Below are 72,089 nucleotides of genomic sequence, written 5' to 3'. Positions count from 1 at the left end.
CTCTGTGTATTCTATGTATCTCTCTGTGTATTATATGTATCTCTCTGTGTATTATATGTATCTCTCTATGTATTATATGTAACTCCCTGTGTATTCTATGTAACTCCCTGTCTATTCTATGTAACTCCCTGTGTATTCTATGTATCTCTCTGTGTATTCTGTGTATCTCTGTGTATTCTATGTGTCTCTCTGTATCTCTCTATGTATTCTATGTATCTCTCTGTGTATTCTATGTATCCCTATGTATTCTATGTATCTCTCTGTGTACAATACATTTTACTCTACTCTACTCCCATTGGCCAACTATCTCAGTCGGAATTCCCCTCCCCTTCAGCTTGCTGTGTTTTAAAAGTCTCTGACTCTAGAATCAACATTCATTCATTCATTCATTAAATCTTTATTTAATCTCGAAAGATCATTGAGAGCAAGCTCTCATTTACAATGACATCAAGAGGTACAATACATAATACAAAAACAATATAGAAACAGAAAAGTAAATCAATTAAACAATTTAGATGAATTAAAACAACTACAGACTGAGGTAAAATGGTTGGCTATTATAGCTTTAATTATACTGACCAATGGATACTAAAGTATTGAGTTTGAAAGTGCTTTGCAAAACATTCCACGTGTCTGGGACACAGAAGCTAAAAGCAGATGTTCCTAATTCAGTGCAAACTCTGGGGACCTTAAGCATGATTGGCAAGTATGATAAGGTCCAGAGTTCCAGTCCAGTAATGAAGTGATATAAGTTTGGAAGATGACCAATAATGGCTTCATACAGAAACGTATGCCAGTGCAAGTCACGTCTCTTTGCCAGGGAGGGCAGAGACAACCAGCTGCAGAGCCAGCAAGCTTCCCTCTCATGGTGGAAAATCCTTCATGATGAAACACTTCTCACCACAAAACGATTTTGCAAGGTGGATTTTGGACTTAGCACCGTTGCTGATTGCTTTGAGAAATACAAACAAAACACAGTTTTCCACCCTAGAGTACAATGATACAACAATGCTGTATATACCATATATATTTACTATATATATATATATCCATATGTGTCTGACGAAAGTCTTTCTCTGGTCTGCATCCCCTTAACAATTGTATGTATTGAGATGTACTGTACTGTACCCATTCTGCAATCTGTTAATAAACTTTTCAATCAATCAATCAATCTGAATATTCCTGCATATAATCCTTTTTATATACCTATTTATATACCTGCATATAACCAATACAACTCTGTATGATAGCATGTACAATGATGCTGTATATACCTTTATATATTTATCCACATCTGTCTGTATATATCTGCATAATATAATCCTTTTTTGTAAAGAAATATTTTGCTTCTTTTCCTGTACTTCAACCGGATAGGTGGCTTGATAAGTGGCTGGAGGGAGACCCAAAACAAAAGAGGATAGTGAGTTCACTATACAGTGATATCCAAGAGATGGCATCCCCATCACTGGACCGTATCAGGGAGTCATGGGGGAAGGATATGGGACTTGAAATCCCTGACGATTCTTGGCAATTGCAGCAATTAAAAGAATACATTCATCATCTGTCTGCATCAGAGATGGATTACTCCAATTCAAGGTATTTCATAGACTACACCTCTCTAAGAGCAGACTTGCCGAGATCTACCCGGATGTCGATCTGACCTGCTCCAGGTGCCATCAGGCTCCAGCCACTCTCTGCCATATGTTCTGGTCATGCCCATCACTATTCCGATTCTGGCCTTCTGTTTTTGAAACCTTCTCCTTCATCTGTGACAGGGAGATCAGCCCTAACCATTTGGTTGCAGTCTTTGGAGTGCTCCCTGGCGAAATTAGGGTATCTGTCGCTCAATCAGATGCTGTGGCCTTCTCCTCTTTGTTGGAAGTCAGCCATTCTTCCATCACATCGACGCTGGGTCGAAGATGTGATGGCACACCTAAAACTTGAGAGACTTAAATACTCCACCATGTTTGTATGTATGTATGTATGTATGTATGTATGTATGTATGTATGTATGTATGTATGTATGTATGTATGTATGTATGTATGTATGTATGTATGTATGTATGTATGTATGTATGTATGTATATAATGTTGTTGAACCTTAAAAAAAACAATAAAAACTATTTAAATAATATAATCCTTTTTTACATAATATGTGTAGATACTATATCTATATCTGTATATCTATATTCCTTAACTACTCTGACTAGTTATACCACTGGCCAGTATGACTTACTTACTACCATAGTGTCTTTATACCTGTATCACTGTACATATAATACTAACACTGTACATACATCTGATTATCACTATTCAGTAGTACTCATTTATATATTTTATATCCAGTTTAATCACCTGTACATTGTATATTACTATTGCACTTTACTGTTACATTTGCACTCTGGTTGGATGCCAAACTTATTTCCGTTGTACTGTAACTTGTGCTGTGTGATGAGATGACTAATCTAATCTAATAATGGGTTCCTGAAACAAAGTGCAAGTGAGAGATCTGGCGATGTGATGCCACCTAATTCAACTATCCTGGGGCACAGGATGTGATTCATAATATGGGTGGCCTTCCCAAGGGGTCGAATTCTATAAGTGCCTCTGCCCAATTTTTAGACTTTGTCCACAAGCTCCCTCCCTCAGCCCCATATATGCATCACCCGTATGATGTTTCCTTATCTCTGAACCAAGTCAATAAAGAAATGCAATGTTCCCCGCTGTTTGTTCACGTGCTGACACAGCACAACAGATGCCGGCGTCAGTGATGAAACCCTTCAATTGATTGACACGGTCAGTACCAAACAAACAATCCCTGGAATCAACAGAAGTTAGAACCTTGTCAAAAAATCGATATACTGTACTATCTGGTCTGGCTGCTGTGCCTTAACCCCTGTCCGGTACACAAGAGAGGGACTTGTTGGGCCACAACAGCATCAAAGTCTGTCTAAAGAGAAGTCTGCTCACTTTGCCGTCATTCTGATAATGGGAATCCCATACTGTACCTGCCAACATTATGCTGTGAAAAGGGGGCTTCAAACTTGCAGGAATATTTCTTTCATTTTGGTAGTTTTGTCCTCATTCCTTTTCATCTGAGGCTGACTGCGCACAGGTACTCTGGGTTGCCAGGATGTGCAGGAATAATTAAACGTAGTGTATGAAAGGGATAAGACAGTTTCTCAATCTAATCTGGCCACACATATCCTCCCCCATACAAATATTTTGTCACTATACAACTTAAAAACGTTTTTGGTAAATGGTAGATTATATAACCTGATGAACCAGATGGTCTGGTCTGGTTTGCTTTCACACCTCAAACTAACCGCACCAGGGTTCACTTGCAAGAGAACCGAGACCCACATTTTCAGGCGGACTAGAGTTAGCTTGTTTCAACCCTACCAGTTCAAATGAGCATTCACACCCAAAACAACCAACCTATCCGGCTAAACTAACCAGGTTTCAATTCAAAAAGAGCTCAGGGGTGAAAGCGACCTTAGCCTCAGGACCTAGTCTAGCCTCAGGATCCACCATTTTTCTTAGACATTAAGTCATGACCCAAGTTTCAGAGATTTTTTAACAACTCAAATTTATTTCACAAGAAATAGTGAAACAACAAAAGTGCAACTAGGGCCCAACAAAATAAAAACGTTTTTGTTCCATTTTGCAATGTTCACAAATGCTAGAATGAGCGTGTTACCATTATGACAATGCAGTGAACACTACTGCACGCACAATGTATGTCCTTCAAAATAAAAGTGCATCATCAGACATTCTGTAGATTTTTTCCCTCCATCCGGTCAGCGTCAAGTCAGCAGTTGTTGTGGAGTAAATTGCATAATGTCAGGATGGTACTTTGTGGCTAAAGAGATTATTCTGAAAGTAGAATTACTGTAATCGTTTTTTTTTATTATTGGATATGATCATTGCTCGTGTACAGTATGCCCTGTGTGAGGCTGTCATCACGGCCCTATTAGCATGCAACTTGCTTTTAATTCAAAGAATATTGCAACCCTTTGTGTGAATATTGTGCAGACCTGTCAAGTATGTCATTGTAGGTCTTGTATTTTATTGATCACATTTTCAGTACAAATTACCTTAGCCCAAAGCGCCTGGAAGAGAACTATATAATGAGGAGACAGAGCACTGTGGCAGTTTAACTAGAGACTATATAATGATGAGACAGAGTACTGTGGCAGTTTAACCAGAGACTATATAATGAGGAGACAGAGCACTGTGGCAGTTTAACCAGACTATATAATGATGAGACAGAGCACTGTGGCAGTTTAACCAGATACTATATAATGATGAGGAAACAGAGCACTGTGGCAGTTTAACCAGAGACTATATAATGAGGAGACAGAGCACTGTGGCTGTTTAACCAGAGACTATATAATGAGGAGACAGAGCACTGTGGCTGTTTAACCAGAGACTATATAATGAGGAAACAGAGCACTGTGGCAGTTTAACCAGAGACTATATGTGACTTTTAAAGATGTTTAAAATGAATCACGATATCTGCTAAAAGGCTGGGAATTGTGCAATGAATGGTTGCCATGGTAACTAAGGTATCTTTCTATCACAAAATTGTCCCGTTTGAACAAATGAACATTCTGTGTTGTCAGCAATTTACCAGTGACTTCAAATATGAAAGAAAAACAATGAAATGTATGAGAGATTCTTAGATACGGATGACTCATGTTAAACCCAGATTCGGCTCAAACAAGGGACTAAACACGTTTCGCAATTATGCCACATCAATGTGGAACGCCCTACCCAAAGCTGTAAAGGAATGTGAATCACTACCCACTTTAAAAACCACTCTCAAAGAACACCTACGGGAGACTGCAATTCGAAACTGACCCCCGTAAATGTCCTAACCCAACCCCCTCCAATGTACAGTAAATGACCAAGTATGGTTCTGTCAATATTCCAATGTACAGTTTTGCTTGTACAGTTGTACAGTGTGTCCCCCCCCACCCCTCCTACCCTTTGACACTGTGTTTCTTCTTCTTCAAGATGCAAAAAATAGATAATTTTTCCATGCATACATTCCCGTGTTATACCGTGGTGAATATAAGTATGGTTTTACAGCGGTATGGGGTAATTCCTGAAAGGCTGCATAATACCCATATAGGCCAATTCTACTATTTGCATTGGCGTTTCTTGCCTATACATGCTAGTATTCCCGAATCAAATCTATACAGTAGGTATTATGTTTCATCAAGAATGCATGAAAGGGGGGGGGGGGGGGTCGTTTCTGATTATTGATTACCAGTAACGGCATTAGTATTGACCGCTAAAAACGCTGATCAGCTGGATCGGTATGAAAACTTTGCACAATCAAGCCAGAATTTAGGTCAGATGATCCTTACCTTTGATCGGGAGTATTCCAAAAATAATATTCCAATTGTTTGATCGATATCTGCTCCATCCGATTTCCATTTGGCCCACGACATAACCAACCACAGAATATGCATCGGATGTCCCGTAGACGTTTGGATGCGACCGATTGAACCTCTAGCCTTGCCATTTACTGAAAATCTGTAAAAAATAAAACTTTCAGTGTAACACAGGGTCTGGATCAGGGTTTACTGCAGCTCGATACCGCCACCTTGGAGAATCTGGCCGGTACTGCACCCTCAGCGTCGCAGTAGGCCTTCTAACGGCAACATACGGGTCCCTGGCATTGAATAGGATATTAAAATCGAAAGAAAAGAAAAAAACGTAATATTACGTGGTTGGCACCCAATGGTTGTCGGGCAAACACGTAATATTACGTGAATGGCCCCGGTTGAGTTAATCACTAGGTACCAAGCAGACAAGGTTTGAATGACAGAATGTGCGACAGGAGAGAGCAGGGTCATTCTGTGTGATTCCCAGGGAACGGCTTGGCTGATGGTGTCTCTGGATGGAGCGAAGACTGGATGGTGTGTGATCCCAGGCAGGTGAAGCAACACTCAGACGAGGAGTGGCAGGAACGCAGGTCTCATATCCAGGTCTGTTGATGATCTGATGAACCTCAGGTGTGTAGGTTGCTCCATGGAGACAGCGTGTGGAAGAAGGGACAGGAAGCTGCCCATATAAAGGTGTGGAGGCCTGCAGCCAGGCAGGTGAGAAAGAGGCTCTGGCTGAGGTTGTAACAGGTTGCACCATGCCAGCAATACTTAGTAATGGGCAAGTTGTGGAAACTTTCAGTTCTGCTGACATTGAGTTGAATGGGGTCATTTAAACAGGTTATTACCTTGGATGTCAGAATCATCAGCAATTTGTTGCATTGTTAACTAGCTAACGTTTGATGTATTGGTTGATGTATATTTCCTCAAATAGCTTGTATATTTTGCCATGCATCTCCGATCGGCTTCATAGAACTGGCACCAAAGTCTGGCACCAAGCAGAGCATAGAACGCTGGTGTTCTTCTGACGTAATGACTCTTCCTTCTTTTATAGTGTTTTATATATTCCTACTTCTATATGTGTGGTATTCTCTGCGTGCTATGTCCACATTACCTTAGACAGACTTTGGTAGTACTGACTTCTCTTTAGACAGATTTTGGAAGTACTGACTTCTCTTTAGACAGACTTTGGTAGTACTGACTTCTCTTTAGACAGATTTTGGTAGTACTGACTTCTCTTTAGACAGATTTTGGTAGTACTGACTTCTCTTTAGACAGATTTTGGTAGTACTGACTTCTCTTTAGACAGATTTTGGTAGTACTGACTTCTCTTTAGACAGACTTTGGTAGTACTGACTTCTCTTTAGACAGATGTTGGTAGTACTGACTTCTCTTTAGACATACTTTGGTAGTACTGACTTCTCTTTAGACAGACTTGGTGGTACTTCCGGCTTGGCTGTTTTAGTTTAGCCTTCAAAATAAAAGTGGCTGATGATTTTCCTGGGAATGTCCTACCACTGCTACCAGACACCAATGTTTCGAACAGCCAAGAGCAGAACATATGAAAGCATTCATGTTTGAGATTATTACTTGGATTAAACATGGACTGAATAACATACTATGACCTAACCAAAAGCTGTGTCCTGGAAATGTTTGCTGAACCTCAAACCAAACTGAGAACAAGATATCTCAATGTAATGGCCGGAATGCCACGAACTCTGCTGTGAATATTCATGACCAAGACCATGAGAGGAAGAAATCGATTGATTTTGTGAATCCCATGACCTTTCCTCTAGTGCCACCATGTGGATTTAGAGCCTGGCGATATCTGTAACTCATGTTTCTGTCATCTAACCAGTAACGTGTTGCCTGTGAAAGTAATGCTATCCTGCTTTTTTTAAATGCTTTTTTGTTTTTAGCTCTATTATTATTTTAATTTGTAAATGTTCTTATATACTTTAGATACTATTGCTACTATGTATGTATGTATGCATATGTGTTTTATTACATGTATACATACCAATCAATTATTCGCTTGTTCTATTCTCCATCCATAGCAATACTATAATATCATCCTGATGGGGGATCCCCTTTGAACAACTCATCTGAGGTTTCTCTCCACCAAGGCGCCTGTGGTGTTTTTTTCTTTCCTATTGCTAGGTTTTAAGGAGTCGTTCCTTATCTTCATTGGGGAAAGTCTGGGGGTGTTGCATATGTGGATTTTATGGTGGTCTTTGTTCTGGATCTATTGTCATGTTTCTTCTTGACCTGTAAAGCCCAATTCCTTGTGATTTCGGGCTATACAAATACATTTGATTTGATTTGATTTGATTACACTCAAAGTGCCATTTTCAGACAATGTACATGTCCAATTGTGTTGTGGCTGCATGTCAAAATACTTGTGAAAACCTCCACTGTAACAATCCACTATCATCTAACCAAAATATGTGCCCTACAACTTTTTTCTGGTCCCCAAAGTCATATTACATATCCAATATATGAAGACTACATCATCCAAATTGGTATCTGTCCATTTACTGACAGGGTCTTCAACCAAAGTATAAGAACCATTATTATCATACAGGGGCGACAGTGGCTCAGGAGGTTATTTTATTAACTGTAAAATAACGTTTTTCAATGGATTGATTGATTGATTGAATTGATTGATTGATTGATTGATTGATTGAAAAGTTTATTAACAGATTGCAGAATGGGTACAGTACAGTACAGCTCAATACATACAATTGTTAAGGGGATGCAGACCAGAGAAAGACTTTCGTCTTGTTTACATCAGGGTCCCCCATTTTCAATTCATCATAACATATATGACATACATGACATACAGATAGACAGTACTGCTACATCTATACATTTATGACATATCAGATTTGCAAATACAGTACTGTTTGTGATACAAAAGTGTCCAGAAAAGGAGTGTATATACATTTGGCATAGAAACTGTACATTGGAGGAGGTTGGTTGGGTGGGGTGGGGTTGGGTGGGTTGGGTGAGGGCTGTACATTGGAGGTGGGGGGGGGGGGGGTTGGGAAGGGGACACACACACATTTTACACTGTACATTGGAATATTGACAAAGCCTTACTTGGTCATTTACTGTACAACTAGGTTAGGACATTTGTAGGGGCCAGTTTCGAATTGCAGTCTCACGTAGGTGTTTTTTGAGAGTGTTTTTGAAGGTGGGTAGTGATTCACATTCCTTTACAGCTTTAGGCAGGGCGTTCCACATTGATGTGGCATAATTGCGAAACGTGTTTAGTCCCTTGTTTGAGCCGAATCTGGGTTTTACATGATTTGTGGAGCTCCCTCTGGTGTTGTGATCGTGGTATTCACTGACCTTTGGGAAGTATTTTGACATGTACATGGGTACCTTGGTCGCGTAGTGTATCTTGTAGACCAGGCCCATTGCAAGTTGCTGTACTCTGTCGTCTACTCTAAGCCATCCTAGGTTGTCAAAGTGGGCAGGGGTGAGGTGGGTTCTAGGAGTCAGGTCAAGTAGTAGTCTGACTAGCTTGTTTTGAGATGTTTGTAATTTGTTTTTTAGTGCCTTTGAGGTGCTTTGGTACCATGAGGTGCAATCATAGTCGTAGTACCCTTGAATGAGTGCTCCTGCTAGAGTCTTCAGGGTATTCTTGTTTACCAGAGAGGAGATCCGGTACAAGAATCGCGTTCGTTGGTTGACTTTTTTTATTACATTGGATGCCATTTTGTCACAGGAAATTTGTGTACAATAGAATTAAAGATATAGTTTCGTACTTGCATTAGGAAAGAAATATGAATGTTTAGGATAACATGGGTTATCAAGTGAGGGCATATACCAAGGCTATTGCAATTTGTAGACAATGCTGTGCAACTAAAGAAGAGGCCAAAAAACAACAACATATTCTCTCTTGAGCGTTAGTGTCTAGCCATCCAGGTTGTTTCTGAGTGATTCGTCCAGTTTTGGAAACATCTGCTGTGGAGAATGAATACGGAGTTGAATGGCACTCGGTTCGTGGTGCTCCACACACCAAAAATAAATACATTTGAAAAACTCAAAAGTGATGTCTCTTTCCAGAAATCACGACTCAAGATAATCCACAGATTGTGTTGTGAGCAGTTTTGGGTAGAAACTATTGTCTACTGAAGTACACCCCAATTCATGAATGAATGAATGAAAACTTTATTTAACAGATTGCAGAATGGGTACAATACAGTACGGCTCAATACACACAATTGTTAAGGGGATGCAGACCAGAGAAAGACGTTTGTCTTGTTTACATCAGGGTCCCCCATTTTCAATTCATATTGACATTTATGACATACTCAACATACATGAGATTTATGGCATAGGGACATACAGGTATTTAGTACTGATACATTTGTGACATATACGGTATTCAAATATACAGTACTGTTACCCATAGATCCTGACAGAGTATGATGGGGAGGGGACTGTACATTAGGAGGGGGTGGGGTGGGAGAGAAATATACATACGGTGGTGAGGAGACTGTACATTTGGAGGGGGTGGGTGGGTGGGAGAGAAATATACATAAGGCGGGGAGAGATTATATACATGCGGTGGGGAGGAGACTGTCTATTAGGAGGGGGTGGGGGGTTTGGACATTTACGGTGGCCAGTTTCGAATTGCAGCCTCCCGTAGGTGCTCTTTAAGAGCGGTTTTGAATGTGGGTAGGGATTCACATTCCTTTACAGCTTTGGGCGTTCCACATTGATGTGGCATAATTGGTGAAACGTGTTTAGTCCCTTGTTTGAGCCGAATCTGGGTTTAACATGATTTGTTGAGCTTCCTCTGGTGTTGTGGTCGTGGTATTCACTGACCTTTGGGAAGTATTTTGACATGTATCACGGCAGGTATCTCTACAGCAGATATCTCTACAGCAGATATCTCTACGACGCAAAACATTGGAGGTGGTTGGGTGGGTGGGGTGGGGGGGGGGGGGGGGGGGATGGGTATGAGGGGTGGGTGGGGAACACTGTACACCTGTACAAGCAAAACTGTACATTGGAATATTGACAAAACCGTACTTGGTCATTTACTGTACATTGGAGGGGGTTGGGTTAGGACATTTACAGGGGCCAGTTTCGAATTGCAGTCTCCCGTAGGTGTTCTTTGAGAGTGATTTTGAAAGTGGGTAGTGATTCACATTCCTTTACAGCTTTGGTTCCTTGAAGAAAAAGAACAACTCAGGTCCTCCCAGACTGCGGAGAGTAGACAGGCTTACATGTAAGTGGTATTTTTCTGTTAAAATAATTGGTCTACGTGTTAAAATAATAGCTCTACATTCCAACAGCCATCACTGATATATAAGGTGTTTGGTCAGTAACATGGGTCTCCCAGTCCCTCCGCTCTGCAGTAAACAGAAAATACATGTTCTGGTATCCCATTCCCATGCTTATGCAATCAGGGGAGATAGACTTTTTTTTTTTTTTTTTTTTTACAAATGTCAACCTAGAGTGAAGTAAGTAAGTAAGTAAGTAAGTAAGTAAGTAAGTATTTATAAAGTACCTTTCATACATGTCATGTAGCTCAAAGTGCTGTACACAAACATAGGCATATATAACGATAAAAGCAATAAAGTCACAGTGATCAGTTAAGATCAATGTTTAAAAGAAAAAAAAAAAAAAAAAAAATAATAATAATAATAATAATAATAATAATAATAATAATAATAATAATAATAATAATAATAATAATAATAATAATAATAATAATAATAATAATAATAATAATAATAATAATAATAATAATAATAATAATAATAACGTAAAAATGAAAATAACGTAAAAATGAAAACATGAAAACAGTCATTTGTTTACCAGTTTGGGAGAACAGGTCCGCACAAACATGTCCGCTCAGTAGCAACCGGAAGTAGGAAATGCACTAAACCAATGCACTTGTACGGTAGGTAGCAATGTTAGCTCTTATAACGCTAGTGTAGTTACGTTTTTATTAGTGGTCAGAGTTGGGTCCACAGGACTTAACCAAGTCCCATGGATCCATCAGTGGCCGTGTATTGTGTGCGTATGTACCCGTTCCCTCATGTGGTCAGTGGCCAGAGTTGGGTCCACAGGACTTATCCAAGCCCCATGGATCCATCAGTGGCCGCGTATTGTGTGCGTATGTACCCGTTCCCTCATCTAAAGAGTTGGGTCCATAAGACTTATCCAAGCCTTACGGATCCATCAGTGGTCGTGTATTGTGTGCGTATGTACCCGTTCCTTCATCTAAAAAGTTGGGTCCACAAGGCTTATCCTAGCCTCATGGATCCATCTGGTTTTTCCAAGCCATAACTATTTGTAAGCTAGACTGTATAGGTACGTTTTTAATTTTCCTTTAAAAATGTGTATAGAGCTGGCGTTTCTGATGTGTGTTGGTAGTGTGTTCCATAGTTTTGGGGCATAGTTGGCAAATGCCATACTTCCTATCCTCTTTTGGTTTCTGGGCATGTCTAGTAAACCTGTAGTGGATGACCGTAGCGTTCTTGAGGGCAGATAACTAACTAGGGAATTTGCTATGTATTTTGGGCCTTGCTCATTAAGAGCTTTATATGTTAGGAAAAGGACCTTAAAATCAATTCTATGAGTTATTGGAAGCCAGTGCAGAGTGGCTAGGAAAAGTCATAAAAGTCATAAAAGTCACATGACGGTTCAGACTGAGGTCGCATTGCAAAACATTGATTGATTGATTGATTGGAAACTTTATTAACAGATTGCAGAATGGGTACAATACAGTACAGCTCAATACACACAATTGTTAAAGGGGAACTCCAACATTTTGGGAAATTAGCTTATTTAACATCTTCCCTGGAGTTAGACAAGAAGATACATACCTTTTTTGTCTCTGTGCGTGCATTTTAGCTTTGGGAATAGACGCTCCGTTAGCATAGCTTAGCTTCATCACTGGAAGTGGGGGAGATCCGGAGCCTTACAGTGCCTTACAGTGTATTGCAAGGTCTGACATTGACCAAACTTGATATGCATGACCTTGGTGGGCTCTAGGTCAACTCCTGAAAAGGGGGTCAATGTCAGACTTTGCAATCAAAAGTTAGGGGGCTAATAACCCTTGCCATAATTTCAGTGCGCCCCCTAACTTTTGATTGCAAGGTCTGACATTGACCCCCTTTTCAGGAGTTGACCTAGAGCCCACCAAGGTCATGCATATCAAATTTGGTCAATGTCAGACCTTGCAATACACTGTAAGGCACTGTAAGGCTCCGGATCTCCCCCCCACGCGCCTCTCAGCGAGGAGTGCTCAGGACAACTCACTTACCGTCCGGCCGTCTGGACGGGGCTTCCACAGCATCTTCATCTTCTGTTGAGCTGTTACCCAAATTACCCCCCCATCTCCAGCTTCTTCGGTGCCGGCACCGTCACCGATCGTTGTAATATTAATAATAGTCCCCACGGCCACCGGAGCAGCACCAGCCGCAGGTGTAATTGCGCCTGTAGATGATCCGATTCCCGCCTCCTGCTGCTCTGTCAGCTTCACTGTCTTCGTGAAACCAAAATTGGTTAGGCTTACTTGTTTTCGTTTAGACATTTTACTGGCTGTCAAAACCATATAGTCAAAACGATCACTGTCTGTGTCAACAAGTAACAGCCACAGCACAGGTTACATACGGGTCAAGTTTGATGTGTGCCGACAGTGCCGTGCAGGCTGTAGCGCCGCCGCGCACCGAATGGTAATTGCAAGAATAGCATGCATGTTGCCATATTACGTGTGAATTAGTGCGCAAATCATTAATCATACATCCAAAATAGCATACGTTTATTATTATACACGATGATGATACAGAAAATTACAGAAAAATGAGAAATGCATGGCAAAAGTAGCATTTATTTTCAGTAATTTAGAGACCCCCCAAAAAATCGCAAATCAAGTTTGCAGGGGAGCTGATGTCTGATCTAGGGGAGCTATAGCTCCCGGGCTCCCCTCCTGGATCGCACCCTGGTCTTCACAACAAGGTTAGGTGTGAATGTGTCTGAGAACGTATTTAACACACCTGACGACCGGAGCTATTGATATGCAAATAGCGAGTGAGGTCCCACACCGTGCTACCCCGTCCCATGAACAACGCATGCCTGCTCATCTGGCTCTGCAAATAGATCTAGAGTCTGAATATCATATAATAGCCTGCTGATGATCTCTCTCTCGAGTCAAATCCATTCTGAGAACGGAATGCAGTGCCCGCGACGAGGGTCTTGATTGATTGATTGATTGATTGATTGATTGATTGATTGATTGAAAATTGTATTAACAGATCATGCTGGACCTACAAAAGGCCTTTGACACTGTCAATCACTCCATTCTTGATTGAACATTTTATTAACAGATTGCAGAATGGGTACAGTACAGTACAGCTCAATACACACAATTGTTAAGGGGATGCAGACCAGAGAAAGACTTTCGTCTTGTTTACATCAGGGTCCCCCATTTTCAATTCATCAGGACATATATGACATACCAGATTTGCAAATACAGTATTGTTTGTGATACAAAAAGAGTCCAGAAAAGAGAGTATATACATTTGACGTAGAAACTGTACATTGGAGGAGGTTGGGTAGGTGGGGGGGAGGGACTGTACATTGGAGGTGGTTGGGGGGGGGGGTCGGGTAGGAGGGGTGGGTGGGGGTTTGGGGGGGACACTGTACAAGCAAAACTGTACATTGGAATATTGACAACCATACTTGGTCATTTACTGTACATTGGAGGGGGTTGGGTTACAACACAGGAGCAGAGTATAAACAACAGTACAGTACTGTTTCTCATTCCTGTACTGTTGTTTATACTCTGCTCCTGTGTTGTAACCCAACCCCCTCCAATGTACAGTAAATGACCAAGTATGGTTTTGTCAATATTCCAATGTACAGTTTTGCTTGTACAGTTGTACAGTGTCCCCCACCCCTCCTACCCGACCCCCCCCCCCCCCCCCCCCCCCCCCCCAAGGCGAAAGTCATTCTCTGGTCTGCATCCCCTTAACAATTGTGTGTATTGAGCTGTACTGTACTGTACCCATTCTGCAATCTGTTAATAAAATGTTCAATCAAGAATGGAGTGATTGACAGTGTCAAAGGTCTTTTGTAGGTCCAGCATGATCTGTTAATACAATTTTCAATCAATCAATCAATCAATCAATCAATCAAGACCCTCGTCGCGGGCACTGCATTCCGTTCTCAGAATGGATTTGACTCGAGAGAGAGATCATCAGCAGGCTATTATATGATATTCAGACTCTAGATCTATTTGCAGAGCCAGATGAGATGAGGCAACCTGTGCGATTTGCACGTACTGTATAGCTACAGACAGTATGTGTGTATGCGCGCACTGCGGGAGGTGGCCAGAAGCGCGCAACTAGCCAACTACTATTATTACTACTATATTAATACAGTTTGATCCATCGCAAAGCGCTCCAGCGCTTGAATACGGCCGGGGGATCCGCTCTATACAATGCAGACCCACGGCTCTCGTATTATAATGAGCCCGCGAGGCGTGTTATTATTAGAGTTAATAATATTGTATATTGTTTACACTGCCTTTTTATTCCATTTTTACTTCTCCACTGTACTATAATTATGTGACCTGTACCTCTATGCCTTCTACTACCTGTACCTCCCCTCCCCCCGGCCCTCCCCATGCTGCTGATTTTATATTATTTTATGAATACAACGTTTAATGTTCGCTTAGCTAACGTAGAGAAACGTCAGACGTAATTCGAGATACGTCAGACGTACTTCGAGATACTTCCGCATAGTCCTGCCACAGGACTATTACGTCAGACGTACTTCGAGATACTTCCGCATTAGTCCTGTGGCCGCCGGAAGTACCAATCTGGACCTCGAGGCTCCGAGTCTGCAGCTCGACCCTACTCACAATTGTGTATGCAAACAACGAAGAAGAAGAAGGAGGAGGAGCCCTGTCCTGTTGTTTCTATCCTGCCACGCCCACATTCCAGGATTTTTGAATGCGGTGCAGCTCGAGATAAAGCTGGGAACGAGGTTAGCAGTAAGCCCACCACCCACACTAACCACCACCGCCCAGATCCATCACCGCCAAATTCAAACACCGACAGACAAAGGACTCTGAGCAACAGACACGAAAAGTAAGTTTATAGATTGATCAAAAAAGACCAGTCGACAACAAATATTTGTTACCATTATAATGTAAAGTTAACCAAACGCTTTGCTTAACGCTAGTATGATTTTTATTAGGCATCTTTAGCTAACGTTACATTTAGTTAAACGTGGAATGAACGTTATGGAAGCTGAATCATTACCAAGTTACTCGTTTAGTAATAGTCTAGTTAACGTTAAGTTAGTTAATGTTGGCTTACTAACCCAGCTCAGTGCCTCGTTGGACAGTTGTTTTTCTTTTAACCATTAACAGGTGCAAGTTGTTAACTTTAGCTAACCAGCAAAAAGCAAAAGCCAAACACACGTGTCAACTATTATGTTCATGATCTCTCACAGACAGTCCATAGACAGACTGGAGCCCTGTTTTATAATTGATGTTTAGGGAAAGTAACTAGGCTAATTAAATTCATTTATTGTGAAAATGTTTATAATGACTAGGACAGGTCAACATTTATGATTGAATTTATGATGAATTGAACATGGGGGACCCTGATGTAAACAAGACGAAAGTCTTTCTCTGGTCTGCATCCCCTTAACAATTGTGTGTATTGAGCTGTACTGTACTGTACCCATTCTGCAATCTGTTAATAAAGTTTTCAATCAATCAATCAACACATGTCTTATCCTGTTCAGTTATATTTTATGTTGTGAGCCGTGAGTTTGGGATTCTCCCCTCTGTTGCAGAGTTTAAAACCTTGATCTTCAACCTTTGTCAATCAAGATTTTATACACTTTTTTGGCTTATTTCTATATATACACTCGACGTGACTGTAAATGAGGGAAACCTTCAGTTGCCTTTCGAATTTAAATAAAAGTTTGAAATTAAATACATTTATTTTCCATATCTAGTTATGAATGTTGTATCTGTTGAACGTGGCTCATCAGTCAAAGTGAGACGTTCCACATGATTTAACTTGTGCTTCTGTGTCTCAGCATGACGTCCTCGATGCTGAGCGGAGTTGGAGTCGCCATGGTGGGGGTTTGGCGTCAACACACCGTCCTGGACGAGTCGGATGACGCGCAGAGTTCCCCCGACGCCCCCGACCGCTTCCGCAAGCTCCGCTCCTCGTCCTCCCTCAACTCCCTGCGGATGTCGCTGCGCAAGAGGCTGCCGCTGCGCTCCGTCCAGACCAACTCCCTGCCCGAGAACCCCACCTGGGAGACGCTGCAGGCGCAGCCCAAGACCAGCGCCGTCCGCAAACTCACCCGCAGCGCGCGCCACTACATCGGCGGAGTGTACGAGGTAGATTGATTTGTCTGTTTGTGGTTAAATCGCTGAGCACAAGGTGACAGTACAGTCTGGCATAGTCTTCCTGGACACTTTACAGTTTTTACACGTCTCTCAATATTCCTGGACAATATAGATAAAACCGTGCAAGGTGCCAACCTGCTCATCAGGAGCAGTTAGGGGTTAAGTGTCTTGCTCAAGGACACTTGGACACACTGCCGGCAGGAGCCGGGATCGAAGCTGGAACCTTCCATTTACCAAACGACCGCTCTACCTCCTGAGCCACTGTTGCCCCTAGTTATGCCGCACCAGTAGTTATGCAGTTAAAACGTAGTTACTAGCATTACGTCTGTAAATGTAAATGCCTATAACTACAACTAACACACATTCATTTGGAGTCCGATTCTGGAGACCGATTTAGTTGGATTTCCATATGCATTTTTCAGATCTGTGCCGAATGCATTGACGCCTTTCCACCCTCCTAACCATCTCCTTTCCATTTGAGTCCATCTCTCAGTCTCAGCCATGTTTTCTGCTCTCCACCCCTTGCTTTACAACCCTCTCTGACAGAGACTGCAGAGAAGCAGAATGTCTGGGCAGGATGAGGGTTTGATAGCCACGCCAGAAGGAAACGGCACCCCGAAACGTACCCCTGGCCGCCGGACGACGACTCCCAAGCGCACCCCCAGGTCTGCAACCACACCCAGGCACACCCCCGGCTCCAGACGCACGGCGGGGGTGAAAGGGACACCCGAGGCCGACGCAGGTGTGCGGGGTGTGAAGACGGGGAGGGGCAGGAGGCAGCTCGTCCGTATGGCCGCGTTACGGAGTCCCTACGCGTCTCCCAACACGCAGAACCAGAGGCGGTGAGTCCTTTATACTCCGCCCTCAACTCTTCAGTATTATCAGTTGAACCACATTTTATATCACCATGCATTTCAATGCCGTGCACTGCACAGCAATTGGATTATTTAATGTGTGCTTTTGGTGTATGTAAGCACATATTGTAATATACACTGTACTGTGTGTATAGCAATCAAAAAATGTATCATGAATATTGTGTCTCGTCACCCAGCCCTCAGAACTTCATGCAGTTGCCGGATTTCCGGCTCTGGTGGTTAATACACCTAATCACCTATCCTTCCTACAGGCTACTTTTATTTATTTATAGTTTATTTATACAGGAAAGGGTAAAAAGACATTTCACAATGTACATTTAAACTGGCCTGACTCCGTTACAAACTGTTTTTCAGCAGGTTCCTGTTCTGCAGCACATTAAACAAAAAACTAAACAAAATAGGCAGTTGGACTACATACAATAAACGTTGTGGTTGTGGACAGCAAGGACAAACATGCATTCATAGCAGTCAATACAAAACAACAGTATCAACAAGATTCTGTTGGCTCTGGTGGTTAATACACCTATCCTTTCTTACAGGCTACTTTCTGTTGGCTCTGGTGGTTAATAGGGATGGGTACCTTTCACATTTGAACCGGTACCGGTACCTGTGAATCGATACCGGTACCCAACGGTACCTTTTTTCGGTACTTTAGTCTCAAGAAATGTAATTTACTTACCTCAGTCGTAAAAAAAAAATCCAAACTTCAAATAACTACAATTTCGACAGTTTTCGGCTTGTCATTGCTCCGACTGCTTTGTTGTTGAATCAAGTCAAATCCTAGGTAAGCATATATTGTGCGTGTGAACGTTGACATGAAAAGTAAAAAAAAAAAAAAAAATGTTTTTGGTTTCTCACTTGATTCGATACTCGGTAGTACCGACGTGTTTCGGTTCGGTACCTCAAAAGTACCGAATTCGGTACCCATCCCTAGTGGTTAATACACCTATCCTTTCTTACAGGCTACTTTCTGTTGGTAATCTTTCTGTACTTGTTGGTCCTCTCTCTCCCAGGAGGTTTGATCAGGATCTAGACTCTGTGTCCAGTGGGTTCCGGGAGCTCCAGTACCAGCCTCAGTCTTCTGATGACGTCACGGGAAGAGACGACAGGTAAGGCCTCTGCACTGGCCCGTTTTTACACTTCACTGAAAAACAATGCACATTTTTTTCATACTTTTTTTCTCACACATATCCCAAGGCTCTAAACTGTTTTGCACACATTAATTTAGATGATTGACAGTTATTGAGAGTTAATGAGTTTGAATATCTCCCGTGGTGTCATCAGAGGACACTGAATCCTTGTGTTGTGTTACTTACAGCTCAATGAAATTATGTAGATGAAAGATATAGGGATTGCTATTTCAAGTTTCAAGTTTTGTTTTATTTGTCACATATAAGGAAGGTACATGTACATTATAGTGAGATGTTTGGTTCTGTATGACCCTCCTGAGATGCAGTAAAATGTTTCTAATCTACATCATTGTATCCTCTGATGACATCACTGGTAGGCATATTCAAACTCATTAACTCTCGATAACTAAATAAATCAGCATTGTTTTTCAGTGAAGTGTCTCTTCAGTACCTGATTCTGAACACTGTTCTGTTTTGTTGTTTTAGGAAAGACCTCTGAACCTCTAAAATATCAAACTATGTTGAACGTGAAAGACCTCTGAACCTCTAAAACATCAAACTATGTTGAGACTGAAATCACAGCGGAGTATGTTCACAGGAGCTACAGCCAAAGACCATGCAGCAGTGAAAGCTAGCTTTATTGTGGCTGAAGAAACATTGTCTGAACTGTCGGATGCAAACTGGCTGTGTGACTTTGCTATGTTGTGTGACATAACCAAGCATCTCGCCCAATTGAATCGGAAGCTGCAGGGAGTGGGACGCAAACAAGTCCCACCCAAAACTTGACCAATATAGTTGTGAACTGAGACGACCCTTTAGTTATTTGAGTACAGTTACAGTTGTGTGTTCATGCAGACACATGTTTGCTGTAATCAAACTATCCCATTAGTTGGATGTATGGCAGCCATTTGTTTTTGTAACATGCTACATCTGTCCCACATGTTCTTAGCAGCTCACACTTGTTGGTTGCACCATAGTTCGGTCCCTCTTGACTGTCAAAAAGGTTTTGAACAAACCTTGTATTTGATTATATTCTTCTTTGTTATTTACTTGAATGGTTTGATCATTGATTGATGGAGTAATATGGGGTTCTTAACCGGATAAACTAAAATGATTTATGTTAAAATAACATAAGCTAACATATATTTTTTTACATCTAATGCAAATCATCATCATCAGGTGGCTTCTTCGTTCCGAAGGTTGCCTATCACTCTCCAACCCATTCTGTCCCCACTTCTGCTCTCCAACTCTGTGACTCCGCTTCTCACTCCGCTCCAATCACAGACGTCGTCTACCCAGCCTCTTCTTGGTCTTCCACTTCCTCTCTTTCCATCCACATTCCCCATCACCACCTTCTTGAACATCTCCCCGCTGGATCCTCTCAGCACGTGCCTGCACAACTCTATCTTTCTCTTTTTAAACCTCTCCAGCAGCTGTCCTCCTTGCATACCCGCTCTTCTCAGTACCCCCTCATTCTTGATCTTATCCTTCCATGTTATCTTCAGCATCTTCCTCAGCGTCCACATTTCAAAAGAGTCTATCATCCTCTTTGCCTCTTCATTCAGCGTCCATGCCTCTTCTCCGTATGAAAAGACTGACATAACATACGTTTCCAAAATTCTGGTCTTCGTTTTCCAACTTGTGTTTCGTCTCAATAATTCTTTATGGTTATCAACTATCCATCGTTCAATATGTGAAAAAGAATAATTTTTTTCATGTATACGTTCGCGTGTTATACCGTGGTGAATAGTATAGTTTCAGAGTGATCCTGGCTAATTCCAGAAAACGGCGCTATGGAGCAATACGTGAATTTGACTAAAAGCGTTGGCGTTGCTCGCCTGGACACGCTACTATTTCCAAATCAAATGTATATAATAGGTATTATGTTTCTTGTTTCATCATGAAGGGGGGTGTCTGTAGTTTTTTGATGCTTTGATCGTCACCAACGGCATACGTTCTGGAGTACGTTACACATGGTCGTTGTGATCGATGTGAAATCATGGTTGGATCAAAGCAGGATTGATGTCATATAGTCCTTACCTTAACTAGGAGGTACCCCAAAAAGAATATTCCAATTGTCTGATCGCGATTGGTGTCCATCGTGTCGCCAACATAATCCACCACAACACATTGGACGCGTTTCAATGTCATCAAGTGAACCGCTAGACTCGCCTGACCAAAAAAACTGCGCCCGGAGTGAATTAAACGGAACACCGGGTGTGACTAAAAAAGGTTTCGAAGGGTGGGCGATACTGCCACCTACCATGATGCAGCCGGTATTGCACTCTAGTGATCGCAGAGTGATTCCCTATGGTAACCCCGAGGTCCATGTGAGACAAATTAATAAAAATATCGAATAAAAGAAATAACGATGAAAACCCGACTATACTCTGGTCTGGCGCTGATTGAGTTAAAGACAGTAGAGGTTGAGTACTTTATTATCTAAAGATGGTGAGTTAGTGTTTATTCATTCATAGTTAAAGACAGTAGAGGTTGAGTACTTTATTACATACAGATGGTGAGTTAGAGTGTTGTGTTCATTAGTAGTACAGTAGACTAGAGTACTTTCTGGTGATATATCACATTCACACTCTCAAGTGATTTAGATTAACTTCACAACTGCAAATACATGAGCTGTCCACAACATTTCAAAACGGACTTTGTTTTGAAACATACTGTTTTTTCATCGCAAGGGTTCAATTGGTCCTTGAGTTACTGCCTGGCTGCAATTCAGTCCTATGGGGACACTGTCTCTAAGTTGTAAATAACTACATCCATCAACCGGTGGGATGTGGTGGTCCTGCCCTCACTGTGACAAACAATGTAATATATAGAACCTTCTAAGTCTGTTGTTGGTTCGATCACTAAAGGCGAAGGACAAAGCCCGCCAGCGATCTGTGAAGGTTTACTGTACATTACAAGAGGCCCGCCAGCGATCTGTGAAGGCTCTACTGTACATTACAAGAGGCCTGCCAGCGATCTGTGAAGGCTCTACTGTACGTTAAAAGAGAACACAACTGTTGTGACATCACAGATGGGTTTAGTGGTTTTATGTTTTCCACACTATCGTTTGTGTATCAGATGGGGGTGTTTGTGTGCGTATTAGTGGTGTTTCTCACGAGTGCTGAGGTTATTTGTGGTTGTAGGAACCATCCATGCAAGTGCTTCTTATATTCGCTACAACTGTGTATGTATGCAATATTAAGAAGCACTGTTTTTATAATTTTTTAACAGTTGGTGAAATCTATAAGTGGTCGGCCTTACTAATATTGTAGTGGGTGGCCACGAGTATGAATGGGAAACTGTGTGTGTGTGTGTGTCTACATGGAGACATCCTCCCTTTCCTGTTTTCCAAAAGTCTCCCGCTCAGCAATGACAGCATTCCTTGTCTGGGGACCCCCACCCATAACTGCTTCAGTTGACCCGTCTCCAGACTTCTCTCCTCCCACAAACATTCTTCCCGCCAGAGTTTCAAACTGGGGTCTGTATTCCTGGTATTTGGGTGAGGAGGGAGGATGGGGGAGGTGGTGGTGTGGGAATCTGAGCCAGATGAACGGTTAATGGGAGAGAAGGAGGAATGTTCATGTAACGTTCACCATGTGTAGTTGACGTTTGAAAATTGTAAACGTGTCTGTTTTCACGTCCAATGCTTATGTGTCTTAAATGAAACTGAATTCCTTTTAAAAAAGCTGTTGAATACAGTTAAAAGTAGCCTCTGCTTTTTTATACAGTTTCAGATGTTGTGTTGAGCAAATGGCACATTTTTAGTAACCGATCATCTAATTAGTTTGAATTCTATTCTGTACGTTTCTTTTAAATGTTTTGTTTGCCAGCACCTCTTTCACCCCTTGTATTGAGCATGCTGTCGTTGGTGGGTACTTTAGGTAGGCGCTGTTCCTGGCTTCAAAAAGCACAGCTAATTTAATCAAAGCCAATCCATTGCTTGTGTCCCGTTTGTGGCATTATCACCACAATCAATAGTTCTGAACAGATTGATTAGGCGTGTTAATCTGAAGGCTTCTAAACCCTGTCCAATCAGAAGGGAGTACCTGCCTGTGTCATCCCCCCCCCCACCAGAGCCTAAACTACATTTCAGACAAATCCATACCAAGACTACAAAAAACATTTCTCAGATTGTCCGCTTTAAATTGCATTCTAACTGACATTCTAAACGTCTTAACTTGGGCTTGTGACTCAGATCTGTTTTCTTTTTCTCATAACGATGTGAACAGCACAAATCACATGGAATCTCATATTTTCAATTGTCATTTGGGCCACTTTCATATGTGATCCTCAATCAGATCCAGGTCTGATTTGCTTTAAATTAGCTGTGTGTTATTAGTGAACAGCCAAACTAAAAAAAAATCTGATCTGAGCAAGAAATCAGAATTGAGCACTAATGCTTGCAGTGTGAACGCAGCCTTGGTGAAGCCGGCAGACACCCTGGCTCTAACACTCGGCCTGTCCTCCCCTGGACAAATGGACATGTTGTGATAAGAGACAGGCGTGTGTGTTCAGTGACCTTGTCTGTTAATCCATCTGACCAATGTGTTACACTCCCAGCAACGCAACCAGAGAAGTATCCATTGCTTTAGGAATGTAAACGTAATGATTTGCTTTCCCCCTACAGCACACGGTTCTGCTATGACCTGCTACTTCTAGAGTAGGGATGAAGGTAAATTCATGTTTCAAGCGTTATGCTTTCTTTTCTCCTTGATGGTCCTCGGGATGAGTGTTCCCAGAGGATGATGCTGCACTGGCCTGTTGGATGCATGGCATTGCATGGACTGCTGGCTGCTTCTCCTGACCAATACACACAGTTTTGATGAAAGCCACTTCCTGTTGGTGTTCTGACATTGGGTAGTTTACACATGCATAATGTTAATATTTGATTGTTCTGATCTGTGTTGGTGCAAGGCAACACCTTATCACATTTAGAATAGAAGTACTTTATTGATCCTGAGGGAAATTCAGCACTACAGATAGCTCACAATAAACATTTAGGTAGTCAAAAATCACAAATCAGAATAAAAATGCCGTCGGGGATATACATTCTAAAATATACAGTAAAATGTACAGTAAAAAATATAAAATGTACAGTAAGTCCAGGATGAAGATATGCCAGAGTTGGTATTGTCACTCTGCTCAGTGAGGCATTAGTGTGATGGCTGTTGGGGGATGAAGGACTTCCTGTGCCTTTACTGGTCTGTGTGTGCTCCGTTTTCAATGGTAATGCTCACAATATTCTATTTACACATATATTCATGTATATTAGTGGTTGGGATATGAAAACGCATATTAACACTATCTCGTCTTTGATACCTTAATCAAGGAAACTATAAAAGAAGGAAGGGTCATCTCATCACATCACTGTGTAGGCACATTGGTGCCAAGTGTGGAAACTTTCAGTTCGCCTGACATTGAGTTGAATGGGATCATCTCCTCATTTATGACTATTTTAACACGTTATTATCTCCGATATCAGAATCATCTGCGATTTGTTGCATTGTTAACTAGCTAACATTTGATATATTGGTTGATGTATTTTTCCTCAGATATTATATATTTAGATTTTTAATACAGGCTTCAATAGAACTGGCATCAAAATCTGCCACCAAGCGGAGCATAGAGTGCTGGTATTCTGACGTGATGACCCTTCCTTCTTTTATAGTTTCCTTGCCTTAACCAGGATATTGGCACGCATTGTGAATATTAATATGCATGTAAACACACTCATTGAATCACTTATATCGTTCAACCAAGTCAAAGGCTGTTCCAGCTCCCCGGACACTGAATGGTTTCTACTCACAAGTATTCTAGCATTCTGGCACTGTCTTTACTATCTGTCCCTCAACCCACTTTGTCCTTCCTCCTAATACTTGGCAAACAGCTACTGTCGCTGCTGTTAATCCTGTTTTGCCTGCTCCAGTGATTTCTCCTCTCCCCCCGCCAGGTCCAATGCAGTGGAGCATTACAGAGGAGTTATGATGAGGCGGTTGGACCCTAGCGGTAAATTCAGCCGCTCCAACCTCACATGCCGAGCCGCGCGCCTCTCACACAGGCTGGGAGGCTGGGCCCACATCGCCATCAACCAGCCCAGATGAAGTGCACGTGTCTGTGTATGTTTGTAAAAACCCAAGGACCTTCAGACCCAATTTCTGATCCTTGACGGTTGACTGTTCCGCTAACTTGTATGTTACTGCGTACCGTCATCGTACTGATTTACATGTCAACCTCCTCCTTCTCTTCTGGATGATATGTCGAGTAACTGCACCAGTGTCCCCAGGGTAGCTAGTTTCATGTAGTGACCTGGTAGCTGCTAAGGAGATGTCAGTATTGTCTGTGTGTTCAGCCTCCATGTTATGTCAGAGTGGGAATCTGATGATGAGCTTTAGTTTCTCTCTACATGTTAAGTCGCGCAGGCGTCTGTGTCAAGGCTCTTATTTTTGGCGTAGCAACCAAATGTATTGGAAAGTGTACTCGCTTGTGTTAGTCTGACTCTTAATCACTGCATGTCACCAGAATAATATTTGCGTGTCTTGGTTTAATAAATAACTAACACTAATCTGTGCTGATAAAAGAGCATTTGTCTTTATCATTCACAAGAAACAAGTCTGTTACTATTTTATTTTTATTTAGTTAAAAACTTACTCTGCATGGATAGAAATGTCCATTCTCTTGGAAATCATTGTATGAGACCAACATACTATGATTAACGTTAGGTTATGACTATAACCAAGTTCTGTTAATTAGGGGTGACGCTTGGCATCACTACTGCACTATCTCGCGTACGTGCACGCGTACTGAATAAACCACAAATGTACCTCTAATACCAGTATTAGTCTGACCACACCCCTCATCAGCTTACCTTCATAAGCAGGTGTGTGGTCACCTGCTCTCCTCCTTCCCAAGCTTTCACCACAAGGTGAGGTCAAGGGCTGCAGCGGCCGTCTGATGCCAAGCGTCACCCCTAATTAACAGAACTTGGTTATAGTCATAACCTAACGTTCTGTTTCATTAGGGGCTCTGCTTGGCATCACTACTGCACAAAGGGAGGCCAAGCGGAGCCGCTGGCTGACAAATACACCCCGCTGACAGCCCCCCAAAACCATCAGAACAGGGAGGGCCGAGCCCCCCCGACCCCCCCTAATGGAGGGTATCCCCCCTATTAGAGGCTTCACGGGAAGGCGACGGACCCGACCGTGCGAAGAGGCACTCAAGCAACTTAACGCACAGGGTGAGCAGACCGTGGCTTGACCCCACGACTACACACACGCACAACCCGCATGCCACCCGGGAACGAACGGAGGAACAACCTCGTTACTGCCCCCAGAATCACGGGGTCAAGGGCAAACCCAACCCCGTGGCAAGGCCGTAGCAGCGGAGCGCGAAGGAAGACCCAGACCCACCAAAAGGACTGGACTCCCTGGAATGGGGGCCCGGAGAAGTCCATGATGCCAGCATCAAGACCCCACCAGGTGGGCACGTAGTGCCCCGCCCCCCACATCGCCAGCGTATTCGGACAAAGGCCCCCCAGTTACTGCACCTGGTAATCCCAGGCGGTATCCCAACCAAGTACTAACCAGGCCAGAACCTGCTTAGCTTCCGAGATCGGACGAGATCGGGCGTGTTCAGGTCGGTATGGCCGTAAGCCGAGCGGGCCCCGTCCCCCCAACAGTACACCGCCTGGCACACTAACCCTGCAGAACAGACAGTCAACATGGCCGTAAGCACACAAAAAAGGTTAACCAACGGAAGCAGGCAGCGCACCGGGGAAAAACCAGGCAACAGGCTGTTAACCCTAGCCTGGAGACTGCGGACGAGACAGGCGCCAGAGGGGACAGCTGAACACAGCTGCCCCGGCGGAAGGGGCGTATGCTGGCGTTGTTGCATGACCAAGCCTCCATTTAAAAACCCCCACCCAGAGGGGTCGAGGCAGAGAAGGCTGACACGATTGGCAGACGTCATGAACGTGCAGGGGCACCCTCAAACGGTGAACCCGGGAGTTGACACTGCACCAACACACCAGGGAACCAACCACCTCGGTGTTACCCAATGCGGTGGTTGTTCCTATAACCCCTCAAGAAAAAACTCCAAAACACACCTGCGGGTATACACCGGCTATACCGCAGTACAAGTGTTTCAGTTTTCAAAAAAGGGTTAACCCAGGCCTACGGGTCGCAAACATCACTTCGGACCGGGCCTGGCGGTACGGGAAGCACAGGGTCACCAGAGGAGGTCAAAAAACCACCCCCACAGGCCCCTCTTCGCCATGCGTGAGAGAGGAGCGAAAAATAATAGAGAACCAGCCCCTAAGCACACCGTACTTGGTATTCCCAGGCGGTCTCCCAACCAAGTACTAACCAGGACCAACCTGTGTAGCGGCCGAGATCCGACGAGATCGAGCGCGTACAGAATGGCATGGCTGTAAGCCATGACGACAGTGCTGAGTAAAAACATACCCAACCAGGGTCTCCATAGCGCTTAACCCTGTGACACCCAGACCGACCTGGCATTTTTCCCCCTGAAAAAAGCCCAAGTCCCTCAGGGTACCAGAACAGCAGATCTGCATCCCCGGCGGACAACGGGTTCAACTGATCTGGACCAGCGTGACCAGAACCAGTCCCGTGCCCTAACCACGCCGACATGCCTACTCCAGGAGAAGGGCAGATATGCGTGTTGATCTTAACATGAAAAGAAGGCGCCACCCAGACGTTCGGACGAACCGCGCCTGGTGGCCCACCCCAAGGGCGTGAGACCCCACCACATATGTTCAGATCCATCCCGTCATCATCCCCCAGACATGAACGAGAATCCGTCGACAACCCACCCAGGTCATGGGATGTGGTCGTCGGAAGAGGAAAAACCCCCATCTCAGTTGCTTTATAAAAACGCTGTTTCAACCACAAGCAACCAAGGCGTGCCAGTCAATCGCCTGTTTACAGCGAGCTAGCACTATACGTGCGTCGGGACACACCCCCATCAATGAACAGGTTATTTAGACCTGTCATTGAATCCCCAAGGCGCCCAGGGGAACGACAAGAGGGGTGTGACACTCCCTAACTCCAACACTTCTGGAATAGAAAGAAGGAAGCATCAACAGTATGTATCCCAGTCTACACAGCCGGGGTAAAAAATGTTCACATTTTTACATCCCACCACCCTCCCATAGGAAAGAGACGGGGATCCCCAGAGAGACTTCCCACGCGAGCTGTACAGATTGAAAAGAATATATTGCACCTTGAGCCATGTAAAAAACTGGTTTTAGGGCCTCCGGGGAAGAGGCACTGAACCCATACACACTCAATAAACGAATTGAATCGAATATACATACAATAGAAAAGGACCCTTCTAGAGGGTCCACTCACTTTGACAATCTGAGGAGGAAGGCTCTGTACTCTGATGGAGGCTTCCTCACATGGAAGAAGGAGTCCGAACTCACAGAAGGCCTGAATAGGCGCTTGGTGAGGAGGAGCCCTGACCACCCCCCCTGAAAACAGATCCATCACATGGACCTGAACAGCACACGGAAGTCCTACCAACAGAGACGCGCACGGTGACGTACTCTATGGCGGGGGAATTCCTGCGGTGCACACGCCCAATATACCAGGCCGTGGGACCAGGAACTCCCTCCCCCCCCCCCCCGTAACGTGCCGAACCGCCACGTGACGGGAACCTTGAAGGACAGGGGGTGTACCCCTGACCGACAGAACAATGGGGAGAGGAAAGGTTACCAGTTCACCCCTTTACGACCCCACACCCATGATACGATGTAACGACAAAAAGAGAATATGACACAGTCATAGTCAGCTCTATGAAGCGTTTCACAGCTCCACACAGCGCATGGGCTAACCTGCTATCTGATTTTTACTAAGGAAAAACACAGAATAGAGAGGGCTCTAAGAACCCCGGTCCAACATACACATGTGCTTCTGTGGCCAGTACAACCCAGTTGTAGGTCACATGACACACACAACCCATCATCACCTACAAAAAATGGCAAAAACACTCAACAGAGGAACGCCGTTTTTTTCACAATGAGAGAATACATCATTCTTGATTAGTATCGACCACAGGCCTTGCTAAGCACACATGACAGCAACCAAACCAATTTCCCTTTAGGAAATAAGTTTCTCCAGCAGATTTAGCACAACCTCAGCAATCAAGCTAAGAGTTACATCGTATCCCTACCACACAAAAGACACAATTAATGCACACATGTCTGATAGGAGGATGAAAAAGTCCCCAGGGAACCGGGGGGGAAAACACAATCCTCCTATTTTACCCTCAATACGGCCAGTTAAAACAGGAAAACCTGTTAATGTGTGAACACACTGTTCATTGTCATTACAGTCTGAGAAAGAACATTCTTTTACTCACTTGTCACCAAGCATAGCTTCATAGGTTAGTTGCCTTAGTAGTGAGTACACGGTACATATAAACACCATGATGTTTCTCACACAACAACCAGATCATTACATCACGATTTGCACGGAGAAGCTAACTGCCAGTGACAAAAAACAGCTCACACATAACCCGCAACGTATCCTAAATGCATTGCAACAACACACGTTTTGGGAAAAAACACCGTTACTCACAATACATTTAGCAAAGTAAAACCAGAAGACGTGTTATGAGGTCTGGTCAACCCCGTTCCTACCCGGAACGCAGATCAGCGAAGTGCAGTCACAGACACCGTAGGAACACAGCCGTCCTGTGTTGTCCGAACTGGGTAGCGTCACCGCCCCAACCCGTACTACAGTCCCCCGTTGATGCAACCTTGCCGTCCAGGCTCAGGGCAGGTTCGACGAAACATCCCCTGTCAAGGATGACGTCGCGGTCAAGAGTGTAAAACATGTTAAAATCAAAGCACGTTCAACAGAATAGCATCAAGCTAACGGCGATCAGAAGCAAGCTCACGGCGGCGCGCGAGAAGCTAAGCTACCCCGCGCCAGCCATGGCCATAGCAGCAAGCTAACGTTACCTAGCGACCACGACATGCTAGCCCCGCAGCTAACAGCTGACTGGCTAATAGTAGGCCCTAAGCAGGCCATGCAGCGATCCAGCAGGCTAACGCAGCAGTTAACAGCTGACTGGCTAACCGTAAGCTATGAACATGTAAACAATGACATAACACTCACCCAGACAGGCCGCCGTTCTGAACCTCTCCTCACTTTTTAAGAGAAAAGAGAAAACAAGATGTCAACACCGCTTCACAACGGTGACGGAATCAGCACAGTACCAACTGGCCTGTGTAGCTGACTTTGAACATGAATCTGCCGCTATCGCACATTACATGCACATATCCCCTCGTGAAGGAATACTCTCATTTGGATATGAAAGATGGGGCCTTAACACGGTGACAGAGAGAATCCACTCGTCCAGAACACACAGGGATCACCAGTGTCAATGGTCGCGGCCCACTAGTTAAAACTATAATGGTCTCCAGACCAAGGCCTTCTGTCGCCTAGGTGGCTGAACAAAGGACCCTAGCCTGGGGCCGGTTTCCATAAACTTTGTCAAGTAGCCCCCATAGCACTAACAGACAAGTGGAGCCCGCCAGCAAACACTACTCACCCAACCTGGAACGCACCGCTTCTCACAACAGCGGCATGTCCGACAGTTCAGCTGTGGCCTGACAGGTTTCACCCCAACAAACACAGCAAGGAACTGCAGTTGAGAAGCATGCAGCGGCGTGCTCCCAATACGAAAACCGGTGGAGGGTTTTTAGAATGATCATCATCTTCCAGACACTCCAGTACGAAGACAATATCGCCGTATTTTCTCGAAAATAGTGAGAGAGAAAATAAAGATATGATGTCAACGTATCCTTGTTTCCCAAGCTGCTCCTAAACCTTTCTTCCATCATGGTGTCAAGTGTGGGGATCTACCGAGGCACTTCTTCCTTGTGGTGAAAGCGAGAAGGAGGAGAGCAGGTGACCACACACCTGCTTATGAAGGTAAGCTGATGAGGGGTGTGGTCAGACTAATACTGGTATTAGAGGTACATTTGTGGTTTATTCAGTACGCGTGCACGTACGCGAGATAGTGCAGTAGTGATGCCAAGCAGAGCCCCTAATGAAACAGAACTAACATTAAAAGTGTTTATATATTTTTGTATGAAATAAGCAGCAAATTAACAAAGTATTTATTTTTTTACAACGGAAATACTTTGAGACAAATTGCTTGTGATAAACTAAAACTATAATTGATTATTAGAGGGACATTTGTATTAATCTTGATATTTTAGGCATGCAGTAGTGTCTGCATTTAGAATTTATACCGTGATTTTGTTCCATTTTCACAACAACCATGTTTGCGTCATGTGATCTACAGGTGCTTGCATTGTTTCACTGTTTACACTTTTATTTATTTTTTTACACGTTTTCAAGCCACATGTAGAACCATGTAAGTAAACAAACACATGAAATTATGACATGTGTAGCCAAGTGATGGTCCAACATTGTATATGTTAAGGTCTGTAGCTGAGTGATGGTCCAACATTGTATATGTTAAGGTCTGTAGCTGAGTGATGGTCCAACATTGTATATGTTAAGGTCTAGCTGAGTGATGGTACCATATGTTATGGTAAAGGTGGGATGCACAATCATTTTTGGCCAATCTGTTAATAAGGCTTTAATACAGTGAACACTTGATGGGTTATATTCTAACCTGATTCAATTCCTTAACCCAAACCTATGTCACTGGAGAGATGACACTTAAAATAGACACCACTTGCTGAAATACAGAAAACACTTTGGTTGATATCCTTTCCCACATTTACCAAAACATTAATGAATGGGACAATGTTACATTGTTACCTGAAGTCTGATGTAATGAAGCCATATTCAACAGTATGTTACTACATGGAACGTAGGGGAAGCACCTCTTGTGTCTGTAATGTATACTTTTCCATTTATTTGTATATCAATTATAGACTGACGTGAATTATAAACATGTCAAACTTTTGTAACTGTACAGCAATAAATGTTGTTAGCAAACCTGTGTTGTTGCTTTTTAAAGCTTAGAAAGAGCTGCTGATCTGGGGAAAATGTACATTCATGTCTTATTAGTGTGGTGTGTTTGGCCCCCCCCCCCCCTTCCAGAAATGTAAAATACCCATTTAAAAAGTCCACATGCCTATGGCAGTGGTGAATCAGCAATACATAACTACCAAACTGAGAAGATATCTTGAAGTAATGGCTGGAACATTTGTTGTGCACATTTATGACCCTGAGGCGTCCCTTTCAGATCAAACCTTCCATATTCAAATGAGCTCATCTCCTGACCCGTTAGTCATACTGTCTGGGCATCTTTCCTCTAGTGCCTCCCTATTGGTTTATAGCCTGGGTCTGTTGAGACTGACACTGTTGGCAACTCTCGTTTCCGTCATTTACCCCATAAAATATTGGATGTGAAAATTACATCAAAGTGGGGTGCACCTAGTGCATTCTCCTAGTTTGCTACTTTGTGGCTTAACCATTTTCAAGATATATTGAAATTCTTTTATTGGGAAAACCACTTGAGATACAGTATCTCGTTTTCGAGAGGGTCCCACAAAAGATAAATTTTTGAAAACATTGGATGTTATTCCAAAAGGAATGACGGACACCAGACTGCATGGTTTGGTGCACAAGGGGAAAACTAGGGCAGTTCCAGATGAGTGGTAACGAGCCATACCTATGGTTTTGAAACATGTCGTCCAATCTTTCCAACATTCAGTTTACCATGTAACTAAACAAAAACACATGAAATTATGACAAATGTGTTTTTTACACAAGGGCCTATATCATGTAATTTCTATGAAAGGCACCTTTTACTTCTGCATGTATTTAGTGTTTGAATTGGGATTCCTTAGGCAGCGTTGGAAATGGAGTTCTGTTTAGGTTTCTTTGAAAGACAGGCTTGTAGTGGTCTGTAGCCAAGTGATGGTCCAACATTGTATATGTTACAGTCTGTAGCCGAGTGATGGTCCAACATTGTATATGTTAAGGTCTGTAGCCAAGTGATGGTCCAACATTATGTTAGTCTGTAGCCAAGTGATGGTCCAACATTATGTTAGTCTGTAGCCAAGTGATGGTCCAACATTATGTTAGTCTGTAGCCAAGTGATGGTCCAACATTATGTTAGTCTGTAGCCAAGTGATGGTCCAACATTGTATATGTTACAGTCTGTAGCCGAGTGATGGTCCAACATTGTATATGTTAAGGTCTGTAGCTGAGTGATGGTCCAACATTGTATATGTTAAGGTCTGTAGCTGAGTGATGGTCCAACATTGTATATGTTACAGTCTGTAGCTGAGTGATGGTCCAACATTGTATATGTTAAGGTCTGTAGCCAAGTGATGGTCCAACATCGTATGTTAGTCTGTAGCCAAGTGATGGTCCAACATTGTATATGTTAGTCTGTAGCTGAGTGATGGTCCAACATTGTATGTTAGTCTGTAGCCAAGTGATGGTCCAACATTGTATGTTAGTCTGTAGCCAAGTGATGGTCCAACATTGTATATGTTAAGGTCTGTAGCCAAGTGATGGTCCAACATTGTATGTTAGTCTGTAGCCAAGTGATGGTCCAACATTGTATATGTTAAGGTCTGTAGCTGAGTGATTGTCCAACATTGTATATGTTAGTCTGTAGCTGAGTGATTGTCCAACATTGTATATGTTAGTCTGTAGCTGAGTGATTGTCCAACATTGTATATGTTAGTCTGTAGCTGAGTGATGGTCCAACATTGTATATGTTAAGGTCTGTAGCTGAGTGATTGTTCAACATTGTATATGTTAAGGTCTGTAGCCAAGTGATGGTCCAACATTGTATGTTACAGTCTGTAGCTGAGTGATTGTCCAACATTATATATGTTAGTCTGTAGCTGAGTGATGGTCCAACATTGTATGTTACAGTCTGTAGCTGAGTGATTGTCCAACATTGTATATTTTAGTCTAACTGAGTGATGGTCCAACATTGTATGTTAAGTCTGTAGCCAAGTGATGGTCCAACATTGTATATGTTAGTCTGTAGCCGAGTGATGGTCCAACATTGTACGTTACAGTCTGTAGCTGAGTGATTGTCCAACATTGTATATGTTAGTCTGTAGCTGAGTGATTGTCCAACATTGTATATGTTAAGGTCTATGTTAAGGTCTGTAGCTGAGTGATTGTTCAACATTGTATGTGTTAAGGTCTGTAGCTGAGTGATTGTCCAACATTGTATGTTACAGTCTGTAGCTGAGTGATGGTCCAACATTGTATATGTTATGGTAAAGGTGGGATATATGCACAATTATTTTTAGGCCAATCTGTTAAGGCTTTAATACAGTAAACACTTGATGGGTTATATTCTAACCCGATTCAATTCCTTAACCTAAACCTTAATGTCACTGGAGATGACACTTAAAATAGACACCACTTGCTGAAATACAGAAAACACTTTGGTTGATATCCTTTCCCACATTTACCAAAACACTTTATTAATGAATGGGACAATGTTACATTGTTACCTGAAGTCTGATGTAATGAAGCCATATTCAACAGTATGTTACTACATGGAACGTAGGGGAAGCACCTCTTGTGTCTGTAATGTATACTTTTCCATTTATTTGTATATCAATTATAGACTGACGTGAATTATAAACATGTCAAACTTTTGTAACTGTACAGCAATAAATGTTGTTAGCAAACCTGTGTTGTTGCTTTTTAAAGCTTAGAAAGAGCTGCTGATCTGGGGAAAATTTACATTCATGTCTTATTAGTGTGGTGTGTTTGGCCCCCCCCCCCCTTCCAGAAATGTAAAATACCCATTTAAAAAGTCCACATGCCTATGGCAGTGGTGAATCAGCAATACATAACTACCAAACTGAGAAGATATCTTGAAGTAATGGCTGGAACATTTGTTGTGCACATTTATGACCCTGAGGCGTCCCTTTCAGATCAAACCTTCCATATTCAAATGAGCTCATCTCCTGACCCGTTAGTCATACTGTCTGGGCATCTTTCCTCTAGTGCCTCCCTATTGGTTTATAGCCTGGGTCTGTTGAGACTGACACTGTTGGCAACTCTCGTTTCCGTCATTTACCCCATAAAATATTGGATGTGAAAATTACATCAAAGTGGGGTGCACCTAGTGCATTCTCCTAGTTTGCTACTTTGTGGCTTAACCATTTTCAAGATATATTGAAATTCTTTTATTGGGAAAACCACTTGAGATACAGTATCTCGTTTTCGAGAGGGTCCCACAAAAGATACATTTTTGAAAACATTGGATGTTATTCCAAAAGGAATGACGGACACCAGACTGCATGGTTTGGTGCACGAGGGGAAAACTAGGGCAGTTCCAGATGAGTGGTAACAAGCCATACCTATGGTTTTGAAACATGTCGTCCAATCTTTCCAACATTCAGTTTACCATGTAACTAAACAAAAACACATGAAATTATGACAAATGTGTTTTTTACACAAGGGCCTATATCATGTAATTTCTATGAAAGGCACCTTTTACTTCTGCATGTATTTAGTGTTTGAATTGGGATTCCTTAGGCAGCGTTGGAAATGGAGTTCTGTTTAGGTTTCTTTGAAAGACAGGCTTGTAGTGGTCTGTAGCCAAGTGATGGTCCAACATTGTATATGTTACAGTCTGTAGCCGAGTGATGGTCCAACATTGTATATGTTAAGGTCTGTAGCCAAGTGATGGTCCAACATTATGTTAGTCTGTAGCCAAGTGATGGTCCAACATTATGTTAGTCTGTAGCCAAGTGATGGTCCAACATTATGTTAGTCTGTAGGCAAGTGATGGTCCAACATTATATATGATACAGTCTGTAGCCGAGTGATGGTCCAACATTGTATATGTTAAGGTCTGTAGCTGAGTGATGGTCCAACATTGTATATGTTAAGGTCTGTAGCTGAGTGATGGTCCAACATTGTATATGTTACAGTCTGTAGCTGAGTGATGGTCCAACATTGTATATGTTAAGGTCTGTAGCCAAGTGATGGTCCAACATCGTATGTTAGTCTGTAGCCAAGTGATGGTCCAACATTGTATATGTTAGTCTGTAGCTGAGTGATGGTCCAACATTGTATGTTAGTCTGTAGCCAAGTGATGGTCCAACATTGTATGTTAGTCTGTAGCCAAGTGATGGTCCAACATTGTATATGTTAAGGTCTGTAGCCAAGTGATGGTCCAACATTGTATGTTAGTCTGTAGCCAAGTGATGGTCCAACATTGTATATGTTAAGGTCTGTAGCCAAGTGATGGTCCAACATTGTATGTTAGTCTGTAGCCAAGTGATGGTCCAACATTGTACGTTACAGTCTGTAGCTGAGTGATTGTCCAACATTGTATATGTTAGTCTGTAGCTGAGTGATTGTCCAACATTGTATATGTTAAGGTCTATGTTAAGGTCTGTAGCTGAGTGATTGTTCAACATTGTATGTGTTAAGGTCTGTAGCTGAGTGATTGTCCAACATTGTATGTTACAGTCTGTAGCTGAGTGATGGTCCAACATTGTATATGTTATGGTAAAGGTGGGATATATGCACAATTATTTTTAGGCCAATCTGTTAAGGCTTTAATACAGTAAACACTTGATGGGTTATATTCTAACCCGATTCAATTCCTTAACCTAAACCTTAATGTCACTGGAGATGACACTTAAAATAGACACCACTTGCTGAAATACAGAAAACACTTTGGTTGATATCCTTTCCCACATTTACCAAAACACTTTATTAATGAATGGGACAATGTTACATTGTTACCTGAAGTCTGATGTAATGAAGCCATATTCAACAGTATGTTACTACATGGAACGTAGGGGAAGCACCTCTTGTGTCTGTAATGTATACTTTTCCATTTATTTGTATATCAATTATAGACTGACGTGAATTATAAACATGTCAAACTTTTGTAACTGTACAGCAATAAATGTTGTTAGCAAACCTGTGTTGTTGCTTTTTAAAGCTTAGAAAGAGCTGCTGATCTGGGGAAAATGTACATTCATGTCTTATTAGTGTGGTGTGTTTGGCCCCCCCCCCTTCCAGAAATGTAAAATACCCATTTAAAAAGTCCACATGCCTATGGCAGTGGTGAATCAGCAATACATAACTACCAAACTGAGAAGATATCTTGAAGTAATGGCTGGAACATTTGTTGTGCACATTTATGACCCTGAGGCGTCCCTTTCAGATCAAACCTTCCATATTCATCATACTGTCTGGGCATCTTTCCTCTAGTGCCTCCCTATTGGTTTATAGCCTGGGTCTGTTGAGACTGACACTGTTGGCAACTCTCGTTTCCGTCATTTACCCCATAAAATATTGGATGTGAAAATTACATCAAAGTGGGGTGCACCTAGTGCATTCTCCTAGTTTGCTACTTTGTGGCTTAACCATTTTCAAGATATATTGAAATTCTTTTATTGGGAAAACCACTTGAGATACAGTATCTCGTTTTCGAGAGGGTCCCACAAAAGATACATTTTTGAAAACATTGGATGTTATTCCAAAAGGAATGACGGACACCAGACTGCATGGTTTGGTGCACGAGGGGAAAACTAGGGCAGTTCCAGATGAGTGGTAACAAGCCATACCTATGGTTTTGAAACATGTCGTCCAATCTTTCCAACATTCAGTTTACCATGTAACTAAACAAAAACACATGAAATTATGACAAATGTGTTTTTTACACAAGGGCCTATATCATGTAATTTCTATGAAAGGCACCTTTTACTTCTGCATGTATTTAGTGTTTGAATTGGGATTCCTTAGGCAGCGTTGGAAATGGAGTTCTGTTTAGGTTTCTTTGAAAGACAGGCTTGTAGTGGTCTCTAGCCAAGTGATGGTCCAACATTGTATATGTTAGTCTGTAGCCGAGTGATGGTCCAACATTGTATATGTTAAGGTCTGTAGCCAAGTGATGGTCCAACATTATGTTAGTCTGAAGCCAAGTGATGGTCCAACATTATGTTAGTCTGTAGCCAAGTGATGGTCCAACATTATGTTAGTCTGTAGCCAAGTGATGGTCCAACATTATGTTAGTCTGTAGCCAAGTGATGGTCCAACATTGTATATGTTACAGTCTGTAGCCGAGTGATGGTCCAACATTGTATATGTTAAGGTCTGTAGCTGAGTGATGGTCCAACATTGTATATGTTAAGGTCTGTAGCTGAGTGATGGTCCAACATTGTATATGTTACAGTCTGTAGCTGAGTGATGGTCCAACATTGTATATGTTAAGGTCTGTAGCCAAGTGATGGTCCAACATCATATGTTAGTCTGTAGCCAAGTGATGGTCCAACATTGTATATGTTAGTCTGTAGCTGAGTGATGGTCCAACATTGTATGTTAGTCTGTAGCCAAGTGATGGTCCAACATTGTATATGTTAAGGTCTGTAGCCAAGTGATGGTCCAACATTGTATGTTAGTCTGTAGCCAAGTGATGGTCCAACATTGTATATGTTAGTCTGTAGCTGAGTGATGGTCCAACATTGTATATGTTAAGGTCTGTAGCCAAGTGATGGTCCAACATTGTATGTTAGTCTGTAGCCAAGTGATGGTCCAACATTGTATATGTTAAGGTCTGTAGCTGAGTGATTGTCCAACATTGTATATGTTAGTCTGTAGCTGAGTGATTGTCCAACATTGTATATGTTAAGGTCTGTAGCCGAGTGATTGTTCAACATTGTATATGTTAAGGTCTGTAGCCAAGTGATGGTCCAACATTGTATGTTACAGTCTGTAGCTGAGTGATTGTCCAACATTATATGTTAGTCTGTAGCTGAGTGATGGTCCAACATTGTATGTTACAGTCTGTAGCTGAGTGATTGTCCAACATTGTATATTTTAGTCTAGCTGAGTGATGGTCCAACATTGTATGTTAGTCTGTAGCTGAGTGATGGTCCAACATTGTATGTGTTAAGGTCTGTAGCTGAGTGATTGTCCAACATTGTATATGTTAGTCTGTAGCTGAGTGATTGGCCAACATTGTATATGTTAAGGTCTATGTTAAGGTCTGTAGCTGAGTGATTGTTCAACATTGTATGTGTTAAGGTCTGTAGCTGAGTGATTGTCCAACATTGTATGTTACAGTCTGTAGCTGAGTGATGGTCCAACATTGTATATGTTATGGTAAAGGTGGGATATATGCACAATTATTTTTAGGCCAATCTGTTAAGGCTTTAATACAGTAAACACTTGATGGGTTATATTCTAACCCGATTCAATTCCTTAACCTAAACCTTAATGTCACTGGAGATGACACTTAAAATAGACAGCACTTGCTGAAATACAGAAAACATTTTGGTTGATATCCTTTCCCACATTTAACAAAACACACATTATTAATGGAGAATGTTACATTGTTACCTGAAGTCAGTGATGTAATGAAGCCATATTCAACAGTATGTTACTACATGGAACGTAGGGGAAGCACCTCGTGTCTGTATACTTTTCCATTTCTTTGTATATCAATTATACTCTCCCTTTTCAGTAAAGCAAAAGGGAAAATAAGTGAATTATAAACATGTCAAACTTTTGTAACTGTACAGCAATACATTTAGTTAACAAACCTGTGTTGTTGCTTTTTAAAGCTTAGAAAAGAGCTGCTGATCTGGGGAAAATGTACATTCACGTCTTATTAGTGTGGTGTGATTGCCCCCCCCCCCCCCTTTCAGAAATGTAAAATACCCATTTAAAAAGTCCACATAGCTAAAAGCCTATGGTGAATCAGCAACCACTTTTGTTCCTTATTTTTTCCCCATCCCAATTTAGCTGTTTTCCAATTCTCCCCTCCCGTCTTGAACGTTGCTTGCATATGCCCCCCACAGGTCGGTCGTAGGGAGGATAGAAGCCTTGCATCACGTGTCCCCTCCGCTACACGAGGAGGCAGCCTGTCGCATCTTTTCACCTGCCAGCGCGGACTCTCATTGGCGAGGTGTAACGTGTGGGAGGCTCACACTACCCCCGCTATTTCCTGTCTCTGCTGTGTAGGCGTCCCCCAACAGACCTGTAGGAGTCGCTGTCCACAACGTCCAGATTACCACCCATCGACTTCCACCCGCTGACTCTGCCAATAGAGCCAGTATGACGGCCGGCCCAAGCCGGAGGCAACGCCGACAGCCGGATTTGAACCCAGTGTCTCTTGCGTTGGTGACGAGCGCAATGTCCGCTGCGCCACTGAGAAGATATCTTGAAGTATATATATTCTGATGTATATAAGTTCTGATGACTGAGGGCCAATTTAGGGACCCACAACACATCTAGTTTCCATGCTTACGGCCAAACCAGCCGGATGACGCCCGATCTCAGAAGCTAAGCAGGGTTGGGCCTGGTTAGTACTTGGATGGGAGACTGCCTGGGAATACCAGGTGCTGTACTGGGGAGGCCGGCCAGTAACTGAAAGGTCAGCGGTTCAATCCTATAATGCATGCATTTACAACATATGGGAAACTAGCTTACTGTTACTTTGTCTCTGGAGTCAGAAAAGAAGAGGGATACCAATTTCCTCTCTGTGTTCAGAAGAAAGCTATCCAGCTGCAAGCAAACTTATTAACAAATTAACAGAAGCCGATACGGACCACTAGCCTAGCTTTAAACTCCAGGAGAGTTTTTGGCCAACAGCTAGGCTAGCTGATCAGTATCCGCTTCCATTAATTTGTGCTGTGCTAGGCTAGCTTGCAGCTGGATATCTTTACCGAACAGAGGAAATTGGTATCCCTCTTCTTGTCCGACTCCGGAGAAGATGGTAAAGCGTATTTCCCATAATTTTGGCGTGTTCTTTCTCATCGTGGGCCGCCAGAAATGTTTCCGATGGCCACTGGCCACACTTACGATTGCCTGCCATAAACTACGTACTGTGTGCAAACAGTTGTACGTCATTGACACGTGCCTCGATACAATATACTGTATGTATGTAAAATGTAAAATTACTCGATGCATACAGTTGTATGCCTATAACTATGAGGATGTATTTGAAACCAAGACAGGCCTTCTATTCAGAACACAATCAAAATAAATACATCTTTTGTTGTGGAGAACCACGTGGCTTTTCTCATTCCCATTCCCTCACATCCATAACGTTTCCATTCAAGAGACAGTGGAGGTTCAAGTGCAGCAAGCTTTTATTATCAGCATCATTATTATTAATAACCGTTTGTCCAATAACCGTTTGTCACAATTAGCAGCAGCAAAAACAAAGTATGAGTAGGAATGACGGGACGAGAGGCTGTGGAATCAGATCTTGTTGAAAGCCGCTACATCGACACTCTGGACCTGCAACGACACATGAGGGACGACGTCAGTAAGCTTCCACACTTTCCATTTAGTCATACAGCGTTTGCAAAAGACATTTCAAAACTGCTGTCCATTTTCTTTGCCTAATACTGAGATTGTTGTGATTTGATTGCTACACATAGACTAAGCTTGGTAATCTATTTGAGGTAGAAAAGGTCATTGTGTGTGGAGAGGGTCTCAGATCCTAATGCAGTGAAATGCTTTCTTTAACACATGACTTGATTTGGAGGCTAGAAATACAGGAACATGCCAACATTATAGGAAATGTTCACTCTTATTGTATTCTCTAGTCACACAAGAAGATAGATACCAATTTCCTCTGTGCATACTGCATTCAGTAGAAAGCTATCCGCTAGCCTAGCTTAACACAAATTAATGGAAGGGGATATGGATCAGCTAGCCTAGCCGTTGGCCAAAAACACGTCCAGGAGTTTTAAGCTTGGCTAGCTGATCCAAATCCGCTTCCATTCATTTGCGCTGAATGGATAGCTTTCTACTGAATGCACAGAAGAGGAAATAGTTATCCATCTTCTTGTCCGACTCTGGAGAAGACTCATCTCGGAGTTCCTTTGACAGTACGAGAATGCTGCTGCGCCACAGTGAACCACCGCTGTACTCACATAGTCCTCAAACTTGGTGATCTCCTCCTCCAGCATGTCCGTCCCCACCTTATCGTCCTCCACCACGCAGGCGATCTGCAGCTTGCTGATGCCGTAGCCCACCGGCACCAGCTTGGACGTCCCCCATAACAGCCCATCTGCCTGGATGGAGCGGACGCCCTCTTCCAGCTTCACCATGTCAGTCTCGTCGTCCCACTGAGCCAAACACAAGAGCTTCTGTTAGAAAACAACCTGGGAGAAAGTCCAGGAGCTGTCATAATAGAAGCCCAAAGAAATACTGAGGTTGACATGCAGTAGGACCCATCGCAAGCCCTCTTTCACAACAACACAATGTGGAAATCAAACTGCACTGAATCAATATTGCATTTTGAAATTGATGTTTTACCTTAACACATTCAGCAGCAATCCGACAAGCGTTGAGCGCTAATAAGGAGTACACTAGTTTTTAGATCCTTTGATCTTTTCCCTCTGATCCCTGTTTGAAATAATCATCCGGATCATTCTAGCCGTCCCTGGCTCGTTTCCCTACGTTGGAATTGCAATGCCGACCGAATATCACCAGGTGGCAGTATCGCCTACATTTGAACTGGAATGGCTTGGTGTTGATACGTTTTCCCTTTTATTTTTTTTGTAGGGGCTCCTCCTGCTTGAACAGAAATTCACAACGATCGCCTCGAAAATTCCGTTGCCGAAGCGTATTTCCCATCGAAACGTGTATAGACATATACACTGGTAATCGCGATGGCGATGCGATCACTTGGAATTATTCTTTTTGGAATACCTTCTGGCTAAGGTAAGGTATATTCTATGTCTATTTTACCGAACCTGAAACATGTTTTTCTAATGATCACAGTTTTGTGTTTTACCGGATGTAAAACATGCTCGACAAACACGATTACAGTTTTGAGTTAAAACGCCATAAGTGTTAACAAGGTTATAATTACATACATTAAATTCCTGATAAAATCAGTCTTAAGTTATATTTATACACATAATAATAATAATAGGAAATCATTAAAAGTATAGAAATATCAGAACCAAAGTGAAAAATTAGATAACAGTGAATTTGTCAAATAATCTTAAGGCTTCGAACAGAATGTTTGTGTAGTTCCTTCTTCCAACATGGCTGCCTCTGTAACCATTAGTGGCCACTTTCAAAAGACAGTACCCATGCAGACAACGCAGTGGTAGAGTAGGTCAAAAGATGATATTACTAGTTTACAACATCCAGGAATAAGACAGCAAATTATACAATCTTTTATATTGTATATATTTAACTAGTTTAATAACCTATTCAACCACAGATGAAACTAGTTTAATAACCTAGTCAACCAGAGATGAAACTAGTTTAATAACCTATTCAACCACAGATGAAACTAGTTTAATAAGTAATAACCTATTCATCCATACTGTGGTAGACCAAGGCAGGCTATGACACATGAGCTCTATTTTCCATTTAACAAAATACGGGGGAACAGTGACATACAGGCTTGACATCCAATAGGATGGAGGACTTGGCGATCAGGGCAGGTTTCTTGGCCTTCCTCTCCGTGTACTCCTTCACCCTCTGCTCTTTGAGGCGCTCTGCCTCCATGTCCTCTTCATCACCACTGCCAAACAGGTCGAAGTCATCCTCGTCCTCGCTGGTCTGTTGATGTGGCTCTTGGGCTGGTTTACCCTGAGTAAACAGTAAGTGAAGGTTTAATCACACAGGACGGTAGGAGAGGAGAGCCCTGCGGCTCTTGGGCTGGTTTACCCTGAGTAAACAGTAAGTGAAGGTTTAATCGCACACAGGACAGTAGGAGAGGAGAGCCCTGCAGCTCTTGGGCTGGTTTCGTTTTAAGGTTTCCGTTAAAACGAAAACGTCTCAAGATAATAAGTGCATGCCACAAATTTACAAAATAAATGTCTTTCCCGTTTCTTTTATTTTGAAAACCCCCGACCGGAAGTGTTATGGTGTCTGTTGTTGCTAGCAGCTTAACTTGTGTCGGCCGGTTCTGTGCTTTTCGAGCTAACGTAACGTCATTAGTTTCCAAAGGAGGAGAGAAAGACCGCAGCTAACATGCAGCTCAAACTACCTGTTGGAATAAATAAATTGATTGATGTTTAACTTGTCCCTGTGTGTGTCCAGTCATTTCGACTAGCAAACGTTGTCTCTATTAAACGTTACCTCAGGATACCACTGTCTATTGTATTTAATTGGTTAGCTATTTAGCTAATGTGGATAGCATTTTGAATAGCATCAATGCTAGCTGACTGGCTACAGCTTTATTTACTAAATTATGGAGGCTTTTTAAATCGTCAAGGTAAGAGGATTTGTCATGATCAACTGAAGGCATAATGCTATGGAACAATATGTGCTTGGGTTTTCAGAAAAAGGCCAGCTATGTGACTCTAATCTCTAGTTAGTATCATGTATTGCATCACAGTAGCCTCCTGATCAAGCTCAATAGCTTCTGTAAAACAAACATGCCATTGTTGTTTAATAATAACTGCCGGTGTTTAATAAACACTTCTAGCCAGGACATATAAGACATATGTATCATGTTTCTTTTTTTTGTCTGGGTTTGCATACGGATTAAGGGAGATGCGTGTGAGCATGTGTGTGCGCCTCGGTCGGGAGTGTGTGTACAGCAGAACCCTGCTCCGCTTCAGACAGATAGCGCAGCATATGTAAAGCTGTAAAAGCCAGATCAAGCTCAATAGCTGTACATGCCATTGTGGTGATGTTTTCACACGCGGGGCAAGGGAGAGGTGGGCTATCGCGTCATCTGTTCAGGAGAAGACTCGTATCGCTTGTAAAGATGGTGACGCAATGGGGGGCGTCTTCAGAATTGCACACTCGGGAGCTGGTATCAGAAAGTATAGTCTTCAGGCTGCCAGAACGCAGTTCCGTGTTAGGCAAACGATCAAATACTTTGTCTAAAATGACCAAAATCGTTTGTCTGGACATGGCCTTAATCACACAAGATGACGGGAGAGGAGAGCCCCGTCCTATGTGCCGAGTCGGGAGAGGAGACTTACATTTGTGCAGGGGGTTGTAGGAGCTGGAGCGGGGGCAGGGCTCGGAGCTGGAGATGGAGTGGCGGGGGATTTTTCTAGGACCGCTACCCTGCTTTCCAGTTTGGAGAGCGCCGATCTCAAGTCCTCCACCACTAACCAAACTGAACAAGAGCAACCAGAGCCAGGTAGACGTTAGAACATAGAAGGCCATTCTGAATAGGACTTGAACAGGTGCAGCTCAATACATTTAGTGGAAAAGTTTATTTTATTTCAGTAATTCAATTCAAAAAGCGAAACTCCTAGATTCATTACACAAAGTGAAATATTTCAAGCCTTTATTCGTTTTAATTGATTATGGCATACAGCTCAGAACATTTATATTGTGAAAAAGTTCAATATTGTGGACTCACATGGGCAACGCATGGCTGGCTGATTTTGCAGAGCTCAGCAACCATGCCACATTAAGTTTGATTACGTTTTTATTTTTATACCATTTGATTTTTTTTTTACGTTAGAATCATGTGTAAACAGACGCAGACCAGGATGAGAACGCTGAACGCCGTGGATAAGGAGCACATTAGGGCGATATTCCGTGAGGAAATAGACGCTATCGTGGCTAAGCTAACCGGCAGAGTGGATGCGCTCCAGGAGGCGGTAGCCAGCATGGACACACGGTTAGCCGTGGTGGAGGAGAGCCTATCCGCAGTTGTGGAGGTGGCTGATACCAACGCCACGGAGATATCGTTCTTGGAGGACAAGCTGCGGGCTTGTGAGATGAAGTCGGCAGATCTGGAGGACCGTGGCAGGAGATGCAATGTTAGAATATACAGGCTACCCGATGAAGTGGAGGAGGACGCGCTGATTAAGTTCCTCGAGGAAATGATACCGAAGTGGTTCCCGAAGCTAGCCTGCCCCGAGATAGAGAGCTCACAGGATCTTCAGAGCCGCTACCCTGATGAAGAGCGAGCGTACAAACCCTCACACATTCATCTTCTGCTGCCTGAGGTTCCAGACAAGACAGCATATTTTAAAAGAGGCCAGGTTGAATCCCCCGGTGGTGGACGGCCGTACCCTGAGATTCGCCGCAGATTTCAGTGACTACACAGCGAGGCGCCGCAGAACTTTTGCCAGGGCCATGGATCTAGCACGGGAAAGGGCGGTGGAGGTATACCTACTGTTCCCGGCAACGCTGAAAGTAAAGACGGGACGAGGAGAGGTGTCGTGCAACCGTCTATTCAAGTCACCATCCGAGGCGGAGGACTTCATTCGGAAAAGCAATACAAACATTCCGACTGAGAGGAACAGACCGCCCCCAGTGGAGCAGACCCTGAGCGAGTGAGAGGCCGGAGCAGGTACCTGAGGCTGGCTTCACGCGAGGCCTGCTAGCATGCTAGCTACCAAGCCACTCCTGAACCAGAGACAATGTCCCTTATATGCATTCAGCAGCAGCGCAGCTGCTCTGAGACAGAAAGTGAGAGAAATACTCTCATTATGTGCGACGCAAGTACAGTAAGCGCGCACTGCGTTCAGAGAGAAAGAGACTCTTCACTACCAATATGTTACAAATAATCTGATACTTATTTTGGCTTTTAAGAAAACAAGATTAACATGTTCTTAAAACAAGATTAAATTGACCAACATCAAGAAAATATACTTGAAATAAGCTAAATTATCTGCCAGTGGAATAAGACAATTCAAGATAATTCTACTCAATATTGCAGCTACCTGGGCCTCCAGAGCACTTCTAGTGTCAGCGGACACACAAAAAAACATCCTAGCAAATTCACAGGCACATGACTCCATGAACATGAATAACCTAATCTCGAACAATTCTAAGGTAGTTTTAAGTTATTTCTCCGGGCAGCGTGTGGCAATATGGATTCCGGCGGCTTGTGCACACGTACAAATATTGTTGTTGAATTTTTTTCAGGGGAAACACCGATGTCGGAAGCATTTTACCTGGGCCAAAGAGAAAAATAACTGGACTGTTGCTCAGTGGTCCAAAGTCCTCTTTTCAGATGAAAGTAAATTTTGCATTTAATTTGGAAATCAAGGTCCCAGAGTCTGGAGGAAGAGTGGAGAGGCACGGCATCCAAGTTGCTTGAAGTTCAGTGTGAAGTTTCCACAGTCAGTGATGATTTGGGGTGCCGTGTTATCTGATGGTGTGTTGGCCCACTATGTTTTCTCAAGTCCAGCGTCAGTCAACGGAGCCATCTACCAGGAGGTTTTAGAGCAATTCATGCTTCTTCCTGCCGACACGTTTTATGAAGATGCTGATTTAATTTTCCAGCAGGACTTGGCACCTGCCCACACTGCCAAAAGTACTAATAACTGTCTGGTTTAATGACCATGGGATTACTGTGCTTGATTGGCCAGCAAACTCGCCTGACCTGAACCCCATAGATTCAAGAGGAAGATAAGAGACACCAGACCCAACAATGCAGACAAGCTGAGGCCACTATCAAAGCAACCTGGGCTTCCATAACACCTCAGCAGTGCCACAGGCTAATCGCATCCATGCCACACTGCATTGATGCAGTCATTCTTGCAAAAGGAGCCCCAACCAAGTACGGCATTCTGAACACACTTTTCAGAAGGCCAACATTTCTATATAATCATATCAATAATTATAACAAATAAAGGCTTGAAATATTTCACTTTGTGTGAAATTAATCTATAATATGACAGTTTCACTTTTTGAATTGAATTACTGAAATAAATGTACTTTTCCACAATATTCAAATTTATTGAGCTGCACCTGTATATATATATATATACCGGTATATATATACATACACACACACATTATAATAATGTATACACATAATAATATTTTGAGATATTGGACATAGAAGTTGTTTGCAACACTGGAAATAAAAGCATTTTTTTAAATGAATAAAAGCTACTAATTTCTGCTTCCAATCTTTCTTACTTGGATTGAAAAATAATCAAGACTTCTTAAAATCCTCAACCCTTCCTTTAATTGAAGCACACACACCTTTGTGCAGATTCTGATTCTCGAGCTCCAGGCTCTTGATGCGAGACACAAGTTCCCCTTGATCACCTGCTGCGTTGCCTGTACTCTGCAGTCAAAACACAAGACAGAACACAGTCAGCATACAGACAGAGACAGAGAGACATCTAGTGGCCACACCAGGAAACTACATCACTCGTCAAACCACAAATCTACGAAGCACAAAAAACACACAACCAACCAAAAGCAATCTCACCAGCATCTAAAGCCAGACAGTGAAATGGATGAACCCTAGCAGAGACAGTGACAGCAGAAATACAGGAGACATGGATGAACCCTAGCAGAGACATGGATGAACCCTAGCAGAGACATGGATGAACCCTAGCAGAAACACGGATGAACCCTAGCAGAGACACGGATGAACCCTAGCAGACATGGATGAACCCTAGCAGAGACACGGATGAACCCTAGCAGAGACATGGATGAACCCTAGCAGACATGGATAAACCCTAGCAGAGACATGAATGAACCCTAGCAGAAACATGGATGAACCCTAGCAGAGACATGGATGAACCCTAGCAGAGACATGGATGAACCCTAGCAGAAACATGGATGAACCCTAGCAGAAACATGGATGAACCCTAGCAGAGACACGGATGAACCCTAGCAGAAACATGGATGAACCCTAGCAGAAACATGGATGAACCCTAGCAGACATGGATGAACCCTAGCAGAGACATGGATGAACCCTAGCAGACATGGATGAACCCTAGCAGAGACATGGATGAACCCTAGCAGAAACATGGATGAACCCTAGCAGACATGGATGAACCCTAGCAGAGACATGGATGAACCCTAGCAGAAACATGGATGAACCCTAGCAGACATGGATGAACCCTAGCAGAAACATGGATGAACCCTAGCAGAAACATGGATGAACCCTAGCAGACATGGATGAACCCTAGCAGAAACATGGATGAACCCTAGCAGAAACATGGATGAACCCTAGCAGAGACACGGATGAACCCTAGCAGACATGGATAAACCCTAGCAGAGACACGGATGAACCCTAGCAGAGACACAGTGACAGCAGAAATACAGGAGACGTGGATGAACCCTAGCAGACATGGATGCACCCTAGCAGACATGGATGAACCCTAGCAGAGACATGGATGAACCCTAGCAGACGTGGATGAACCCTAGCAGAAACAGTGAGAAGGGTGAAAGTTGGACAGACAGTTCCAGGGAAGGTGCCTGTGATGTCCAGTGAAAGCTTTTGGTTAAAATTAGTAGGTTAGACTAATTCAAGTCAAATGTTATTTGTTTAGTCCAATATCAAACATGTCTGAACAAGCTTCACAAGCACACATCTCAATGTAACAACGCCCCCGACTTTCAAAAAGGTATCCAATGGAGTTTCTGACCACTTGTTGATGAAATTGGCACTATAGTACATGGTAGGCGGAAAGGGCTCCCTGAAAATTGTGCATCACATGCTCCTCCAGCACGGGCGTGAGGAGGCAGGAGCACGGGGATGGTATAGAACACCACGGGTGCACTGGAGGCACGAAAACGTGCTCTTGTGAGTCAATTTGACTGGTCTATACGACTGTCTTGTCAATCAATGGAGGTTGGACTCATTACAACTTCATCTGTAACTGAACATGGATAGGAACACCGTTGCGAGGGCAAATAAAGTGGCAAAAATGTACTTTGCAAAGATTATACAAGATTGTAGCTTGTATACTATTAGAACAACAGAAAACAATATGAATATATATATTGAAATGTGAAATAAACAAAGGCAAGTGGTTTACAAGCAAACTCTGTTGGACACCCTTAACCCTAGATGAATAACGCCCTGTGTGCAGCATCATTCCACCCTCAGATTAATCACTGGCGATGGCTGATTATACTCACCATTGTTTCCTGTATGATAAGGTCAGTCCGCCTTCTCTGCCAGAGAGGCGTAATAAACATTGGTATTTGTTTAATCTATAAACTACTACATTACATCACAATGACGCTGGATTGGAACCTTCAACATTATCCAACATGCTCAAATGACTGGCTTATGCTTAAGGTCCCCAGAGCACGTTCTGATCTTGGAAAGTCTGCCTTTTCCGTCAGTGCTCCTAACTCACCTTAAAGATCAGTGCTCTCCCAACAGTTCAACACCATGATCACGAACCACTGTGCATCAATGTGTAATTGTTTTGAGCTGATTCTTTGTTACTAATCATGTGTATTGTGTAACTATTTTTGACTTGTCCATTTGATTGTTTATTTGGATCCCCATTGAGTCGTTACCAGGGTGACAACTACTGTACTGGGGAGTAGCGAGTGTGCATGTCAGTTGGAACGAACCCCAGAGAAGGTACTGGGGAGGGGACACACTGCTCTGATTAGGGCCGGTGACACACAGGACAGGGCGGGACACTTACGAGCTGGGACTGGTGGCGAGGCCGACCCTCTGCTACACAGCGAAGTCTTCAGCTGGGGGGTCATTTCAGAGATGGAAAAGGAACGAGGATACAGCTGGGGGCAGTGTTAATTTTGTCAACGAAAATGATGACTAAATATGGTCGTCAACAAAGCTTTTTCCCCTGACTAAATCTAGACTAAAACAAAGACAAAATCAAGACTAAAACTGACTAAGACTAAAATGCTCAGACCTGTAGTTGACTAAAACTGACTAAGACTAAAATGCTCAGACCTGTAGTTGACTAAAACTGACTAAGACTAAAATGAAAAATAAATGAAGGTGACTAAATGTGATGACAACGAAAAAGGAGCATTTGACACACGACTAAAACGAAAATTAAAATAGCTGACAAAATTAACACTGGCTATAAGCCAACTAAATTTGTATTACAATAGTTCATGGTTGAAGGATAACAGACACTATATTGAAGCCAACTAGGTCGGGTGAGTTCCTCCATTTGTGACCATCGGGCGTCTACATGAATCTATGATCCCAATAGAAATTTATGTGAATTTGACTGACTGTAGCGGTACATAGAATTGCATTACAAGAGAATAAAATGCAATTTTTTTCATTAACGAAAACTAGACAAAAATGTCATTTGTTTTCTGCGACCAAATCTAGACTAAAACAAAAAAAGACAAAATAGAGACTAAAACTGACTAAAATGCTCAGACCTGTAGTTGACTAAAACTGACTAAACAAAATAAATGAAGGCGACTAAATATGATGAAAACGAAAAAGGAGCATTTGACACATGACTAAGACTAAAACAAAAATTTAAATAGCTGCCAAAATTAACACTGCCTGGGGGTCATTTCAGAGATGGAAAAGGAACGAGGATATACCATGAACTGAAGGTATTTCAGTCTAACCTCAAGCATTTTAGTTTTTCGAAGTGCAAAGTGCTCAGTAGATATAACTTTACAGAAATAGCTCCCTCCAGTTCATGGTTAAGAATCAGAGAGGCTTTTATCCCTTAAAATGCTGCAGTGCTACAGAGAGCAGACGAGAGCGAACTGTGCTCAGGAGGAGAGAAGGAGAGCACTGCTCAGGAGGAGAGAAGGAGAGCACTGCTCAGGAGGAGAGAAGGAGAGCACTGCTCAGGAGGAGAGAAGGAGAGCACTGCTCAGGAGGAGAGAAGGAGAGCACTGCTCAGGAGGAGAGAAGGAGAGCACTGCTCAGGAGGAGAGAAGGAGAGCACTGCTCAGGAGGAGAGAAGGAGAGCACTGCTCAGGAGGAGAGAAAGAGAGCACTGCTCAGGAGGAGAGAAGGAGAGCACTGCTCAGGAGGAGAGAAAGAGAGCACTGCTCAGGAGGAGAGAAGGAGAGCACTGCTCAGGAGGAGAGAAAGAGAGCACTGCTCAGGAGGAGAGAAGGAGAGCACTGCTCAGGAGGAGAGAAGGAGAGCACTGCTCAGGAGGAGAGAAGGAGAGCACTGCTCAGGAGGAGAGAAGGAGAGCACTGCTCAGGAGGAGAGAAGGAGAGCACTGCTCAGGAGGAGAGAAAGAGAGCACTGCTCAGGAGGAGAGAAGGAGAGCACTGCTCAGGAGGAGAGAAGGAGAGCACTGCTCAGGAGGAGAGAAGGAGAGCACTGCTCAGGAGGAGAGAAAGAGAGCACTGCTCAGGAGGAGAGAAAGAGAGCACTGCTCAGGAGGAGAGAAAGAGAGCACTGCTCAGGAGGAGAGAAGGAGAGCACTGCTCAGGAGGAGAGAAAGAGAGCACTGCTCAGGAGGAGAGAAAGAGAGCACTGCTCAGGAGAAGGAGAGCACTGCTCAGGAGGAGAGAAAGAGAGCACTTCTCAGGAGGAGAGAAAGAGAGCACTGCTCAGGAGAAGGAGAGCACTGCTCAGGAGGAGAGAAAGAGAGCACTGCTCAGGAGGAGAAGGAGAGCACTGCTCAGGAGGAGAGAAGGAGAGCACTGCTCAGGAGGAGAAGGAGAGCACTGCTCAGGAGGAGAAGGAGAGCACTGCTCAGGAGGAGAAGGAGAGCACTGCTCAGGAGGAGAAGGAGAGCACTGCTCAGGAGGAGAGAAGGAGAGCACTGCTCAGGAGGAGAGAAAGAGAGCACTGCTCAGGAGGAGAGAAAGAGAGCACTGCTCAGGAGGAGAGAAGGAGAGCACTGCTCAGGAGGAGAGAAAGAGAGCACTGCTCAGGAGAAGGAGAGCACTGCTCAGGAGGAGAGAAAGAGAGCACTGCTCAGGAGGAGAGAAAGAGAGCACTGCTCAGGAGGAGAAGGAGAGCACTGCTCAGGAGGAGAAGGAGAGCACTGCTCAGGAGGAGAAGGAGAGCACTGCTCAGGAGGAGAAGGAGAGCACTGCTCAGGAGGAGAAGGAGAGCACTGCTCAGGAGGAGAAGGAGAGCACTGCTCAGGAGAGAGCACTGCTCAGGAGGAGAGAAGGAGAGCACTGCTCAGGAGGAGAAAGAGAGCACTGCTCAGGAGGAGAGAAGGAGAGCACTGCTCAGGAGAGAAGGAGAGCACTGCTCAGAAGGAGAAGGAGAGAGCATCAGGAGGAGAGAAGGAGAGAGCACTGTACTCAGGATAGAAGGAGAGAGCACTGCTCAGGAGGAACCAATCCTAGAGATGAGGGGCGATGCAAGAGAGCAATTGATCTAAAAACGGATGTTTGCACACTCTCATACTAAAGGCCCCATCAGACAGAACATAACAGCACCATTGCGCTCTGACATGACTTTTCAATGGCCTGTGCCACTCCACGACCACTTCAGTCCTCTGTGAGCTCGGGTTCAACTGTTGAACTTTGGGGCCATAATAACCAGGTACACTCACTTCATCCCATAAAGACCACGTCGTGGGCCTAAATTCACAAATGGCTTCAGGTCAGTTAAAATGAATTCCTTCTGTGACACATCTTGTTTGTCGTTTTACCTTCCAGGCCAGAGCACTATCAGCTGTGTGAGAGTCAACAACTCCAAAGCCAGTAGAGCAGTGATAACCTAACCCAGGGTCAAGGTAGAAGCACCCACTCCAAGTGGAACGAGAGCGACAGGGACACGTAGCATTAGCTGTATGGAGCAGGCTACAGCTCGTCTGGTCCAGGTGATATGGGTGCAACTGAGAAGAGGTGTGTGTGTGTGTGTATGCATGTATGTGTGTACAGTATGTGTGTGTATGTATGTATATGTATGCATGTGTGAACATGTGTGAACATGGTGTTTCAAAGTGATGAATTCTCATGACAAATCTGTTAATCCTGCAATGTACACGTACATGTGTTGGGATTGGAAAACAGCAACAAACATACAAAATTACCCAATAAACTTCAAGGGATAGTTGTGATTTTTGGACCCCTAGTCCCATTTCTTACTTGTTTATCGACAATCCATGCTGTTCCTCATACTAGCTCCTTCTAGTTAGCCACAAACCAATGCAAAGTCAATGGGGGTAAAGCTCTGGACTCGGTCATCATTCCGCCCTCAGATTTATTACTGGCGACAGGTGATACCCACCAGTGTCCTTTATGAAAAGGTTGGGTGGCCTTCTCTGGTTGAAAGGCGTAACTATCATTGGTATTTGTTTATTTTTAAAGCCCTTATTGGTAAACGTCCCTCTTACATCACAACACTGTTGGAATGGAATCTTGGAACCGGTTCTACACATTCAAATTACTTAGGGTTCCTCCAGTTTGCTCTGAACTAGGAAAAACTGCTTTTTCCTTTGATGCTTCCAACACCTGGAATGCCTTCCAACTGACTCTGAAGCTGAAGGTTATTCCTTCTTTCGCTGCATTTAAAAGCTGATTCTTATTTGTGAATCTACTGATAACTGTGTCTTGTTTTGTAAGCTTGTCGTCACTGTAAATTAGGATAACCTCATTGTCTCACGAAAGGTTTGAAATGAGGGGTACAAAAACCACAACTATCCCGTTAAGACAGTACTGCAATACTGCATGTGTAAATAAATACCGGTTTAGTGAACTATATGGTACAGTACACCTTGTTGTCCAGCCGTGTACCATGACTAAGGTTAGCAGAGTTTGAAGCCGATCCTACAGGCTACATCCACTGCAATATTAGAATGAATATGAGCTATTGACAGGTAGATCATCTACACCAGATTGATTGAAAACTTTATTAACAGATTGCAGAATGGGTACAATACAGTAACAGTACAGCTCAATACACACAATTGTTAAGGGGATGCAGACCAGAGAAAGACTTTCGTCTTGTTTACATCAGGGTCCCCCCCATAGGCAGTACTGCTACATCTATACATTTATGACATACCAGATTTGCAAATACAGTACTGTTTGTGATACAAAAAGAGTCCAAAAAGATACTCACTCCTGCTAAGGACTTCTGGATGTTCTCCCTGGCGCGTGCAATGTCTTGTAAGATGCTGTTGGCTCCCACATCCTGAGAAGACAAATACCCAGGTTACTCTATAGCCCTATTCACACTGGACTAAAGAAAATGGTAAATGGTGCATTTTATATAGCTTTTATCCAAAGTGCTTTACAATTTGTTCCTCACATTCACACACCGACGGTGGCGGCAACCATGCAAGGTGCCAACCTGCTCATCGGGAGCAATTAGGGGTAGTGATGCACCGATGTGAAAATTGTGGCAGATACCGATAACAGATATTAATATTGCTGTTCTGGCCGATGTCGATATCTCTGTATAGAAAACCCTTTTTTATGATAATCAAATAATGAGCTATTTTCCAAAACACATTTTCTTTTAACTTTTGTAACTTATTTTCAGAAATTACTGATATTTTGAAACTATTTAAGACCAAAACATGTAAAAAAATAAAAAAAAGATATAAAAAATAAAACAAAGAGCACCAGGCCTTTATTAGAGAGAGGCTTATATAGGAGGCAGGGCTTAATTTTAAAAAATGACACTCATGGACATAATCCCTTCATTTTCAGACTTTTATTGCATTATTATTATTATAATTTTTGCGACCTTATAATAGAGACCGGTCCTCTGTTTGTCTAAATGCATCAAACCCCCCGGCCATTATGAGAGGCCCCTCCTTTATCGGAGGTCCCTCCTCTATTTGAGGATTTACGGTATATATTTATTTAATTTTATTTAAAAATATCGGCCCTATCTTGATATCGGACCGATACCGATGTGAAAAAGAATTATGAAATCCGCGTTCACGGAATCACGGAATTTACCAATAAAAATGGAATAGACTGCAAAACGTGGAATATTTGCCCTAATCTGGACTGAAATTCCGTTTTTGGGTGGAACGTTTGTTGCAAAGCAAACATGACCGGGGTGGGGGGGGGGGGACCGCTGCGTGTTACACACAACACGCAGCACGTCACAGCAGTGTCCAAGCGTCTCGCTGCTTCGGTGTTAACGCCGTCAAGAAGCTAAGAAATTCCGCAATAAGCCCTCAATTCAGAGCAGAGCAGTATCCTAATGACCGGCGATAAGGTGTTTTGCAAATTCTGTCAACGTTCCGTGGACTGGACCCGCAAAAACACGTGCAAATATAGATGGAAATGATAGCTTCTTGCTAAATCTGGTGCACCCATCTATTTGTTTAATGCAAACGATTGTCATTACACTGTCCTTTATAAACGAAATAAACTTAAATAGCTATGTAACGTTACAGTACATAGGACTAATAGATGGAAATGATAGCTTCTAGCTAAATCTAGTACACCCATCCATTTGTTTAATGCAAATGATTGTCCTTTATAAACGAAATAAACTAAAGGTGCCTAAATTATGCATTACTACTATATTTCATCACAATATAATAGATATAGCTAGGCTACCGACATTGTCATTGTGATAATGTCAGTAGTAGCTGTATATTGTTTACACTTGAAATGTGTATTTTTATTTTGTCACAATATTATTTTAAGAATATTGTGTAAAATTGAACTGTATTTCTGAGTTGCAGCACTTAAAAACATTAAATTGACTGTTATATCTTATTCAATTGTGGACATTTATTCATTCCCACTTATTAGACACTATTTCTGATGGTAAAATGAGCATAAAAAGCTAAATACAGAATTATGAAATATTAAAAACAGAAAAAACGGAATTTGGATTTTTTTTTAATAAAATTTGGAAAATAATAAAACGTACCTGTGTTGGTTGGGAGGGGACATTCATAGACTCGTAGTATCGTCTCTCTGCCTCATCATAGCGAGTCTTATCAAACCAGATGTTCTCGGCTAGGAGGTCTAACACACTCATGGTTCTACAGACGGAGACAAAAGATATGGGAGGGACACAGTAGGTTAGAGAGAGAGACAGATAGAGAGACACAGACAGACAAGATATGGGAGGGACACAGTAGGTTAGAGACAGACGGACAGAGACAAGATATGGGAGGGACACAGTAGGTTAGAGACAGAGACAGATAGAGAGACACAGACAGACAAGATATGGGAGGGACACAGTAGGTTAGAGACAGAGACAGATAGAGAGACACAGACAGACAAGATATGGGAGGGACACAGTAGGTTAGAGACAGACAGACAGAGACAAGATATGGGAGGGACACAGTAGGTTAGAGAGAGACAGACAAGATATGGGAGGGACACAGTAGGTTAGAGAGAGACAGACAAGATATGGGAGGGACACAGTAGGTTAGAGACAGACAGAGACAAGATATGGGAGGGACACAGTAGGTTAGAGACAGACAAGATATGGGAGGGACACAGTAGGTTAGAGACAGACAGAGACAAGATATGGGAGGGACACAGTAGGTTAGAGACAGACAAGATATGGGAGGGACACAGTAGGTTAGAGACAGACAGAGACAAGATATGGGAGGGACACAGTAGGTTAGAGACAGACAAGATATGGGAGGGACACAGACGCAGTAGGTTAGAGACAGACAAGACAAGATATGGGAGGGACACAGTAGGTTAGAGAGACAGACAGACAAGATATGGGAGGGACACAGTAGGTTAGAGAGAGACAGACAGACAAGATATGGGAGGGACACAGTAGGTTAGAGAGACAGACAGACAAGACAAGATATGGGAGGGACACAGTAGGTTAGAGAGACAGACAAGACAAGATATGGGAGGGACACAGTGGGTTAGAGAGAGACAGACAGAGGCAGACAAGATATGGGAGGGACACAGTAGGTTAGAGAGACAGACAGACAAGACAAGATATGGGAGGGACACAGTAGGTTAGAGAGACAGACAAGACAAGATATGGGAGGGACACAGTGGGTTAGAGAGAGACAGACAGAGGCAGACAAGATATGGGAGGGACACAGTAGGTTAGAGAGACAGACAAGACAAGATATGGGAGGGACACAGTAGGTTATAGAGAGACAGACAGACAAGATATGGGAGGGACACAGTAGGTTAGAGAGAGACAGACAAGATATGGGAGGGACACAGTAGGTTAGAGAGAGACAGACAAGATATGGGAGGGACACAGTGGGTTAGAGAGAGACAGACAGAGGCAGACAAGATATGGGAGGGACACAGTAGGTTAGAACATATTAGTCACCAACATATTAGTCACCTAAAACTTCATAGCTTTCCTAAAAGGTACCATCAACCCTACCCCCAAAACACAATTGTACAATGAAATCCTAAAAAGCAAGAGGAACATTATAGATGACACAACACTATAAACATGCAGGAAGATTTAAATGTGACAAGGGACTGGCAGAGAAACCCAAAAGAAGAACACGGGAAACAGGAACATGCATGAAGAAACAAAAGATATCATTGGCAGACAAGCTATAAAATGAAATAGATTAAAAAAGGATAAATCATGAAAAACACAAATTAAGTCACAAAGAGTACTGAAAGAATAACAAGTACAAATGAAAGCGCTTGGCAGGGGTTCCATTCTCCGGGGCTGTTTCATACTTGTCCCCCAGAGGGGCGGTGGAGCCCACTGTCGAAGCCCCAGTGTCTGGCCCCTGAGGCCCCCCAGCATCTCCCCTTGCACGGTCTCCATGGAAGCGGCTCTCCGCAGCCTCGTAGCGCCATCTGTCCAGCCACACCCTCTCGCTGTCCAGGTGAAGGAAGTGGCAGACCTCTCCCACCGATGCCTCTTCCTCCATGATATCAGCAGGCTCTTCTTCCTCCTGGATGGGGTGGAGGGCGTGAAAGACTTCAGCTTTGCCCTGAGGGACAGCTGGTCTTTCCTCTACTGCAGCGTCCTCCTCCTCTTCCTCCTCCTCTACAAGGCTCTGGGGATGCTCAGTACTTCTAGAAGTGGAGGAGCAGTTGTTGGCTCGTGGCTTGGAGCCGTTGCCGTAGAGATTCTGGTAGAAGGCGGCCTCTGCACGGTCGTAGAGCGGTTTCTCCAACCACACGTCTCTGAGAAGCTCCACCGGGATGCGGGGCAAGCCATTGATGGACTGGCGAGGGGTTGGTGTGGCGGTCGCCTGCTGGGTAGGCGTGGCAGGAGTCGGGGCCAGGGATGCGTAGCCCTCGTCGGGTGTGGCGCTGTAGGCCGTAGCGGGGGAAGGTGCGGCGGCGGCAGGGAGGTTGGACACGAGGTCCAAGGAGTTTGGAACGGACGGTGGCACGGACACTTCCGCAAAGCACCGCTCGGCCCGGTCGAATGTCGGGTTGTTCACCTGCGCCACGTGGCAGCAGGCCGCCAGCGGGGGTGAGGGAGACGCGAGGGGCTGAGGGGCGGTGTGGTTGTCCGAGGGTGGAGGCGACCTGCCGAGACGGGCGGTGGCGTTGGAAGAGCATGCCAGCCAGCACTGATACAGGCTCTCGGCCCGTTCGAAGACGCTGTACTGGAACCACACCGAGGAGCACTCAGCCTGAAGGCCCAGCAGAGCGGCGCGGGGGTCAGGTGACCAGGTGCTCTCCTGGTCGGGACGCTCTCCCTCCTGCCTACGCTCAGAGGTAGGAACACGTTTCCGACGACGCCTTCCTTTCCCGCTGCGCTTTCCATCTCCGTTCAGGCTACCGCTTTCCGGGGAGGAGGAGGACGCCGTTCCTCCATTTCTCTGGCCGGGGTCAGCTCTCCTCCGGCCCCCCACCGCTACCTCGGCGGAGCAGTCCACCTGACAAAGCCCGAGAGGCGAGTCGTGGTCAGATTGATCCATTGCGGGAAACTGGGGGTTCATCCGAGGCATCATCTTGGATCCATTGCAGAGGGAAAGAGAGAACAACATGGACAGGCTATAGGGTTAGTGACAGACAGGAGTTCTGAGACAAAGAGGGATTGATCCATTAGACTCGGTCTTTAGACGCAATGTCACTTAGGCAAATCAGCTAGAGAATAACTGCTTTGTCAAACAGTTTGGAGAGACGATGAATAGCTGTCTAGTGAGTCAATGAACCAATCGCAGAGGAACACATACAAATCAAAACATGCAGGGAACGGAAAAGCTTCATGCAGATCACAAAAATAAATAGAAGAAAAAAATACAAGAACATCACTTAATGGAATGCACTGCATTATCAAACCACAGCAAACTCAGCCCCATTCACCAAGCACAGACGGCACTCTTTGTTGGGAAATTCTAAAAACTCCCAAGTTCCAAAGCTAGAACATTGCCAGTGGCTAGGTGCACCTGTTAAGTGGCACATTTAGGCTGTTCCAACACAGATCCCAATGAACACGGAGGTAATTAAAAAATAATGTCTTGGGTTAAACTTCAAAATCAAAAGACTTCAGCCTCATCATGATGAGAATTCATATCCATGTCCAATGATCTGGTGGTAAAGCCAATAACTAAGCACAAAACACACAGCATGCTAAAAGAAAGATAATTGATATGTACAGTCAAGGGTCCACTTCCCCAGGCTTTGTGAATGAATAACATATCTGGGATGGATCTGCACTGACATGCTTCTACAAAGACAAGCCAAACTTCAGCCCCATTGCACTGCATTCAGCCATTCTGCTCCACCCTCTGCGATAGCCGAGTCATACATCTGGCAAGGCATGCGTTTTTATGACTGTACAGTGTTCCACTTGGAAACAGGAAATGTGTTCCCCAAGCGTCATTATCATGCATCATGTTGATACTCGATAGTGATGGTTGGTCTAACCAACAAGAATTAAACCATATATGCAATGATTTATGCTTGCTGAAATCAATAAAGAAGACAGCTTTATTGTGGTCAAAACGCCGATTTTCTTTTGGGGAAGTCATTTCCTGCCTTCGGGTAAAGAGGGGAATTGCCAAGCTCTTCATGACTCACCTTCCTTTGAGAAAGTATGAGGACAAACTAGTATCAAAGCCAAATGTTCAAATTACGCTCTTTTCGTCCATTCAACCGAGAGCCATTGAGAGAGAAATTAAACAAATCACCACCATGGGAAAAAAAAATTATGCCTGCTTTGTTAATGCAGCTTTACATTACTTTGTATCATCAAACCCAACCCGTGTAGATGTTAGACCAGTAGCCTACATGTTAGTTTAACACAAACCCAACACATGTAGATGTTAGACCAGTGGCCTACATGTTAGTGTAACATCAAACCCACCCAACCCATGTAGATGTTAGACCAGTAGCCTACATGTTAGTGTAAAAACCCAACCCATGTAGATGTTAGACCAGTAGCCTACATGTTAGTTTAACACAAACCCAACACATGTAGATGTTAGACCAGTGGCCTACATGTTAGTGTAACATCAAACCCACCCAACCCATGTAGATGTTAGACCAGTAGCCTACATGTTAGTGTAACATCAAACCCAACCCATGTAGATGTTAGACCAGTGGCCTACATGTTAGTGTCACCAGTCATCATACTCACATACTCCAAATCTGATAGCATAAGGGAAGAGAAATTCCATTTAAAATTTCCCAGAACATAAATTAAACATTCATATTTTGTATGGCTATATAGCTTAAAATGGGAGAATCCACCTTAGAACACAAGACGTTATTGCTGTGGTCAATCATTGGGACCCTTTGTGAACAAGAACTCTCTCCCAAAGTCAGAATCCAGAACTATAAAAAAGGATACAGTATGTGTATCTCTCATCCTAGGAAATCACCCTGGGTAACTAAAATGTACCCCCATCCTAGGAAATCACCCTGGGACCGGGTAACTAAAATGTACCCCGGTCCCCCATCCTAGGAAATCACCCTGGATAGCCATCACAAATATAAGCCACTGGTCGGTTTGCACATTGGAGCTGTTTCAGCAGTGGTAACTGTTGTTTCAAACTCCGGGGGAGAATTTATTATTTTAGAGGTGCACCAATCGACCAGCCAGCCAGTCCACCACCACAGATACCATAAACCTGGTTACGCAATAAGTATTGGCTGTAGTGATGCACGATATATCGGCCGCCGATATAATATCGGCCGATATGGCAGTTTTTTTACACATCGGTATCAGTCCGATATCAAGATAGGGCCGATATGGGCCGAAAAAATATATATAAAATAATTTCTTTTTTCTTTATCTTTTTACATGTTTTGGCCTTAGATAGTTTCAAAATATCTGTCATTTCTGAAAATATAAAATTTGATTATCATAAAAAAGTGTTTTCTATACAGAGATATCGACATCGGTAAATATCGGTATCGGCCAGAACAGCAATATTAATATCGGTTATCGGCCAGAATTTTCACATCGGTGCATCACTAGCAACTCTACTTTTGCCAGGAGAGGGCGCTCAAAACAGTGAGTGCAGAAGATTGCAGTAAATGGGAGAATTACACGAAATAGGCATTTATGAGTGACTATTAACCTCTTAAGTCCTAGCTATATTTTCTGAAAATCCGCCTAAAAATACATACCTAAGTAAATGGAAGATTGCTCCACTTCTACAAGGTCCATTTGCATGTTCTTAGGGACATCTATGGATCTCAGGGAATATATTCCCAGTGTCAGAAATAGTGTGTCTGTTACTAGGCTTGAGTAAATTGTAATGAACCAAAGGTCATCTTTGACGGTGAATAACACCATGCTAAAAGTTACCAGAGATGAAACTGCCACTGAGCTCATTCAGCACCTTCTTGAGATCATGTGTAAAAGAATCTAAGCAAATGAATAAATAGGGCACATGATTAACAGGAGGTTTTGTAGATACATTACTGAATTCTGCCATCCGGACACATGCAATTTGAAATAATGTGATTATAGAATATCAGGCCTATAAATGACCTTATTATGGCCAAGTCACACATCTATGGATCGGGCCAAATCTCCCCTTTCCAACGGCAAGTTCAATCTGGATTTAGTATCACCAGGCGCCCCTGACAGTGCAGCAAAAATCGTGAATGAAATCTACTGTAAGTACAGTTACTTTTTTATAATGTAGATTTCTCTGCCATTTTTCATCAGATTGCAACACCGTTTTTTGCTAGACGTTCACAGAAAGGTAGAGAAAATAACTGCGTTCCGTTTTATGCCAATAACATTCAGGTTTGTGGGATATGATCCCAAAAAATAAGAGAAAGAAAAAAGTCACGCTAGAAGTCAGATGATTGACAGGGGCTGGCATGAGCTGGGAAGTGTCGTTTTCTGAAATTCGAAAGCCCATTGAAAGACCTGGGTCTCTTCTCAAAAGACTACTCAAGTTAGGTTGCGCCAAATCCTTGCGTCAATAAGTGCCTTTTCCGACTCGATGCCCTGAGATTTCTATAAACTCATATTTCACTAATGACACTTAAATCATTGGTAAACAAATGTAGTGCTGAAAATATACAGTTTGACTGCTGGTTAGGGTCTTTACTCTTGGCTACATTTGAAAAAAATAAACTCAACATTAATTCATACATTCTGTAGAGATGGATTTATGGGCAATGCATTAAGGCTTGCAGTGTGAAAGTAGCCGAATATAGATTATTCTCTCTGATAAGGCAGGGGGTTTAGTTAAACAGTTAAATCACTAGCCATTAGTAGCCAAACATGCTTAGTAGGGATGCCCCGATCACGTTTTTTGCCACCGATCACCGATCACCGATCGTCGTGAGCCATATCGGCCGATACCGATCCGATACCGATCGTTTTTGATTAAAAAGAAATTAAAAATTTGTATAATTTTTTTTTTAATAAAATATATATATTATATAATTAGACTTGTACTTGTATTATCTGCGAGACATCGCCACCACGCAACAAGTCAAAATGCTCGCTATCTGCAAACAGCTCCACTGTCTGTGTGTACTCTAGTAGCCTCCAGCTACCAAAAAGGATTCTCCGGCGCTGCAGCGGGACCCTATTGGTAACGTTATGCTTTGGTCATTTAACATTCAGCAAGCCCTCAGCTTGAATACGCATTCAATCAATGTTATAAGACATTGATATCAGGAGCTATCTGTAGCTACTGCTAGCCGGCTAGATGACGTTAAGACAACTATTTAGTTCAATCGGACATTTCGTTTTGAACAGTGAATTAACGTCAGCTAACGCGAGCTAACGCGAGCTAACGGAGGTATCAACATGCACTACAAGACTTGCTGGAGCATTTGTTGATATCAGGAGCTATCGGTAGCTAGCCGGCTAAATACCGTTAGACAATGCCTACTAAAAGTGAATAGTTGACTGGGTAATTTTGTTTAAACAGTAACGATAGCTAGGTAGCTAACGTTAGCTCAGGTCGAATGCACTATCTAGACTCAGCAGAGGTCCGCCTCCTCTGTGTTTACAAACTCTACACGGATACGGGCGGGGCTAGGGAGGAGGAGCAGTTTGCAGGTCGTGTGTGTCTGAGACAAGCGAGTGAGATATCCACTTGATCAGTTTCCGCGATCGGCGAATATGACTAATTATCGGAATTCCCCGATCGCATATTTATACTAATTATCGGCCGATAACGATCGGTGGCCGATCGATCGGGGCATCCCTAATGCTTAGTGTTGCAGATCAAGTCACCTGCGTCAGAGCCGTCATTTAGGGTTAGCCATTTGACTTTAAAAAAGTGGAATGTTAACAAAACATAAAATCCCAGGACAAAATTACTGGTAAACGGGAAAGGAAAATAATGTATACTTATAAAGACATATTTTACTCAAATAAAGAAACCTGGGTTCGATGACAATGTGCGAGAGATTTAATGACTGAATACTAGTGGGTTGGTAAAAGATCATTGCCTTTAAGTTTATATTGAAGATTAATGAAAACATCCTAATGTTTTGATACAATAACCTGGAGCCGTTTTCTTTATTTTGACATTTTGAGTGAGTGGGAGATGGTCCTGTAACCTGGTGTAGTGATGTTTTATTATTAACATACAATAAAAAATTTCCATCAAAGAAAAGTAAAAAAAATTTGAATCACAAGTTGCGGTGCTGACAGCAATGAAGGGAACGTTTTTCATAATTTAGATCTCATCATGCTTTGAAAACAATGTACATACAGTAGCTCTAAAAAGTTTCCACAATTTGATGAACTCGGACTCTCATCATGTCCTCTTAGAGCAATGGCCCGGGGCTCCGCGCCGACGGGCTAGGGTGGTCGTTTTTGTCCCAGAGTCGATCCGACCACCCTGGACCACTTTCCCCGAAATGGGACCGAAATACAACGTTTTTGACTTTGTCAAAAAAAGGTTTTTGTGCAGTGGCTTAGCAAAAAAAAATTGGACGCGCCGGAAAAAAGCACCAAATTTTGTCCACGTGTTCCCCATCACCATAGCTTTCATTTTGGGGTAGGGGCCACGTCATCATGATGGATTTCAAGATGGCCGCCATGTAAAATCAAGGTTCTGCCCATTAATAAATATCTTGGTCCATAGCTCGCTCAATATTTGAGCGAACACAAAGGTATTGGTATCCCTGTAAACTAGAGAAGCTAAGCTTCCCATTGGTACCATTTTCATTAAGCCCAACTGGTGGGAAGGGGGTTTTAATAGGCAATGATTAAAAATTATGTAAAATGTTTGACCTAGAAAAAACTGCCATGCTCATCTTCCAAAAGGTCCCTTGGCTGTTCACATGAATATATCAGAGTGAACATTGGTTTTATAGGTACCCACAAGCCTCTTCTATCCAGACATACCCACTTTGTCCAACTTGCATGCTATTTGGGGCAATAATCAAGCAGGTTTGTGCATGTGGTACAAATGTGTCGAACATTGGGTTAGGGTTTGTTGTTAGAATGTTGAACATAGATCAATTTGGGTGTCAAACTAGGGCTGGACGGTATGGTCTAAAATGTATATCATGGTATAATTTGAAGCATACACGGTAACGGTATATATCACGGTATATTAACTTATCTTAAAATGTCTATATAAATGCTTGTGAAGGGGTAAAACAGTTATTCTGTTACAGCTGCTGAGCTATACTATAGCTAATGTCCATCAATATCTTTCTTTTTAATTAAATAGGTTCAAGAATCGAATCAGGATTGTTAGCAGAGAGAGAGAGAGGGAGGGAGGAGGCTGCTAGAGTGGAGCTAACGTTAGCTTGCTGAGGCTAGTACATCGACACGCTGCTAGTGGAGCCAGCTAACGTTAGCTTGCTGAGGCTAGTACATCGCCGGTTAACATTACATAAGGTTTTAGCGCGACATGGGGATTCCAGAATGGCGAGGATGCAAAGCATGTTAGACCATTGGACTCGTTGCAGAGTTTACATTACACATAGAAACTGCGCGACTTGCGAGAGAAGTTGTCACACAGCCTTCAAACGCAGGGTGGAAGAGCTAGTTTGCTTCTGTGTATTATGAAATGACAATTGCGCGTTGACACGCCCACTGCGTGAAGCCTCTGTGCTCCTAAATAACTTTTTCCAGTTCGCACATCTATGACTAATTCTATCTATTTTTAGGGCAAATACGAGTGAAATAGTCACACCCTGGCTGTGGTTACATGAAATCATTGCTATTTTAGAGCTGCTCTACCGGTTACAAGGTATAGTCAAAATCCATACTGTTGTGAAGGATCAGATTAAACCGAATATATATATATTTATTTATGGATATATATTTAATAGTATTTGTATATCGTTTGATATCCCTTGTATATTCTTTGTACATATACACTGAATATCCCTTTAGTCTACTACAGCCCATAATAGTTCATTCTCTCATTGGACAAGAACCTGGCGCCAGCAGACAAGCCCCTTGAGTCAAGTTCAATAGTGCCGACGAACATGTCCCAACTAGCCCCGGTTCCGCGTAGGAATACGGCTACCGAAATACGAATGGTACTATTTGTTCACTGTGCATATAAATATGGCGCAAGTAAAGTAGAACCTTCTTTTAGTCCATTAGTCCTTTACCCTCCAACCTAGTAACAGACATGAAGCCTCACCCACGACCCACGTGTGGTGTAGTATGGCCTATTTGGCCCCAGAATAGGCATTGAGACCTTGTGTAAAGTCATAGCTGAATTGTCATAGTTTGGCACTGTACCGTCGAGTGGGACGTATTTCTATTAAGTTAATAATAGTCTATTATGTATGGTGCATCGTGCGGTATCGAGTTCTAAAGTGAGTAGCACCCCCATTCGCCTCCTCGTATTATCTAGAAGCTTAACCAGGCTGGGCAGACCACGTGTGGTGCTTGCATCCGAGGAGTTCTAGACGAGGACCGAGGGGGACCTGCACATTGGATTACCTACCCGGACGACTGCTGAGCCTATACGGCATGGAATATCTATTTGCTTTGGGTGCTTTGATTTGTGGAGCGGATAACAACCAACGCCGGTGAGTGTTGGAATTACCCCCGAGAGGAGCCCAGGTGAGACGGCGCTCAACCCAGACCGAGGCCGCCTCGCTTCTCCTTCGTTGTGGACCTACAGCTACCGTCTACAAGAGGGCCCAAGTGTATTCATCTGTGGATCAAGATCCTGCGGGCACTGTGTTCTGTACCTGAATTCTCCCCAGGAATCGTTGGCCAGATGGGATGCAGCTGACGGCTCTCCAAACCCCCCCCCCCCCTACTGACTTACAACCAGCAGGACCCCTTTAGTATCCCGCTATAATCCTTAAGTACCATCGCTATAGTTCCCTAAAGAACCAGGTTGTATACTTGCTTCCTGCGTAACCAGAGATTGGACATTCAGTGTTGATTTGCCTACGAATACTCATTTGCCTTACAAGTGCATTCAAATCATAAATGTAATTAAGTGAATGTTGTATATACCTTTTGCTATATTAAACCTTCGACTGTTATATTTGTGTGGACCTGATTTCATATGTGGGAAAGTGTTCATCATACTTAGATATCGTGTACTGTATGGCCAGAAGTTAAAGTACATAAAGCTGTAGTGGTTTAATGATACCATACTTATCAATACAGTCAGGGAATTGTACCCCTCAGTTACACATACCATAGCGCAAATTCATACCGTTTATACCGTCCACCCCTATGTCAAACTACACATTTTCTGGGTCAATAAATGTGTTAATGCTATGAAGAATATCCTGGTCGTTTGGTCATTACGGTGTTGATGACCGGTATAGCCACCGAAAGCTGTCATGAGACGTGCACTGAGAATATGGTCACCGCGGGAATTTTTATGAAACATTCTGATATTTTCGCAGGTCTTGTGCAGTGGTCTCGTGCGTGCCACTGTCAACCAAGCGACCGACAGTGGCACGACTCGAGACGTGCACCGTTTGACAATGATATGCATGCATGCAGCATAATTTGCGAGTGCTCTCGTGAGTCGTGACTGAGGAGAGGATGGCCCGCAGGAATTTCTATAAACATTCTGATACTTTGATTAGTTAACTATCTATTCCGTTAGTTAACTATGTATTAATAGATTGATAGATAACTTATTACATGTTAATATGATATTGTATTACATGTTAATATGATATTGTAAGGGGCAGGACCAGATAAGCTTTGCTTCTGTCCCTTCTCGAACAAAACCATTTGTCTTGAGCTGAGCTATGTTGATTATTCCCTCCATAAGATATATTTAAATGTATTTGTATTTTATTTCGTTTTTATTTATTTTTTGTTATTACAAATGTGTGTTTATGGTTGAAAATGTTCGAGATAAATAAAGATCAAATCAAATCTAACTGAAGAAGTTATCCCTCTTCTAACAAGAGAGAAAAACGTATAGTTTAGCTTTAAACTATAACGTCATTGCTTATTAGGGATGGGTACCGAATTCGGTACTTACCGAAACACGTCTGTACTTTTTTTTGCACTTTTAATTTATTTTATAACCTTTTCTTTTCACGTCAACGTTCACACGCACAATATACGTATCAGGGCCGACGTTCCACTCTACTGGTTAAAGTTGCTTACTCGTGACTAGTAGTACGTTCTTGATAAAGAAAAATAAGGTCCACAGCCGCTCCGGTGTAAAACAAAGATATCCAAATGGTTTATTTCTCTTCCACAGCGAAGTCTTTCTTTACAGAAGTGATCCTAAAGCTATTTTCCTAAATATTCACGTCACTACTACAAGGTAAGAAAACTGAATTTTCCCAGTCTCCAAAATCATAGCCGACTCGACACATGAAAATTCCTCCTCACCTGAAAGCCGTAAATAAACAGCAAAACGGTCGGCAAGGCACCCTGGTCTAGAAATGCAGGCTTCAATCTATGTTGTTTAGTCTATCTGTTCAGTACTGCTCAGCACTGTTTCAAGATGCACAATGAGCTCTTCTTCTTTTTTTTTCTTCAGAGAGAATTGTTGAATATATATATAGATAAACAAATGTTCTAGAATGTTTGATTATGACATCATACTGTGACATCACGAATGCTCTAGAATGTTCCATTATGACATCATACTGTGACATCACAAATGTTCTAGAATGTTTGACTATGACATCATACTGTGACATCACGAATGTTCTAGAAGGTTCTATTATGACAAATAATACGGTTCAATGACTTTATCTAAATCCAATCAATATTCCTAATGCCGTTTCAATGTAAGGTTATAAAAATAAACATATAAACATTCATATAATACAATAACCTAAATATATAGCTTTGGCTCCTCTACAATACGCTTACCTAGGATTTGACTTGATTCAACAACAAATAGTTGGGGGCCTTAGGGATATTTTCGCGCAAATTTGTGCAAAAGCACCAAATTTGGCCCAGATGTAGCCCAGAGTATGCTCAATTGATTCAGCCAGGGCGCCCGAGCCGGCGACCCCCGGGGCCATCTTGGTGGCCAAATCAATATGGCCGCTGTCCGAAAAAAGTCTTGGCTATAACTTTTGAACCAAATGAACTAGAAATACAAACTTGGTGTGTATCTTGTGTTTTTTGACTATTAGAAACACATTGGAATGCTTATCTTTACAATTGGGTGTGTCTGGACCCCTAATTTGCATATTTCCAAGATGGAGACTACCCAAAAGTGAGTTTTACCAGAACTTTTGTTTTTTCCGTCTATAAAAGTGAAATTCTATATCAGAATCAGACACGTGGATTTCCAGGCAATATTTATATTGTCAAATAAACATAAACATTAATTGGTTGCCAGGCGTAACAACAACAACAACAAAGGCCAAAACATGACAGAACAACAATAAATACGCGCAATACACATTACCCCACATTAGCCCAAAATGACAATCCACATACCACATCAAGGTGCTCAGTCTATAGATATAAGTTCATGGGGATTGATGTGCTCAGTCCTTTTTATTTACCAGGGTGAGTGATTATGGATAGAAGCTGTAGGTGACAATTTTTATATATCATAATCACACAACCAGATTACTTATTGTCGTCTCATTGTAGTCTCGACCCTCATTGTTGGTACAGGCACCCTCACAGCCACATATTGAGGTGCAATGGACTCCAGCTTTAAAGCATTTGCAGCACCCTCTACATGACTTTTTGCAGCCGCAGTGGAGGAGAATGGTGCAGACTTTACTGGCATCTGCAAGATGAGTCCAGTAAGGTTCCCAAGTCTTGGTCATGGAGTCCCAGTACCAGCCCCATGTACTAAACTCTGGGATATTTGGCTGGACAGAGGTCACCTGGTTCCAGTAAAAGCTGGCCTGCAGAAGTGCCCTTTTGACATGCTGAATCAGTGCAGCTTAGGTGGGAGGCAGGTTCTCGAGGGACCTGGTACCATTAGAGAAAAGCCGATGTCTGGCTTCATCTACTTGGCTGGAGCCACAGCTCTTGCTGTACATGATGATGATCATACGCTCCAGTCTTTGGACATGGACATCTGCGTTGATCTGTTCAGGCTCCAAGGTGAGGGCGACCAGGGTTTCTGTCAGATCCGGTGTTGTCTCCCAAGCTGCCCATGCACTTCTTTTCCCATAGCCCAGGAAGGCTGATGTTGTATCGTATCCTGTTAGCGCGTGGAAGAGCGGTAACGCCAGTGACTTCTGGGGACCAAGAGCATTGCAGATCTCGTGAACAGGAATGTCCCGGTAGTTCTTTCCACATGCAAAGCCAATCCAGAGCTCTGTGAGGCCTAGTGTGACGAAGAAGTGGATTGCAAGGATAACAACATCGCTGTTGACCGTACGGACAAATGCCTTTTCATGGCCATTGGCCCCAGCCTGTGCCAGGTGCAGAATCATTCTAGTGTCTGCTTCAGGATGGTTACAAGGCTGAAGCGCAGATGTGTCATATTCAGGTATGTTGGAGAGTACAACATCCTTCTTGGTAGAAATAAGTAATTTACCCTGCATGTCATGCTTGGTGAGCTCATCGCTGATAAGTCCAAATAGTTCTGTTTTGTTCACTTCATTCTTCAGAAAGTTGCTGTTCCAGTTTTGCTTTGGAATAGGAGTTCTGCCATCTCCTACCTTAGTTCTTGACCCCGTTCCACGGTGTTGGTGAGTTTGTGCTTTGAGGTTCTCCTCTGGGTAGGTATCGAACACAAATTCAGGACTAATTTGCGACCACACAAACCCAGCAATATTGGTGTTTATATAGTCCTGGAATGTTTTTGCAGTAATTGGCCGGACCATTTGGACCATTACTGCACCATCGAGCACAACTAAAGTGACATCCCTTGCTGCTACTATGCGCGTTTTTGCCACTTTCATGCATTGAAGAATGTCCGCCTTTGTGCCGCTGCGTAAAAGCCCATGGTTGGAAATGCTGGGTGGCTCCCTCTGATTTTCAAACCCGAAGAATTTTCAGGCAGCTCAACCATGCCTTGAACATGGACGGGTAACCAGCGAGCATAGTTTGTGTGATCCATCACATGAAACCAAGCACACAGCTCATCACACACTTGAATGAATGTACAGCTTGAAGTGTCCTTCTCGGAGTAACCGAACGAATCGACATAACAGTAACTCTAGCTCCATGATGGTAGACCAGTACTTGAACTGTGGAAACTCCACTTGAGATTGTTTGTCCCACATTTTGAATGTTTCAGATGGGCCCAGAACATCCACACAATAAGCAGAGTATGCCTTCTGCTTGAGAATATTATGAAGGGACATGAGTGACTTGATGGACATAACGTGTGCGTTTGATATGGTGCTCATTGAGGGCAGACTGAGCTCGTCCTGTTGAGCTGGACTCTCTAGCGAGGGTGGCGGAGAGGAGGAGCCTCGCTAAGCTCCAGGCCATCAGGGAAAACCCCACCCACCCACTATACACAGACTTGGCTGACAGGAGGAGCATGTTCAGTGCTAGGCTCACACTACCCAAATGCAGCACTGAACGGCACAGGAAGTCCTTCATTCCAACAGCCATCAGACTATATAATACATCACTGTGCCTCACTGCATCACTGAGCACAGAGCGGCAGCTCAATAGTGGCAGGAGGACGCGACTAGCGGCCTCCAGGCTCCACAACAGGGGGCAGCGACGGCTGCCAGACATTGATCTAGGTCTTATTGGAACCCAAGGAGGACAATACACTACCTAAAGCATACTGCACCTAGTTACACTGAATACTGGAATATATATTTCATATTTCATTTAGTTAGATTTAAATTATAATTATATTGACCAAATTGTTTACTCAATATGCTCAGTATATTCTTACTGTATTTATTTCTGTATATTTTATTTCATTTCATTTTATCTTATCTTATTTTACTCTACTCTTATCCTAGGCAACTTGATTTGATTTGTGTTATTATTCTAATTTGTGACCTGTCCTGTC

General features: G+C 43.1%; 2 protein-coding genes across 3 annotated transcripts; one reads left to right on the top strand and one right to left on the bottom strand.

The window, feature by feature from the left end:
- The first annotated feature begins 15,395 nt into the window (after positions 1-15,395).
- pimreg (PICALM interacting mitotic regulator) lies at positions 15,396-25,554 on the top strand. 2 transcript variants are annotated; one of them, XM_084311672.1, is made up of 6 exons: positions 15,396-15,517; positions 16,482-16,791; positions 17,347-17,642; positions 18,689-18,784; positions 23,436-23,480; positions 24,759-24,894. In XM_084311672.1, exons 2-5 carry the CDS (start codon positions 16,483-16,485, stop codon positions 23,470-23,472), a joined length of 738 nt encoding a protein of 245 aa, XP_084167798.1. In that variant the 5' UTR covers positions 15,396-15,517; position 16,482; the 3' UTR covers positions 23,473-23,480; positions 24,759-24,894. The 2 variants fall into 2 exon arrangements, with proteins under 2 accessions (XP_084167798.1, XP_084167797.1); XM_084311671.1 differs by lacking the exon at positions 23,436-23,480 and having other exon boundaries at positions 24,759-25,554.
- A 15,340-nt stretch (positions 25,555-40,894) lies between these two features.
- eef1db (eukaryotic translation elongation factor 1 delta b (guanine nucleotide exchange protein)) lies at positions 40,895-59,146 on the bottom strand. The gene is made up of 8 exons (XM_084309535.1): positions 57,961-59,146; positions 56,252-56,366; positions 54,473-54,544; positions 47,710-47,794; positions 44,733-44,872; positions 43,195-43,386; positions 41,709-41,903; positions 40,895-41,067 (listed from the first exon to the last, which is right to left on the bottom strand). Exons 1-8 carry the CDS (start codon positions 58,203-58,205, stop codon positions 41,029-41,031), a joined length of 1,083 nt encoding a protein of 360 aa, XP_084165661.1. The 5' UTR covers positions 58,206-59,146; the 3' UTR covers positions 40,895-41,028.
- Between the last annotated feature and the right edge of the window lie 12,943 nt (positions 59,147-72,089).

Source organism: Notolepis coatsorum, assembly GCF_963971535.1.
Source record: "Notolepis coatsorum genome assembly, chromosome: 3".
NCBI classification, from domain to species: domain Eukaryota; kingdom Metazoa; phylum Chordata; class Actinopteri; order Aulopiformes; family Paralepididae; genus Notolepis; species Notolepis coatsorum.
This window is presented reverse-complemented; position numbering and strand designations above follow the sequence as displayed.

Coding starts and splice junctions, on each gene's coding strand:
- pimreg (XM_084311671.1), top strand. CDS start 16,483: ATGACGTCCTCGATGCTGAGCGGAGTTGGAGTCGCCATGGTGGGGGTT. Junction 17,643..18,688: donor AACACGCAGAACCAGAGGCG/GTGAGTCCTTTA, acceptor TCTCTCTCCCAG/GAGGTTTGATCAGGATCTAG. Junction 18,785..24,758: donor GTCACGGGAAGAGACGACAG/GTAAGGCCTCTG, acceptor TCCCCCCGCCAG/GTCCAATGCAGTGGAGCATT.
- eef1db (XM_084309535.1), bottom strand. CDS start 58,205: ATGGAGGAAGAGGCATCGGTGGGAGAGGTCTGCCACTTCCTTCACCTG. Junction 56,367..57,960: donor CCTGCCAAGCGCTTTCATTT/GTACTTGTTATT, acceptor CTCCGTCTGTAG/AACCATGAGTGTGTTAGACC. Junction 41,068..41,708: donor TCACCAAGTTTGAGGACTAT/GTGAGTACAGCG, acceptor GTGTCGTTGCAG/GTCCAGAGTGTCGATGTAGC.